Raw genomic sequence first — 72089 nt, 5'->3', positions numbered from 1 at the left:
AGGACTGAAACAGTCTTTTGGTCCACAAACTGTGGACCAAAACAGGGGCTTGAATAACCTTAATTTGGATGATGGTAAATCTTTGGCACACATGGTTTTGATCACCACTTTCTACATTTCAGACAAGACCATTAATGCTTGTGCACTGCTTGCCTTTCACGTAATATCAAAAAGTGTCGACGCAACTCTGCAAACACTTTCAGATCCTGGATGGAACAAACGTTTATCATAATCCTTAATAAGTAGTTGGGTTATAGGATGTTTGGGATCCAAATCTACTGGATGAACGGACTCAGGATCCACATCCAGAACCTCTCTAAGTCTCCCACAAACTGTGATGAGATTCGTCTCATGGTCAAATTGAGAATAAAGAGTAAGACGACTTTCAGCAGGAATGTCTTTACCGAAAAAGAACTTTCTGAACTTCAGATGAATCTGGCATCTTATCAGAGCTTTGCAAAGGTACCACAGTAGCATCAACAAAATCTGTCCATTCTTTAAAGAGAGAAGGAATAGGAACAGGAGCAACACATTTCATCTGTGAAAACCCACAAAATAAAGGTTTACGGAGCTCTGGATCTTCAGAAACTTGTAGGCCACTGATCTGGAGAAAAACAAAGAAAAGCTGCATCCATCTATACTGAGAATTTGCAAGTTCAATTAAGGATTTACCTCGCCTTATATCATCAGCAGGATTTTGTGCAGAATCCACATATTGTCATAAACGCACATCAGTCAATTCTGCAATTTTTGTTACCCGGTTAGCCACAAAGGCTTTGTACCTACAAGATGATTATTGAAGCCACTTCAAAATTGTGGTCAAATCAGACCATAAGACTGTGTTATCCAGGGGTAAATTTAACTCTGTGTTCAACAACTTACTCCGCTGTGCTCCTGTCAAGGCAGCACACAACTCTAATCTGGGAATGGATAATTGTCGTTTCGGTGCTACACGAGAACGTGCCATAACAAATGAAACATGGATCATCCCCTGACTTTCCATGCTTAAGTAAGCCACAGAACCATGTGCACATTCTGATGCATCACAAAAGACATGCAGTTCTCTAGTAGCTGTATGAGACATAGCAGGTGGAGAATAACTAGTCTAGACTAGTTCCTAGACTAGTTCCTAGACTAATCTAGGAAACTGAATCAAGGACAGGTTTAGAAGCTAATTTCCCCATGTATTCCATGCTGCTTTGATTGTCTCAGGAATAGGAGGGCCATCCCAGCCACGATTTTTCATCCAAAGTTGTTGTAGAATGATCTTTGCTCGTGTGGTAAATGGAATTATGAAACCAAGTGGATCGTATTGACTAGCCAGTACTTTGTATATGTTTCTCAAAGTGGGCTCCTCATATTTCACAGCTCTATGTTTATAACCCAAAGTATCAGATGGACAGTGCCAACTTAATCCCAAAGCACCTTCCTTAGAATCAATGCAGTCTTGATGCAGCCAAAGCTTAGTGCTCTCAGATTTTGCCTCCACTAGTAAGTGATCAACAACAGCAGGCACTGTTGCCCATTGACAGATGTTAAAACCTCCTTCTGCCAGTAGGGAACGCATTTTGTCCAAGAGCTGTTTAGCTCCCTCCTTTGTAGGAAAGCTCTCCAAACAATTATCTACATAAAAAGACTTAAGAATGGAAGTCAAGACATCAGCACCCTCCTTATGTTCTTGGACATGTTTCTGTAAGGCATACGTAGCACAACATGGACTACTAGTTGCCCCAAAGGGCAGAACCTGCCACTCATAGATATCTGGGGGTTCAGTCTTTCTCATGTCACACCAAAGAAAACGCAACAAAGGTTTATCTTCTGGAAGCAACCTAATTTGATGGAACATGGATTTTATATCGCCACTAATAGCAAAAGGATATTGGCGGAATCGAAGAAGGACACCTAGTAAAGATGAACCTAAAGGAGGACCTGGCAAAAGCTGACTATTTAGAGAGACACCCTGATACGGATGGGAACAATTAAAGACAACCCTATATTTTCCATTATGTTCTACTAAATGGTGTGGAATATACCAACATTCTGGAGAGGAGGACACTTGCTGAAAAGTGAGCTTAGTTATGTAGCCTGAAGAAACCAATTTCTGTATTTCTCCATTATACACAGCAGCTAACTTTGGATTGTGTTGCAATTTTCGCTCTGTACTGCGAAGGATTGACATCACAGAATTCAATGGTGCCTTTAATTAGAAAGTTGAAGAATTTGTTCTTTGTGAGATGTTATTAAGTGAAATACCATGTACTTGATAAGCTTGAAATAATAGCGCTCTGTGTGTGTAACATGTTCTCCACACCAACTAGTTGTTTCAAACAGACTGTAGTAAATAGAGGACAGTTTAAATCTATATTTATGTGTAGCCTAATAATGCGCTGAGTTTTAGATATTAATACCCACATATTTTTTGTTGCCTTAAAGACTTACTTAAATCCTGATCATAATTTTTGATGCTGCGTTTCATTAAGCAATGCCGCAACAAGTTTCATATTACATGATACCCTTAAATAATCATAATGTATCTGCACTGGAGAATGCGGGCATCGATCCCACTACCTCTCACATGCTAAGCGAGCGCTCTACCATTTGAGCTAATTCCCCTTACGATGCACCTTTGTTCCCATTTTGAAGGTTGTGATATTACTTTAAACTTACCTTTTCTTTTTCATGTAATTACTGATATTTTACTGGATCTCTGCTGATATCTTGTGGGCCATATTGACTAATCAGTGAAAATTAATGTTTCCTTGTATAATAAAACCATTATGCTTATTTAGCTTTAATTAGCTTTAATTATTAAAGAGTTAATAAGATAGTGATGGTGAAACTAAAAACCTGTTATTACCATCACTAAGTGTCTTTACCATCACAAGTTATGTGTTGGTAATGACATGTTGAGGTAATGACAGTTTTTACTTAGGGATAAAAGTAAACAGCTAGTATACAATGTACTTTACATACATTTAAATAATGTGAACATTTCAATTGTAAAATACTGCTGTAACAATGTAAACAGACGCTGAATAAACATACTTTATGATCAGGATGAATACATGTTTAAATTTCTCACACTTTTAGAGATCAAAAGCCTGGGTCCTGGCATCCATGTGGATGTTACTTTGACACGTACCACCTACCTCAGCATTGTTGCAGACCATGTACACCCAGTTCATGCAAACTGTATTCTCTGATGGCTGTGTCCTCTGAAGAAGTAAACTTGCATAAAGCATGAGATGTCAGAAGTGGGATTCGAACCCACTCCTCCAGGGGAGACTGCAACCTGAAAACAGCGCCTTAGACCGCTCGGCCATCCTGACATGCTTGCAAAGTCCTAATGCCAATTACCAACAACACCCCCACATGGCCAAAGATTTGTACAAAGTGCTGAATCTTTTCACATTGTTATGTATGTTAGAGGATTAAAGACATACATTTGTATAAAGCACTAGCAGTCAGAAGTGGGATTCAAACCCACGCCTCATGGGACACTGTGACCTGAACTTAGCGTTTCAGACCTCATCCTGACTAGCTTGGGTACCATCGACACCACCATTTGTACGAACTGCTTAATCTTTTCACATTATTATGTATGGTCAATTTACTGACTGTAACCCATTTGCTGCACTGTACACTTTGTCACTAGGTTGTAAATCATATATCAATAGAAAGGGAGCCCCATATGAGATCTCCAACTGACCAAATAATGTTTTTGGGTGGACCATTGTTAGCACTGTAACGGCACTAGCATGTTAGGGTGTGTTTTCTCTGGTATGAGTGTATTAGGTACAGCCTTCTTGTTGGGTTTTTAACTGACTGGATTATTTGTTAAGAACTCAAACCCTGTTTGTGCTTGTTGTAGGCTATTAAATCGATCACTAGATGGCATAATATGAATACAGTTAATATTGCGTTAGACTCAAGCAATAGAACACGAGAGGGAGTGTGTTATCGCGAATAACATCACGGCTGTGATTCCGTCACAGGCACGCGTGTTATTCGCGATAACACACGACCTCAAGTGTTCTATTGCTTTTATACAACAGTTTTTACAAAATCAAGAAAGAAAATAAATCAAAGAAGCCCTGAATTTCATAATAAATATGCTTTAATATTGACAATACCTTCCGCCAAAAAGTAGTTCCACAACGAATATAAAGTTTAACACTACAAAGCAGACATCCCAAGTTGCAAAAACTCATTTCAGGGAGGTAAGAACAACAAGAAGAAAAAGGCAAGAACCTCTGAAGGAAAAAATAAAAAACCTCTTGCACACACCAAAGGATATTGGTGATAACAGAACATTTAGGAGCTGCTAACTGGGCTATTAAACTAACTGTTCGCGTTACAAACACATTAATGTACATACATAGTGCACTAGATTGTGTATCAGATCACGGATTTATGTTCCCTACATAGTGCACTAGACAGTGAATTAGACAACTGATTTATGTTCCCTACACAGTGCGCTAGATTGTATATCAGATAACGGATTTAAAACGCGATCGGGAAAAAGGTCTGTGTCGCCTGCGTGCGCGTTTGTGTGCATGAAGCTTGTCGTTACTGGCAACGCGTCAGTGGAGTAATACAGTTGTGGTGTGAAAAGGCTGTGCTGTTATCACGAATATCAGCACGGTTAGAACGCTTCTCAACCAATCAGATTGTAAGGTTGGAACTAACTGTTGTATAAAGTAAAACGATGTCTGTTTCTATCACAGTTTCATCGCATGCTGACCTCTAGAATACAACTAATGTATGTAGCACTAAGAAGTGTTTCTTAAGGGTTCTTTTTGTGTTCTTGGTAGAACTGTTTCTACTTGAAGAACTCTTTAGTATAATTTAAGGTTCTTTGCTAACTCAGTTTGAGTTTTATGGATTTTTTTTTCTCTTGCCACATATAAATGCACATAACATTTTAATGACTGGAAAACAATCGTGCAATTGATACAGGAAAAAAGGAAAAAAGGTGAAAGAAAGGAATCTGTTTGTAATCTACCTGCAAAATTCTCCTCCCGAGATGTTTTTCTTTGTGTGTGTAAGCAGCAACATACTTCACCTAAAACTTTATATAATCGCCTCCAAGAGAGACAGCACGGATCTCTACAGCCCGGATAGCTCAGTCGATAGAGCATCAGACTTTTAATCTGAGGGTCCAGGGTTCAAGTCCCTGTTCAGGCGAGTTGTTTCTTACTGCATTAGGTAAGTGGTAATTTCCCGTACTACATGGTTTATTCAGAAAGTTGAAGAATTTGTACTTTGTGAGATATTTCTAAGTGAAATAGCATGTACTTGATCAGCTTGAAATAATAGCACACTGTACAGTGACAACACTGACAAAATGACACTTTGACACAATGAAAAGTAGTCTGTGTGCAGCTTATATAACAGTGTAAATTTATTCTTCCCTCAAAATAACTCAATATACAGCCATTAATGTCTAAACCACCGGCAACAAAAGTGAGTACACCCCTTAGTGAAAGTTCCTGAAGTGTCAATATTTTGTGTGGCCACCATTATTTCCCAAAACTGCCTTAACACTCCTGGGCATGGAGTTTACCAGAGCTTTACAGGTTGCCACTGGAATGCTTTTCCACTCCTCCATGACGACATCACGGAGCTGGCGGATATTCGAGACTTTGCGCTCCTCCACCTTCCGCTTGAGGATGCCCCAAAGATGTTCTATTGGGTTTAGGTCTGGAGACATGCTTGGCCAGTCCATCACCTTTACCCTCAGCCTCTTCAATAAAGCAGTGGTCGTCTTAGAGGTGTGTTTGGGGTCATTATCATGCTGGAACACTGCCCTGCGACCCAGTTTCCGGAGGGAGGGGATCATGCTCTGCTTCAGTATTTCACAGTACATATTGGAGTTCATGTGTCCCTCAATGAAATGTAACTCCCCAACACCTGCTGCACTCATGCAGCCCCAGACCATGGCATTCCCACCACCATGCTTGACTGTAGGCATGACACACTTATCTTTGTACTCCTCACCTGATTGCCGCCACACATGCTTGAGACCATCTGAACCAAACAAATTAATCTTGGTCTCATCAGACCATAGGACATGGTTCCAGTAATCCATGTCCTTTGTTGACATGTCTTCAGCAAACTGTTTGCGGGCTTTCTTGAGTAGAGACTTCAGAAGAGGCTTCCTTCTGGGGTGACAGCCATGCAGACCAATTTGATGTAGTGTGCGGCGTATGGTCTGAGCACTGACAGGCTGACCCCCCACCTTTTCAATCTCTGCAGCAATGCTGACAGCACTCCTGCGCCTATCTTTCAAAGACAGCAGTTGGATGTGACGCTGAGCACGTGCACTCAGCTTCTTTGGACGACCAACGCGAGGTCTTTTTCTGAGTGGACCCTGCTCTTTTAAAACGCTGGATGATCTTGGCCACTGTGCTGCAGCTCAGTTTCAGGGTGTTGGCAATCTTCTTGTAGCCTTGGCCATCTTCATGTAGCGCAACAATTCGTCTTTTAAGATCCTCAGAGAGTTCTTTGCCATGAGGTGCCATGTTGGAACTTTCAGTGACCAGTATGAGAGAGTGTGAGAGCTGTACTACTAAATTGAACACACCTGCTCCCTATGCACACCTGAGACCTAGTAACACTAACAAATCACATGACATTTTGGAGGGGAAATGACAAGCAGTGCTCAATTTGGACATTTAGGGGTATAGTCTCTTAGGGGTGTACTCACTTTTGTTGCCGGTGGTTTAGACATTAATGGCTGTATATTGAGTTATTTTGAGGGAAGAATAAATTCACACTGTTATATAAGCTGCACACAGACTACTTTTCATTGTGTCAAAGTGTCATTTTGTCAGTGTTGTCCCATGAAAAGATATACTTAAATATCTGCAGAAATGTGAGGGGTGTACTCACTTTTGTGATACACTGTATGTGCAACATGTTCTCCACCCCAACTTGTTGTACGCCAAGCTGTTTCACACAGACTGTAGTAATTGCACTACATTAAACAGTTGGTATATCCTGCACTATTGTGGCCCTTACATAATGCAGCATCAACACTCTGTTAGTACATGACCATTTACAAAGGGTCCTTCGTAAGGGGAATTAGCTTAAATGGTAGAGCGCTTGCTTAGCATGCAAGAGATAGAGGGATCTATGCCCACATTCTCCAGTGTACAAACATTGTGATAATTTAATGGCATCACATAATACGAAAGTCAATGCATCATTGCTCACTGAAACTATATCTTTTCAGATTGTTATGTATGGTAGGGGGTTAAAGATGTAAATTTGTATATAGCATGCGCTGTCAGAAGTGGGATTCTAACCCACGCCTCCAAGGGAGACTGTGACCTGAACACAGCACATTAGACAGCTCGGCCATGCTGACTAGTGAGTACTTTTGGCAATATAGTGTATTAAGTGACTTCAAGAGAGTCGAAAAAGGTATAAAACCTTTTTATATGAATTGAAGTTTTACAGGACAACGTATGTTAACGTTTGTAATTCAAGTCACGTCCTTGTGAGGATTAAAGCAGGTTGCAGAGCCCGGGTAGCTCAGTCGGTAGAGCATCAGACTTTTAATCTGAGGGTCCAGGGTTCAAGTCCCTGTTCAGGCAAGTTGCTTCCTACTGCATTAGGTAAGCATTAATGTCCCGTACTACGTGGTTTGTTTAGAATGATGAAGGAATTTGTACTTTGTGAGATGTTTGTAAGTGAAATAGCATGTACTTGATCAGCTTGAAATAATAGCACACTGTATGTGTAACATGTTCTCCACACCATCTAGTTGTACGTCCAGCTGTTTCAAACAGATTGTAGTAAATAGAGGACAGTTTAAATCTATATGTATGTGCAGCCTAATAATGCGCTGAGTTTTAGATATTAATACCCACATATTTTATGTTGAATAACATGCATCATAATTTCAGTTCTTGCTTCACAGAGCTGCTTTGTTATTGCACTGCACTAAACAGTTGGTATATCCTGCACTATTGTGGCCCTTTCATAATGCAGCAATGCTCTGTTAGTACATTACAATTTACAAATGGTAAAGGAAGGTCCTTCATAAGGGGAATTAGCTCAAATTGTAGAGCGCTCGCTTAGCATGCGAGAGGTAGCGGAATCGGTGCCCACATTCTCCAGGTTTTAAAATTATGTAGAGAAACAGATGGACTACAGTCAGTAATTGTAGAACTACAAAGTGCTTCAATATGGTAAGCGGAGCTGATAAAATGGACATTGAGTCTAGAAACAAGGAGGTTGTTTTAATGTTATGTTCTAACCTGTAATAAATTGCATTTCTGAAAATGTCCACTAGGTGAAGGCAAACCCCAAATTTACAAAATTGCTCCTGATAACTTTTATTGTTTATTGAAACACAACATTTCCATCACAGATCTGCTTTAAACTTAGGGAAATCCGCTGTCAGAACTCGGACACAGTCTCTATGTTCAAGTCTAGATTGAAAACATATTTATTTACTCAGGCTTTTGATTGGTCTTTTCAAACTAAAGAAGCAAACCTAGTTATGCTGTAATAGTTAGGGGTGCTGGAGTCTAAACCTGTAAAACTCTCTGATATTTTACTCTTAATGATTTCACATTGTAACAACATCTTCTGTTGTTTTACCCCGAGGTGGCTCTGACGGAAACCTGTTCACCCTCTCGAGGTTAAAGACTGCAAGTCGAGACTGCAGTGCCAATAATGCTGCTCCTACTAGATGTGACGGACACCTGGCGTGTTTGCACCAAAAATGTCCAGAACTATAAACGGACTTTATCACAGACTGGACTGAACAATGAAGAACTTACATGATTTTTTTGCTAGTTACAACTTTCAGTTCAATTTAATTTTGTGTTTGTATGATTTGTGTAAATCCTATTTATTTAAAATATCCTCCAGGCCACCCAATAAGGACGGGTCCCTGCTGAGTCTGGTTCCTCTCAAGGTTTCTTCCTGAGTTTTTCCCTGCCACAGTCGCCCTCGGCTTGCTCAATAGGGGTTTTTGGTCTGTTGGTCCTGGATTTTGTAAAGTTGCTTTGAGACAATGTTCATTGTAAAAAGCGTTATATGAATAAATTTGACTTGACATGTGTCTGAGATCTCTAACTCAAGCACCGTTTATGCAATCCATTTGAGTACTACTGTACTTCATAGAGTACATCCTGAGCTTTTTAGTAATGTCACATTTGTGGGTGTGCGGCAAGCAGCTCATGAACTTTCTTTTAAAAATGGCTGCCATGTCATATTTTACATTTTATGGAAATAAGCAAAGTAAGAGATCAGTTTTGTTCAATATGAGTCGTAACTTCAGTTTATAAAGATTACAGAAATGTACAGCAATTTTAACCCTTTCTAAACAAAACATTTATCCAATGTCCTTTGTTGTGGCCAGCAGGACTTACTACACCCAGTTTTTAGCCTATTTCTATACAAGGAAGCAGAGAGCTGAGTAAGGCAGAAAATATTTTATTACAAATTTATGCAGGAAATTCAGGTGGTGGTGTGTTAGTGTGTGTTGTGCTGGAATGACTGGATAAGACACAGCAGCGCTGCTGGACTGAGAATAGTCCACCAACCAAAAACATCCAGCCATCAGCACCCAGTGGGAAGCGTCCTATGACCACTGATGAAGGTCTAGAAGATGACCAACTCAAACAGCAGCAATAGATGAGCGATCGTTTCTGACTTTACATCTACAAGGTGGACCAACTAGGTAGGAGTGTCTAATAGAGTGGACAGTGAGTGGACACGGTAGTTAAAAACTCCAGCAGTGCTGCTGTGTCTGATCCACTCATACCAGCACAACACACACTAACACACCAGCACCATGTCAGTGTCAATGCAGTACTGAGAATGATCCACCATCCAAATAATACCTGCTCTGTGGTGGTCCTGTCAATAATTGTAGAACTACAAAGTGCTTCTATACGGTAAGTGGAGCTGATAAAATAGACAGTGAGTGTAGAAACAAGGAGGTGGTTTTAATGTTATGGTTGATTAGTGTAAACTCACACACTGTTGTATGTGCTTGCATGACTGCAGGACGCGTTTTCAGTGCATTACCGTAATATCCATAAAATGTGTCCTTTGATTTCAGTGCAGCAAAGTTTGTGTAGAGACTGCAGCAGCGGATACTGTGTTTGTTTAGATTTTGAGGTCATACTTTATTAACAAGGTAAGTTTATTTTTTAAAGAAAGGTTTGTGTATATTAGCTTCTGGATATTTTCGGATGCTACGGACAAAACTGTGTTGTACTGCTATGATGATACGACTATGTTCCAAACCCTTTTAGACTCTTCCACCACCGTTAGCGCTTCTCTCAGTTAGTTCAGCTCATTAAATATATTATCCACAGTATCGATTACTTTTACAAACTCAATTCCAAAAATGTTTAGACAGAAGAGAAAATGTCAATGTAAATAGACAGCAGTTTGTAAAAGATGTTATTTATATTCTAGCATACAAACATACATCGCTCCAAAATATGAATGAACGCTTCAGCCAGGGTTGCCAGATTGCGCATTTAAAAGCCCGCCAAAATGCATGGAAAACCGCCCAAACATACTCACGAAAAACAGCCGATAATCAGCGCTTAAACAATATTAAACCAGTTAAACATGACCTACTACTGCTGATATCTCACAAATCAGTGATTATAAATTATTAATGGCATTTGAAATAATAAAAAACTAAGACTAAGAAGTCTTAAGGGTTTTTTGTGTTTTTGCTAGAACTGTTTCTACTTGAAGAACTCTTTAGTATAATTCAAGGTTCTTTGCTAACTCAATTAGATTTTTATGGATTTTTTTCTCTTGCCACATATAAATGCACATAACATTTAAGGACTGGAAAACAATCGTGCAATTGATACAGGAAAAAAGGAAAAAGGTGAAAGAAAGGAATCTGTTTGTAATCTACCTGCAAAATTCTCCTCCTGAGATGTTTTTTTGTGTGTGTGTAAGAGGGGGTGGATAGTGGTGGCCATGGCCACCATAAATGAATCTTCGGCCACCCCTCCGGCCCCCCCCATCACCGCTTTGCCGGCAACTTTTTTTGCGGAAGCATTTCTGCACGCAGGTGTTCTCACAGGGACGCAATTCAACAGCGCACCTCAAAGAAGTAGTTCTCCACCAAAACAGTGCAGTAATACACTCGACATAAATGTCAACCACCAACACAATTACAGATGTAGTACTACTTAGTACTACTAGTACTACTATTACTATTTAGTAGTATTTGTGGCGAGCTACGAGTAAAGGCGCCAGCTGGCTCTGGCGTTCCAGTGTTGCCAGATTGGGCGGTTATCCGCCTAATTGGGCAGATTTTGTTGGAAAACAATTTAATCGCAGTTAAATAACACTTCTATTTAAAAGAATATATTCCGTTTTAAGAAGCTCCAGCATTGTAGAAGGCTATTAAAAGTAAAGTCTATTTTCAATGCTGATTTGGCTTAATAGTGTTGGTCAGTCTGTATCATATTGTTAAAAGAAAATTAAAATTAGTTTTCCATGCATTCACACTAGCATGTTCTGGGGTTCAAATGAGTCTCATCATTACACACAAGTTGGCAGCCAAATGATAAAGTATTGCAAGGGAATATCTAGTGCTGGACAATAGTTCGATATCGATATATATCGCGATAGAAAATGTTTCAATAACGGTGATATGATTTTTAAACAAATTCGATCGATATGCATACGTAAGTGCATGATGACGTGCGCCACAGTTACCGCTCTGATTACACTATAATACCTACAACACGGTGGATATTAGCGGCTAAATGAGTTCAACAGCTGTGAGTGAACGAGCATCCACAGTCAATCTGCGACCAGCCGTTCCAGGGGAAAAAAAAGTCTCTGTGACTCTGAAAGTCTCCGGTGCACCAACAGACACACATTAGGCCCATATCTAATCATATCTATAAATCTAAACCAATCAGAGATAGTGAAGGGCGGGACCAGCGTCATCACCGGCGGGCGTTACACAGCGAAATATCATGACGGAGTGTGTAGAATATGTGTGAGCATCTGTGCTGCTGTTACAGATGTTTGTTTTAATGTAAAAACATCAATCAAATATCGGTGATAAGAAGACGTGACGTGTTTGTCTCAGTTGTTGTTTTCTTTAGTTCACTGACGTGAGAAGAGTTTTGCGCTTCGCTTTCACCGCGACTCTCGACCTAAATAACCGATTTGCTCAGCGCTCGACTCGAGAGATAAAACATCATTAAAGTTCCATGATACAAACAAACATCTGTGTGAAATAACCATCAAACCCAGTCTAACAGCTCCACATGTATCTGTGTTTAACTGGATTTACTTCACGTGTGGTGTTTATATTTCACGTTAAACGTTGTTCGTTCTGTCCGGGTTACTTTTACCGCGTCACATCACACAGTTCATCTTTTCTTTAAGGCACTTTAAAAATATCAGCGACAAACTGACTCAAAATGTAATAATGTCATGTCATGTAGCCTACAGTGTATCACAAAAGTGAGTACACCCCTCACATTTCTGCAAATATTTTATTATATCTTTTCATGGGACAACACTATAGACATGAAACTTGGATATAACTTAGAGTAGTCAGTGTACAACTTGTATAGCAGTGTAGATTTACCGTCTTCTGAAAATAACTCAACACACAGCCATTAATGTCTAAATGGCTGGCAACATAAGTGAGTACACCCCACAGTGAACATGTCCAAATTGTGCCCAAAGTGTCAATATTTTGTGTGACCACCATTATTATCCAGCACTGCCTTAACCCTCCTGGGCATGGAATTCACCAGAGCTGCACAGGTTGCTACTGGAATCCTCTTCCACTCCTCCATGATGACATCACGGAGCTGGTGGATGTTAGACACCTTGAACTCCTCCACCTTCCACTTGAGGATGCGCCACAGGTGCTCAATTGGGTTTAGTCCATCACCTTTACCTTCAGCTTCCTCAGCAAGGCAGTTGTCATCTTGGAGGTTGTGTTTGGGGTCGTTATCCTGTTGGAAAACTGCCATGAGGCCCAGTTTTCGAAGGGAGGGGATTATGCTCTGTTTCAGAATGTCACAGTACATGTTGGAATTCATGTTTCCCTCAATGAACTGCAGCTCCCCAGTGCCAGCAACACTCATGCAGCCCAAGACCATGATGCTACCACCACCATGCTTGACTGTAGGCAAGATACAGTTGTCTTGGTACTTCTCACCAGGGCGCCGCCACACATGCTGGACACCATCTGAGCCAAACAAGTTCATCTTGGTCTCGTCAGACCACAGGGCATTCCAGTAATCCATGTTCTTGGACTGCTTGTCTTCAGCAAACTGTTTGCGGGCTTTCTTGTGCGTCAGCTTCCTTCTGGGATGACGACCATGCAGACCGAGTTGATGTAGTGTGCGGCGTATGGTCTGAGCACTGACAGGCTGACCTCCCACGTCTTCAACCTCTGCAGCAATGCTGGCAGCACTCATGTGTCTATTTTTTAAAGCCAACCTCTGGATATGACGCCGAACACGTGGACTCAACTTCTTTGGTCGACCCTGGCGAAGCCTGTTCCGAGTGGAACCTGTCCTGGAAAACCGCTTTATGACCTTGGCCACCATGCTGTAGCTCAGTTTCAGGGTGTTAGCAATCTTTTTATAGCCCAGGCCATCTTTGTGGAGAGCAACAATTCTATTTCTCACATCCTCAGAGAGTTCTTTGCCATGAGGTGCCATGTTGAATATCCAGTGGCCAGTATAAGAGAATTGTACCCAAAACACCAAATTTAACAGCCCGGCTCCCCATTCACACCTGGGACCTTAACACATGACACCAGGGAGGGACAACGACACATTTGGGCACAATTTGGACATGTTCACTGTGGGGTGTACTCACTTATGTTGCCAGCTATTTAGACATTAATGGCTGTGAGTTGAGTTATTTTCAGAAGACAGTAAATCTACACTGCTATACAAGCTGTACACTGACTACTCTAAGTTATATCCAAGTTTCATGTCTATAGTGTTGTCCCATGAAAAGATATAATGAAATATTTGCAGAAATGTGAGGGGTGTACTCACTTTTGTGATACACTGTATGTCAATAATATGCGTCTCGTTACTGCATTAATTATATGTAATATTCTTATCATTAAATGAGATGTTCAGTTTGAAGCCCTTAAAACACTTGAACTTTTAATTGAGATTTTCTTTTAATTTAATTTATCTTGAGTTTAAATTTCAGCTTAGTGAAGCACTTTAATTACCAACACTTTTTCAGTAAGTTACCTTTCGTGTAGAATTGTGCTTCAAATAAAGAACTTTATGTTGACCAGATTGTTAGTTAATCAATATCAATCAAAGTCAGTATTAAAAAAAGTGAACCTGTAAAATGCGATGCGGTTGAAAATTTGGGTGCACCTAACTTTTGTGCTGGTGCACCTAAAAAAAAAAGTTAGGCACACCAGTGCAACCAGTGCAAAAAGTTAGTCTAGAGCCCTGAGTGTTGCCAGATTGGGCGGTTTTCCTCTAAATTGGGCTTTTTTTTTTTTATGCTAGGCTTGATGTAATTCTACATGACACTCACTGCCTGTATAGGTAAATGAGTGAGTGACCAAAACACTACTAGATCCACAGCAACTTGCCACATAAAAAAAAGGTTTCAGACAGTTTCTGTGCCACCCCTGTGTGAGCAATGGTCTCAGTCTGGCCACCGCTATGAAAATTGTCTGGCTCCGCCACTGGTGTAAGCAGCAACATACTTCACCTAAAACTTTATATAATCACCTTCAAGAGAGCCGAAACAGAAATAAAAACATTTTACATTAATTGAAGTTCTACAGGACAACATATGTTAAAGTTTGTAATTTAAGTCACATGCTTGTGGGGATTAAAACAGGTTGCAGAGCCCGCATAGCTCAGTCGGTAGAGCATCAGACTTTTAATTCCTACTGCATTAGGTAAGCGGTAATTTCCAGCATTTAACCAGCCACAGCGAAGAACTGTTGGAGTAGCGACTAATCTTAACCCATCAGATACACGACCGTTCTTTTGTTACAGTAAGCTTGCAAGCAGAGCAACAAGACGGTCAGTATTTAAGGGCTTACTTTCTTACAACATTTCTTCTGCTAAACCATCGTGCTGTATGCTTAATTTAAGACTCCGTGGTGCATCGGTGTGTTTGAGCTTGTTTAAAAGCTCAATGGCTTTAGAACGTATGCTGTTTTCACAGTGTCTGCGTTCCATTTTAGGTATAAACACAGTTATTGGGTGAGTACAAGTTTTTTTTTTTATTATGCTTCCTATTATATCATAGTTGCACGTAGTCGGAGTGATGCTAGAGATAACAGCAACGATACAAAGGTACACCAAGTTAAGGTTTGTGTGCACAGTGCGGTCGAACTGTTTCATGTTACTTAAAAAAAAAAGTTAAGAAAGGTTGTGGGTCGAAAAGGGCCAATCGCGTGTGCCACACTTGGGACTGTGATTGAGTATACGTTGCATTGGGTGGGTAAACATGGAGCCGGCGTTGAAAAGCCTGAGTTGGCAGCGGTGGGATTCGAACCCATGCCTCTGAAGAGACTGGAGCCTTAATCCAGCGCCTTAGACCGCTCGGCCACGCTACCACTGGGTAAGGTGCTGATCGAAACGAGCAACTACGTATGCAATGTCTACATGCATTTTCCAATAGAAGTCAAAGAGGTTGCAAGTGCAGTCGCCACACTTGTGATAGCTCAGTCGGTAGAGCATCAGACTTTTAATCTGAGGGTCCAGGGTTCAAGTCCCTATTTGGGCGAGTTGTTTATTACTGCATTAGGTGAGCGGTAATGTCCCGTACTACATGGTTTAATTAGAAAGTTGAAGAATTTGTACTTTGTGAGATGTTATTAAGTGAAATATCATGTACTTGATAAGCTTGAAATAATAGCACTCTGTGTGTGTAACATGTTCTCCACACCAACTAGTTGTTTCAAACAGACTGTAGTAAATAGAGGACAGGTTAAATCTATATTTATATTTATATATTTATCTATATTTATATTTATCACTCGGGCAGTGATAGCTCAGTGGTTAAGGTACTGCACTAGTAAACAGAAGGTTGCCGGTTCAAGCCCCACCACCACCAAGTTGCTACTGTTGGGTCCCTGAGCAAGGCCCTTAACACTCAATTGCTCATTGTGTAAGTTGCTTTGGATAAAAGCGTCTGCTGAAAATGTAAATTTATGTGTAGCCTAATAATGCGCTGAGTTTTAGATATTAATACCCACATATTTTTTGTTGCCTTAAAGACTCACTTAAATCCTGATCATAATTTTTGATGCTGCGTTTCATTAAGCGATGCCGCAACGAGTTTCATATTACATGATACCCTTAAATAATCATAATGTATCTGCACTGGAGAATGCGGGCATCGATCCCACTATCTCTCACATGCTAAGCGAGCGCTCTACCATTTGAGCTAATTCCCCTTACGATGCTTCCTTGTTCACATTTTGAAGGTTGTGATATTACTTTAAGCTTAACTTTTCTTTTTCATGTAATTACTGATATTTTTTTGGATCTCTGCTGATATCTTGTGGGCCATATTGACTAATCAGTGAAAATTAATGTTTCCTTGTATAATAAAACCATTATGCTTATTTAGCTTTAATTAGCTTTAATTATTAAATAGTTAATAAGATAGTGATGGTGAAACTAAAAACCTGTAATTACCATCACTAAGTGTCTTTACCATCACAAGAAGTTATGTGTTGGTAATGACATGTTGAGGTAATGACAGTTTTTACTTAGGAAAAAAGTAAACAGCTAGTATACAATGTACTTTACATAAATTTAAATAATGTGAACATTTCAATTGTAAAATACTGCTGTAACAATGTAAATAGACGCTGAATAAACATACTTTATGATCAGGATGAATACATGTTTAAATTTCTCACACTTATAGAGATCAAAAGCCTGGATCCTGGCGGATGTTACTTTGACATGTACCACCTACCTCAGCATTGTTGCAGACCATGTACACCCAGTTCATGCAAACTGTATTCCCTGATGGCTGTGTCCTCTGAAGAAGTAAACTTGCATAAAGCATGAGATGTCAGAAGTGGGATTCGAACCCACGCCTCCAGGGGAGACTGCGACCTGAACGCAGCCCCTTAGACCGCTCGGCCATCCTGACATGCTTGCGAGGTCCTAATGCCAATTACTAACAACACCCCCACATGGCCAAAGATTTGTACAAAGTGCTGAATCTTTTCACATTGTTATGTATGTTAGAGGGTTAAAGACATAAATTTGTATAAAGCACTAGCAGTCAGAAGTGGGATTCAAACCCACGCCTCATGGGACACTGTGACCTGAACTTAGCGTTTTAGACCTCATCCTGACTAGCTTGGGTACCATCGACACCACCATTTGTACGAACTGCTTAATCTTTTCACATTATTATGTATAGTAAATGTACTGACTGTAACCCATTTGCTGCACTGTACACTTTGTCACTAGGTTGTAAATCATATATCAATAGAAAGGGAGCCCCATATGAGATCTCCAACTGACCAAATTATGTTTTTTGGGTGGACCATTGTTAGCACTGTAACAGCACTAGCATGTTAGGGTGTGTTTTCTCTGGTATGAGTGTATTAGGTACAGCCTTCTTGTTGGGTTTTTACCTGACTGGATTATTTGTTAATAACTCAAACCCTGTTTGTGCTGGTTGTAGGCTATTCAATCGACCACTAGATGTAGTGTAGTGTGTATTCGTGTTTCCTTAATTTCGTTGTGTTCTCCCTTAATGTAATTGCATTCCACCTTAAAGAATTTGTGTTGTCTCTTAATATATTCGCGTTTTTCCTTATTGTTGTTATGTTGTCAGCTTTTGTTTGTTTTGTAAATGTTATTGTGTTTTAACTCAGGGGGCCACCGTAATATAGATGGCATAATATGAATACAGTTAGAAAGTAAAACGATGTCGCATGCTGACCTGTGTGGAATACAACTAATGTATGTAGTACTAAGAAGTGTTTCTTAAGGGGTTTTTTTGGTGTTCTTGCTGGAACTGTTCTACAGGACAACGTATGTTAAAGTTTGTAATTCAAGTCACGTCCTTGTGAGGGTTAAAGCAATTTGCAGAGCCCGGGTAGCTCAGTCGGTAGAGCATCAGACTTTTAATCTGAGGGTCCAGGGTTCAAGTCCCTGTTCGGGCGAGTTGTTTCTTACTGTATTAGGTAAGCGGAAATGTCCCGTACTACATGGTTTAATTAGAAAGTTGAAGAATTTGTACTTTGTGAGATGTTATTAAGTGAAATACCATGTACATGATGAGCTTGAAATAATAGCGCTCTGTGTGTGTAACATGTTCTCCACACCAACTAGTTGTTTCAAACAGACTGTAGTTAATAGAGGACAGTTTAAATCTATATTTATGTGTAGCCTAACAATGCGCTGAGTTTTAGATATTAATACCCACATATTTGTTGTTGCCTTAAAGACTCACTTAAATCCTGATCATAATTTTTGATGCTGCGTTTCATTAAGCGATGCCGCAACGAGTTTCATATTACATGACACCCTTAAATAATCATAATGTATCTGCACTGGAGAATGCGGGCATCGATCCCGCTACCTCTCACATGCTAAGCGAGCGCTCTACCATTTGAGCTAATTCCCCTTACGATGCTTCCTTGTTCCCATTTTGAAGGTTGTGATATTACTTTAAGCTTACCTTTTCTTTTTCATGTAATTACTGATATTTTACTGGATCTCTGCTGATATCTTGTGGGCCATATTGACTAATCAGTGAAAATTAATGTTTCCTTGTATAATAAAACCATTATGCTTATTTAGCTTTAATTAGCTTTAATTATTAAAGAGTTAATAAGATAGTGATGGTGAAACTAAAAACCTGTTATTACCATCACTAAGTGTCTTTACCATCACAAGAAGTTATGTGTTGGTAATGACATGTTGAGGTAATGACAGTTTTTACTTAGGGAAAAAAGTAAACAGCTAGTATACAATGTACTTTACATACATTTAAATAATGTGAACATTTCAATTGTAAAATACTGCTGTAACAATGTAAATAGACGCTGAATAAACATACTTTATGATCAGGATGAATACATGTTTAAATTTCTCACATTTTTAGAGATCAAAAACCAAGGTCCTGGCATCCATGTAGATGTTACTTTGACACGTACCACCTACCTCAGCATTGTTGCAGACCATGTACACCCTTTCATGCAAACTGTATTCCCTGATGGCTGTTGACTCTAAAGAAGTAACTTTGTATAAAGCTTGAGATGTCAGAAGTGGGATACGAACCCACGCCTCATGGGACACTGTGACCTGAACTTAGCGTTTTAGACCTCATCCTGACTAGCTTGGGTACCATCGACACCACCATTTGTACGAACTGCTTAATCTTTTCACATTATTATGTATGGTAAATGTACTGACTGTAACCCATTTGCTGCACTGTACACTTTGTCACTAGGTTGTAAATCATATATCAATAGAAAGGGAGCCCCATATGAGATCTCCAACTGACCAAATAATGTTTTTGGGTGGACCATTGTTAGCACTGTAACGGCACTAGCATGTTAGCGTGTGTTTTCTCTGGTATGAGTGTATTAGGTACAGCCTTCTTTTTGGGTTTTTAACTGACTGGATTATTTATTAAGAACTCAAACCCTGTTAGTGCTTGTTGTAGGCTATTCAATCGTCCATTAGATGGAATAATATGAATACAGTTAATATTGCGTTAGAATCAAGCAATAGAACACGAGAGGGAGTGTGTTATCGCGAATAACATCACGGCTGTGATTCGGTCGCCTCTAGAATACAACTGATGTATGTAGCACTAAGAAGTGTTTCTTAAGGGTTCTTTTTGTGTTCTTGGTAGAACTGTTGCTACTTGAAGAACCCTTTAGTAGAATTCAAGGTTCGTTGCTAACTCAATTTGATTTTTATGGATTTTTTTTTTCTCTTGCCACATATAAATGCACATTACATTTTAATGACTGGAAAACAATCGTGCAAAATTCTCCTCCAGAGAGGTTTTTCTTTGTGTGTAAACAGCAACAGCCTTCACCTTTAAAGCACCTTTAAAACCCCCTTTAGCCTTTTGTAAATTGTAATGTACTATCAGAGCGTTGATGCTGCATTATAAAGTGAGGGTGCAACGTGTTTAAGCTCACATACTCTTTTCTATATTATACCTTGCTTTTAAACCATCACAGACTCTATTTATCGCAGCCTTTAGGACGATCTAAACCCAATCAAAACTGTCTTTGTACCACTGATAGACTGACTTAAGGGTTGATGCTGCATTTTAAAGGGAATGTCGTGAGTTTCAGCTGTTCATCTTCTATGAAGCAGTTTCACCAGAAGAAAAACCATTAAAAAGTCACATACCTCTACTTTAACAAAAAGTCATTTCAGATAAAACTCCGAGACATTTCAAAATTGGAGAATTATAAGTTATTGTGTGTTTGTGTAGCCCAATTAAAATTTGGAGATTACTAATATTTTGTTTATGTTAATTTATAACTAGTAAATAAGTTGTTCTTATTTGTTCTGTAAATAATGTTCTGGTTGTTTTATGCTGTTTAAAGTAAAGTGTATGTATAGCCCTCCCTTGATTTATTTTTAAGCCAATCAGCATGAACTGTCACAGGTCGGGAAAAGAGCGAGAGAAAGTGGGTGGAAAAGAAGAAACAAGTGTCATGTAAGCGGGTAAAACACCTGTTTAGGATTTATCTCTCTTGATGCGTTAAGACAAACGGACAGTGAGTCTTATATTAACATCTTGCAGTCGATTAGTGACATTGTTTATGCTGTATCAGCCGTGAACTTCGTCTCTTGAGTTTACGCGCATGGACATTGAAGGCAGTACGCTTCCTCAGCAGCTGTGATGATTACAGTGGATTAAAAGCATCGGATGAACTCTGATTGATTCATCCAAGATCAAAAGGAAAAAGACTGGTGGATTTTTTCTGTTTCATCCATGTAAACAAAGAACGTGGACAGCTCCACCACAACCGACCAAATATACTTCGTGATCTGTGCTGATTGGGACTATTAGGTTGGATCAGGCCTGCAACGGTAATTTTGGGTACCCTTTTTTTAGTTAGTTATTTACCTAACTTAGGAGAGATTGATAATATTTTGAATATTACTGATGGCAATTTGAGTGAATCTGTATTATAACATTTTTGTAAAATATATTGGGGTTTGAAATGCATATTAATGATTGTGTAAATGAGTAAATAGTTAATTTGTTTAAGTATTATTAACGTATACAAGTTTGGTATGTGAGTCAGGGATAATGTTAATACAGCTACTGTAAATGGTGTTAGTCGCAGGTTTTTTTGTGCAAGGTTAGTACCACATATATACTGTATATAGGGTAATTGAAGTAGTTTTTTCGGTTTAAATAAGAGTATAGCTTAAATATAAAATAATCGTAAGTACTGATAAGTAGTGGCCCTTTTAAATCCTTACATTACCACAAAGAAAGAGATTTCTTAAACAAATAAAAGAAGTCAGGGAGCGCTTTCCAAATACAGCCAGGTGTGCTAGGGGGCGCTACATTTGTCAATTTAAACAAGTCAAAAAAGGTCTTTAAACCAAACGATTTGAGTAAAAATAGAGCATAACTGTCACACTTACAGACTGACCTAATGTTTGATGCAGCGTTTCAGTGAGCAACGACTTTCATATTATGTGTTGCCCTTAAGTGATCATAATGTTTCGGCATTGGAGAACGTGGGCATCGATCCCACTACCTCTCGCATGCTAAGCGAGCGCTCTACCATTTGAGCTAATTCCCCTTACACAAAACCTTCTTTTAGGATTTGTAAATTGTAATGTACTAACAGAGTGTTGATGCTGCATTATAAAGTGAGGGTGCAACGTGTTTAAGCTCACGTACTCTTTTCTATATTATGCGTTGTTTTTAAACCATCACAGACTCAGTTTATTTAAAACCTTGATCTTAGCCTTTAGGACGAACAATGTGAGGTCTTTTATGAAGTGCATTTTTTCTTTGATTTTGTTGGACCTGTAGGAGATTGTCCTGTTCTTGTTGCAGCTCTGCTGGAGGGTTATTTTCTTGGTGTTTGTGGTGGTGGTGGTGGTGGGGTCTTTGTTCCCATTTTGGTTTATTTAGTAAATGATGTACTTTACATCCATTTAAATAATGTGAACATTTCCATTTTTGTCATAAAATACTGCTGTAACAATGTAAATGGACGCTGAATAAACATACTTAAATGGATATTTAAGTATTTAAGTACATATTTAAATGGATTTAAAGTACATCATATACTAAATAAACCAAAATGGGAACAAAGACCCCACCACCACAAACACCAAAAAAATAACCCTCCAGCAGAGCTGCAACAATAAACAGAGCAAGATCAGGATGAATACATGATTCAGTTTCTCAGAGATTAAAAGCCTGGGTCCTGGCATCCATGTGGATGTTACTTTGACACGTACCACCTACCTCAGCATTGTTGCAGACCATGTTCACCCTTTGATGAAAACTGTATTCCCTGATGGCTGTGTCCTCTAAAGAAGTAGATTTGTTTAAATCATGAGCTGTCAGAAGTGGGATTCGAACCCATAAACTGCTTAATCTTTTCACATTATTATGTATTGTAAATGTACTGACTGTAACCCATCTGCTGCACTGTACACTTTGTCACTAGGCTGTAAACCAAAAATCAATAGAAAGGGAGCCCCATATGAGATCTCCAACTGACCAAATAATGATTTTGGGTGGATCATTCTTAGCACTGTAACAGCACTAGCATGTTAGGGTGTGTTTTCTCTAGTCTGAGTGTATTAGGTACAGCCTTCTTGTTGGGTTTTTAACTGACTGGATTATTTATTAAGATTAATAATTATTCATTAAGAACTCAAACCCTGTTTGTGCTGGTTGTAGGCTATTCAATTGTCCACTAGATGACATAATATGAATACAGTTAGAAAGTAAAACGATGTCTGTTTCGAGCAAAGTTTCATCGCATGCTGACCTGTGTGGAATACAACTGATGTATGTAGCACTAAGAAGTGTTTCTTAAGGGTTCTTTTAGGTGTTCTTGGTAGAACTGTTTCTACTTGAAGAACCATTTAGGATAATTTAAGGTTCTCTGCTAACTCAATTTGATTTTTATGGATTTTTTTATTTTGCCACGTATAAATGCACATAACATTTTAATGAAAAGCAACGCATAATATAGAAAAGAGTACGTGAGCTTAAACATGTTGCACCCTCACTTTATAATGCAGCATGAACACTCTGTTAGTACATTAGAATTTACAAAGGGTAAAGGAAAGTTTTGTGTAAGGGGAATTAGCTCAAATGGTAGAGCGCTCGCTTAGCATGCGAGAGGTAGTGGGATCGATGCCCACATTCTCCAGTACACAAACATTATGATCATTTTGCAATCTGAAAAGATGAAATTAGGGTAAAATTCGTTGCAGCATCAACCATAAGGCTAGTCTGTCCGTGTTACAATGTCAGTAACGCCCTATTTACGCTCAAACAGTTTTGTTTACATACCTTTTTTGTTTTGTTTTGACAGAAACGCATAAACTTATAATTTTTTATAATGTTTTATTATTTGATACTGTTACAATTGATACATTATAAAGTATTGTACATATTTAAGTTCGGTGGCATAATTGGCTTGCTTTTAAAAACGACCACAGTGCGCCATCTACAGGCCATTCTTGGTACGTCTTGTTAAAACGTAGCCAATGTAAAACTGGTGCCCACACTTCTGTGGCTTGGGATCTACTATTTCAGTCAACAGGTCATCTGGATCTACTTTTTAAAAAGGTTGGCCTGATCATTTTTCAAGAATGCTTTAAAGCTTTTTTAAATGCGCTTCATTTGCCTGTATTGATATTCAGCATTACAGGGCAAGCGTGGGTCCAGTGTCACGAACACCGGGCTCGAGACAAAAATACACCCTGGACAGGGCGCGTCAAACCATCGCAAAGCATCACACACTAATTTATCCACTCACTCACACATACAGGTGCAATTTAGAGCAGCAATTACACCTACTGGCACGTTTTCATATCCGGAGGAAAGCCACGCATACATGGTGAGTATACACCGATCAGCCATAACATTAAAATCACCTCCTTGTTTCTACACTCACTGTCCATTTTATCAGCTCCACCATATAGAAGCACTTTGTAGTTCTACAATTACTGACTGTAATCCATCTGTTTCTCAACATGCTTTTTTATCCCCCTTTTATGCTGTTCTTCAATGGTCAGGACTCTCCTGTGTTGTGCTGGTATGAGTGGATAAGACATAGCAGCGCTGCAGGTTTTTAAACACCTCACTGTCACTGCTGGACTGAGAATAGTCCACCAACCAAAAACATCCAGCCAACAGCACCCTGTGGGAAGTGTCCTATGACCACTGATGAAGGTCTAGAAGATGACCAACTCAAACAGCAGCAATAGATGAGCGATCGTTTCTGACTGTCTCTACAAGGTGGACCAACTAGGTAAGAGTGTCTAATAGAGTGGACAGTGAGTGGACACGGTATTTAAAAACTCCAGCAGCGCTGCTGTGTCTGATCCACTCATACCAGCACAACACACACTAACACACCAACAGCATGTCAGTGTCACTGCAGTGCTGAGAATGATCCACCACCTAGATAATACCTGCTCTGTGGTGGTCATGTCAATAATTGTAGAACTACAAAGTGCTTCTATATGGTGAGTGGAGCTGATAAAATAGACAGTGAGTGTAGAAACAAGGAGGTGGTTTTAATGTTATGGTTGATTAGTGTAAACTCACACACTGTTGTATGTGCTTGCATGACTGTAGGACGCGTTTTTCAGTGCATTACCGTAATATCCATAAAATGTGTCCTTGAGATTTCAGTGCAGAAAAGTTTGTGTAGAGACTGCAGCAGCGGATACTGTGTTTGTTTAGATTTTGAGGTCATACTTTATTAACAAGGTAAGTTTATTTTTTAAAGAAAAGTTTGTGTATATTAGCTTCTGGATATTTTCGGATGCTACGGACAAAACTGTGTTGTACTGCTATGATGATACGACTATGTTCCAAACCCTTTTAGACTCTTCCAACACCGTTAGCGCTTCTCTCATTTAGTTCAGCTCATTAAATATATTATCCACAATATCGCTTACTTTTACAAACCCAATTCCAAAAATGTTTAGACAGAAGAGAAAATGTCAATGTAAATAGACAGCAGTTTGTAAAAGATGTTATTTATATTCTAGCATACAAACATATATCGCTCTAAAATATGAATGAACGCTTCAGCCAGGGTTGCCAGATTGCGCATTTAAAAGCCCGCCAAAATGCATGGAAAACCGCCCAAACATACTCACGAAAAACAGCCGATAATCAGCGCTTAAACAATATTAAACCAGTTAAACATGACCTACTACTGCTGATATCTCACAAATCAGTGATTATAAATTATTAATGGCATATCTTTTCACATTATTATGTATGGTAGAGGGTTAAATATGTAAATTTGTTTAAAGCATGAGCTGTCAGAAGTGGGATTCGAACCCACACCTTCAGGGAAGACTGCGACCTGAACGCAGCGCCTTAGACCGCTCAGCCATCCTGACTAGCTGGGGTACCATTGATACCACCCTCGCCCCACATGGTCTAAGATTTGCACAAACTGCTTAATCTTTTCACATTATTATGTATGGTAGAGGGTTAAAGACGTAAATTTGTGTAAAGCATGAGCTGTCACAGTGCCTTAGACTGCTAAAACCATTCTGTCTAGCTTGGACACTGTTGACTCCACTCCCACCCCACACAGACTAATATTTGTACAAAATGCTTAATCTTTTCACAAATTATTATGTCTGGTAAATTTACTGACTGTAACCCATCTGCTGCACTGTACACTTTGTCACTAGGCTGTAAACCATGTATCAATAGAAAGGGAGCCCCATATGAGATCTCCAACTGACCAAATAATGTTTTTGGCACTGTAACGGCTCTAGCATGTTAGGGTGTGTTTTCTCTGGTATGAGTGTATTAGGTACAGCCTTCTTGTTGGGTTTTTAACTGACTCGATTATTTATTAAGATTATTTATTATTTATTAAGAACTCAAACCCTGTTTGTGCTCATTGTAGGCTATTAAATCGTCCACTAGATAGCATAATATGAACACAGTTAGAAAGTAAAACGATGTCCGTTACTAATAAATAAATAAATGTCTGTTATTAATAAAGCTACTTTGAATCTTGAATCTACTATCAAAGTTTCATCGCATGCTGACCTCTGTGGAATACAACTGATGTATGTAGTACTAAGAAGTGTTTCTTAAGGGTTTTTTGGTGACTTTTATTTTTGGCCAGGCAGTGTATGTTGAAGTTTGTAATTGAAGTCACATCCTTGTGGACATGTCCTTGTGAGGATTGAGGTATCTTGCAGAGCCCGGATAGCTCAGTCGCTAGAGCGTCAGACTTTTAATCTGAGGTCCAGTGTTCAAGTCCCTGTTCGGGAGAGTTGTTTCTTACTGCATTAGGTAAGCGGTAATGTCCTGTACTACATGGTTTGTTTAGAATGATGAAGAATTTGTACTTTGTGAGTTTTTTGTAAGTAAACTAGCATGTACTTGATAAGCTTGAAATAATAGCACACTGTATGTGTTAACATGTTCTCCACACCAACTAGTTGTACGCCCAGCTGTTTCAAACAGACTGTAGTAAATAGAGGACCGTTTAAATCTCTAATTACATTTACATTTTACATTTTCTGCATTTAGCAGACGCTCTCATCCAGAGCGACTTACAGAAGTGCTTCCATAGTAAACATTTCATTTCTCAAGTTTTAGTAAACAACAGTCAAAGATAGGGGTAGGTTTATAAAATCGATTTTTCGATTTTAATCGATCTTTATTTGAACGATCCGATATCGATTCATATAAATGCGAGATAGATTTTTTTAAATACGCCCCTTTTTACGGTGCACACGGAAATCTATTACTATTGTTACCCCCTTTAATTTCGCGTGACCAGCCACTGTTTTTTCATGCAACGAGATCTGACCTGCACATCAGTTTAGCATGGCAGAAGCTCAAGTTATGACCACTACACAACTTTTTGCACTGATTTTCGCTCGGCTCTGGATTCGGGAGGAACTCGGTGTTCGCTCTGCGATCAAAACTCGGCTCTCAATCAATGTGAGAAACAGCGAGGGGAAACACAGGGGAGAGGTTGGAAACAGGTGGTGGAGCGCAATATAGTTTCTATCAGAATACATCAGCACACGCGAGATCGTTCTCTACAAAACAAAATATTTATTAACCTCCAACTCACTACAGAACGATCCATGCTGCTCGTGTTGCCAAATCCACTCAGATTCATTTATTTCATCAGCGCACAAACTTTGATTGCTCGCTACTTGTTGATGTGCATGTTTGGACGTGGTATCATTAAACCTTTCATCACTTCTCACGTGTGTTTTCGTGACAAAACGTAGTTTTGGAGACCAGAGAAGCTCGCCTGTGATTCCCCCTGGTGATGGATGGTGTAGTGTAAAACTCCCCATCGCCGATCAGTCGTGTAGTGTGAACATTACAGTGACCACGTGTTAATCAGAGTGTCGTGTAGTGTAAACTTGGCATAAGCTGTACAACAGCCAGGTGTATGTTTACATTACATTTACAATGTTGTAGCATGTCAGACAAATGGAAGAAAACAGTAACATTCATTTTTTATTATTATTTCATTTGTCTGACATGCTACAACATTGTAAATGTAATGTAAACATACACCTGGCTGTTGAATGTTACTGTTTTCTGTTTTGGATTAATTATTTATGTAAACAAAATACACAAATATTTTTAATAATGAGTGTTCTTTGTACAATTATCACATTCGTTCTCTGAACATCTGTACATATGTAAACAAAACCTGTTAATGTAACTCAAATATGCCTAAATGTGTTGAATCGAAATTGGATCGAAAATCGAATCGAAAATCGAAGATCGAATCGAATCGGGACCTGGTGAATCGGAATCGAATCGATCCAGGAAATTGGTGGCGATACCCAGCCCTAGTCAAAGAACACAAATCTGCTGAAACCTGTTAGAACAAAAGTGGGTTTTTTTTTTTTTGGAAATGGAAAAAAAATGTTAGTAAATATGTACAAGTCAGCTTAAGTGCTTAGTAAAAAGGTGGGTTTTTAATCGTTTTTTAAAGACAGCAAGAAACTCAGATGTTCGGACGGACAGAGGAAGTTCATTCCACCACTTGGGTGCTAGAACAGAGAAGAGCCTTGATGCTTGTCTTCCTTTAGTCCTGGGTGGAGGATTAAGTCGGGTGAGACTAGTGATTCGGAGGTTGCGTGGTACAGAGCGGGGGTTTGATTAGACCGCGAAGGTAGCTTGGGGCTGGTCCATTTTTGGCTTTGTAGGCGAGCATCAGTTTTTAAACTGAATGCGTTCAGCTACAGGAAGCCAGTGAAGAGAACGCAGCAGTGGGGTGATGTGGCAGTGTTTGGGCTGGTTAAAAACCAGACGGGCAGCTGCATTTTGAATGAGCTGCAAGGGTTTAATAGTGGACGTGGGAGCTCCTGCCTTGAGGGAGTTGCAGTAGTCCAACCGTGAGATTACAAGTGATTGGACCAGAATCTGGGTAGCTTTCCTGGAGAGAAATGGCCGAATCTTCCTGATGTTGTACAGGAGGAACCGGCACGATCTTGTCATGTTGGCTATATAAGGAGAGAAGGTCAGCTGGTTATCCAGGACAGCACCAAGACTTCTTACCTTATCAGATGGTCTGATCTGGGAGTCATCCAGAGAAATGACTAGGTCCTGGGTTGGAGACTGATCTCCAGGAATAAGCAACACCTCTGTCTTGCTGGGATAAAGTTTTAGATGATGAGCTGACATCCATTGTGAGATATCTCGCAGACATGCTGAGATGCGAGCTGAGACTTGTGTGTCTGAAGGAGGAAATGACAGTGTCATCTGCATAGGAGTGGTAGGAGAAGCCATGGGAGGCTATGACCTTACCCAGAGATTTGTACCAACTCCTTAATCTGTAACCCATTTGCTGCACTGTACACTTTGTCACTAGGCTGTAAATCATATATCAATAGAAAGGGAGCCCCATATGAGCACTCCAACTGACCAAATAATGTTTTTGGGTGGACCATTGTTAGCACTGTAACGGCACTAGCGTGTTAGGGTGTGTTTTCTCTGGTATGAGTGTATTAGGTACAGCCTTCTTGTTGGCTTTTTAACTGACTGGATTATTTGTTACAAACTCAAACCCGGTTTGTGCTTGTTGTAGGCTATTCAATCGTCCACAAGATTGAATAATATGAATACAGTTAATATTGTATTATATAATACAGTAGAATGACTATAAAGCTGAGTCTGAGCTTAAACACTTGCACCCTGACTTTATAATGCAGCATCAATGCTCTGTTAGTACATTAGTAAAGGTCTGGTCTTCGTAAGGGGAATTAACTCAAATTGTAGAGCGCTCGCTTAGCATGCGAGAGGTCGTGGGATCGATGCCCGCATTCTCCAGTGCAGAAACATTATGATCATTTGGCAGCAACTCGGAATCTGAAATGATAAAATTAAGGCGAAATTCGTTGCAGCATCAATCTTTAGGCCAGTCTGTCAGTGTTACAATGTCATTAACGCCCTATTTACTCTTAAACAGTTTTATTTACATACCTTTTTTGTTTTGTTTTGACAGAAACACATGAACTTATAATGCTACAATATTAAAATGCATCAGAGTTTTATTTCTTAGTTTGATCGCTGCTATTGATATAACTGAAATTATATTATTATCTTTTTTATTTAGTTTTTGAAGTTTTTTTGAAAAAAAGACTCACAGTGATCATTACCAGGATAAAACAGGCAGTGAATGAATGAATGTATTCCATAATAAGAAACAATAAGAACATCCATCATACCACCAGGTGGTGGAAGTGTGATTGTGTGGGGATGCTTTGACATTTGGGTGACTTCATGGGAGTCTTAATCGATTGAACCAGGAAAAATGAACCACTGCCTTGATTATCAGTGCTGAGAATCATCCACTATCTAAATAATACCTGCTCTGTGGTGGTCCTGTGGGGGTCCTGACCATTGAAGAACAGAGTGAGCAGTCTAGAGTCAGTAATTGTAGAACTACAAAGTGCTTCTATATGGTAAGTGGAGCTGATAAAATGGACAGTGAGTGTAGAAACAAGGAGGTGGTTTTAATGTTATGGTTGATTAGTGTAAACTCACACACTGTTGTATGTGCTTGCATGACTGTATGACGCGTTTTCCGTGCATTACCGTAATATCCATAAAATGTGTCCTTGCGATTTCAGTGCAGAAAAGTTTGTGTAGAGACTGCAGCAGCGGATACTGTGTTTGTTTAGAAAATGTGGTCATACTTTTTTCAACAAGGTAAGTGTATTAAAATAAATGTTTTTTGTATATTAGCTTCTGGATATTTTCGGATGCTACGGACAAAACTGTGTTGTACTGCTATGATGATACGACTATGTTCCAAACCCTTTTAGACTCTTCCACCACCGTTAGCGCTTCTCTCAGTTAGTTCAGCTTATTAAATATATTATCCACAATATCGCTTACTTTTACAAACCCAATTTCAAGGTTTAGACAGAAGAGAAAATGTCAATGTAAATAGACAGCAGTTTGTAAAAGATGTTATTTATATTCTACAACCCCTGGCAAAAATTATGGAATCACCACTCTTGGAAGATGTTCTTTTAATTGTTTAATTTTGTAGAAAAAAAATAAATCACAGACATGCCACAAAACTATCATTTCTCAAACTGTCAACCCTCTGGCATTAAGAAACAATAAAAAAAGAAACAAGTATAATAGTTGTGGTCAGTCACAATTGCTTTTTTTTAGATCAAGTAGAGGAAAAAAATATGGAATCACTCAAATCTGAGGAAAAAATTATGGAATCATTAGAAAACACTGCACCATTATTACTTTGTTGCACCACCTCTGGCTTTTATAATGGTTTAAACTCTCTGAGGCATGGAGTTAACTAATGACAAACAGTATTCTTCATCAATCTGCCTTCAACTGTCTCTTGCTGTTGCCAGATCAGCTTTGCAGGTTGGAACCTTGTCATTGACCATTTTCTTCAATTTCCACCAGAGATTTTCAAATGGATTGAGATCCGGACTATTTGCAGGCCATGCCATTGACATTATATGTTTTCTTGAAGGAAAGTTTTCACGTCCTTTGCCCTATGGCAAGATGCATTATCATCTTGAAAAATGAAGTCATCATCACCAAACATCCTTTCAACTGATGGAATAAGAAAAGCGTCCAAAATTTCAATGTGGACTTTGGCATTTATTGAAGACCATCTCCCCTGTGCCTTTACCCAACATGCAGGCCCATATCATCAACAACTGTGGAAATTAACATGTTTTCTTTAGGCAGTTATCTTCATAAATTTCATTGGACAGACACCAAACAAAAGTTCCAGCATCATCACCTTGCCCAATGCAGATTCGCGATTCATCACTGAAGATCACTTTTATCCAGTCACCCACAGTCCACGATTGCTTTTCTTTAGCCTACTTTAACCTTGTTCTTTTCTTTTTAGGTGTTAATGATGGCTTTTGTTTGGCTTTTCTGTATGTAAATCCCATTTCTTTTAGGTGATTTCTTACAGTTCAGTCACAGACATTGACTCCACTTTCCGGCCACTTGTTTCTCATTTGTTTTGTTGTGCATTTTCTGTTTTCAAGACATATTGCTTTAAGTTTTCTATCTTGATGCTTTGATGTCTTACTTGGTCTACCAGTATGCTTCCCTTTTACAACCTTCCCATTTTGTTTGTACTTGGTCCAGATTTTAAACACAGCTTACTGGGAACAACCAACATCTTTTGCGACATTCCACAATGATTTATCTTCTTGAAGGAGTTTTATAATCCTCTCATTTGTTTCAACTGACATATCTTGTGTTGGAACCATGATTCATGACAATCTGCTTTGTGCAACAGCTCTCCGAGGTGTAAGCACTCTTTTTAAACTGAAGAATAATTAGCAAATCTAATCTGCTGCAGATGTTTTGTTTTTAAACTGCAAATTACAGAGTGATTCCATAATTTTTTCCTCAGATTTGAGTGATTCCATATTTTTTTCCTCTACTTGATCTAAAAAAAGCAATTGTGACTGACCACAACTATTATATTTGTTTCTTTTTTTTATTGTTTCTTAATGCCAGAAGGTTGACATTTTGAAAAATGATAGTTTTGTGGCATGTCTGTGAATTTTTTTTTTTCTACAAAATTAAACAATTGACAGAACATCTTCCAAGAGTGGTGATTCCATAATTTTTGCCAGGGGTTGTAGCATACAAACATACATCGCTCCAAAATATGAATGAACGCTTCAACCAGGGTTGCCAGATTGCGCATTTCAAATTAAGCCAAAATGCATGGAAAACCGCCCAACATACTCACGAAAAACAGCCGATAATCAGCGCTTAAACAATATTAAACCAGTTAAACATGATCTACTACTGCTGATATCTCACAAATCAGTGATTATAAATTATTAATGGCATTTGAAATAATGAATGGCATTTGAAATAATAAAAAACTAAGACTAAGTCTTAAGAAGTGTTTCTTTAGGGGTTTTTGTGTTCTTGCTTGAACTGTTTCTACTTGAAGAACCCTTTAGTATGATTCAAGGTTCTTTGCTAACTCAATTTGATTTTTATAGATTTTTTTTATTTTGCCACATATAAATGCACATAACATAAAATTTTCCTCCTGAGATGTTTTTCGTTGTGTGTGTAAGCAGCAACATACTTCACCTAAAACTTGATATAATCGCCTTCAAGAGAGCCGAAACAGAAATAAAAACATTTTATATAAATTGAAGTTTTACAGGACAACGTATGTTAAAGTTTGTAATTTAAGTCACATTCTTGTGAGGATTAAAGTAAGTTCGAGATCCTGGATAGCTCAGTCGTTAGAGCATCAGACTTTTAATCTGAGGGTCCAGGGTTCAAGTCCCTGTTTGGGCGAGTTGCTTCTTACTGCATTAGGTAAGCGGTAGTGTCCCGTACTACGTGGTTTATTTAGAATGATGAAGAATTTGTACTTTGTGAGATGTTTGTAAGTAAAATAGCATGTACTTCATCAGCTTGAAATAATAGCACACTGTATGTGTAACATGTTCTCCACACCAAATAGTTGTACGCCCAGCTGTTTCAAACAGACTGTAGTAAATAGAAACAGTTTAAATCTATATTTATGTGTAGCCTAATAATGCACTGAGTTTTAGATATTAATACCCACATATTTTATGTTGAATTACATGCATCATAATTTTAGTTTTTGCTTCACGGAGCCGCTTTGTTATTGCACTGCACTAAACAGTTGGCATATCCTGCACTATTTTGGCCCTTTCATAATGCAGCATCAACGCTCTGTAGTACATTACAATTTACAAAGGGTAAAGGAGGGTCCTTCATCACAGGAATTAGCTCAAATGGTAGAGCGCTCGCTTAGCATGCGAGAGGTAGCGGGATCGATGCCCGCATTCTCCAGGTTTTAAATTCATGTAGAGAAACAGATGGACTACAGTCAGTAATTGTAGAACAACAAAGTGCTTCTATATGGTAAGTGGAGCTGATAAAATGGACAGTGAGTTTAGAAACAAAGAGGTTTTTTTATGTTATGTTCTAACCTGTAATAAATTAGGTGGAGGTGGAGGCAAACCGCAAATTAGAAAAACAGTGACCACATTTCATGTAAATCACGCTGACCTGTTAGAATGAGGGGCGATGTACCAGTATGCACTGTGCGAACAACTGGTAGATCACGATCGACGTATTGGGCACACCTGATGTATAACAACTGTACTTTTGGTAACCCCTTTGAAGTCCTTCTAAGGAATTGCTCCTGATAACTTTTATTGTTTATTGAAACACAACATTTCCATCACAGATCTGCTTCAAAATTTGTAAGGTCAGTTATCAGATCTTGTATTTCTAAATTAAACTGTAATGAGTGACATTATGAGCTTTAATTAACATATCCTCCTGAGACAGAGCAATTTATTTTTGTCCCCTGTGGGAACATGTGTCCGAGATCTCTAACACAAGCACCATTGATGCAATCCATTTGAGTACTACTGTACTTTATAGAGTACACCCTGGGCTTTTTATTAATGTCACATTTGTGGGTGTGTGGCAGCTCATGATCTTTCTTGTAATCTTTTCCTAATAATCAAATTGTTTTAAAAGATTTAAAAATGTACAGCAATTTTATTCAATGTCCTTTGTAGTGGACAGCAGGACTTTCTACCCCCTGTTTTTAGCCTATTTCTATACAAGGAAGCAGAAGGCTAAGTAAGACAGAGAAGATTTTATTACGAATTTATGCAAGAGAGTCAGATTTAAGGGGTGGCATGGTGGGTAGCACTGTCACCTCACAGCAAGAAGTTCCTGGGTTCAATCCCCAGGCGGGCAGCTCTGGGTCCTTTCTGTGTGGAGTTTGCATGTTCTTCCAGTGTCTACGTGGGTTTCCTGGGGTTAATTGGAGACACTGAATTGCCCTATGGTGTGTGTGTGTGTGTGTGCGTGTGTGCGCGTGTGTGTGCGTGTGCGTGTGTGTGTGTGTGTCTCCCCTGCAATAAGACACACACAGTTTGTAAAAGATGTTATTTATATTCTAGCATACAAACATACATCGCTCCAAAATATGAATGAACGCTTCAGCCAGGGTTGCCAGATTGCGCATTTCAAAGTCCGCCAAAATGCATGGAAAAACGCCCAACATACTCACGAAAAACAGCCGATAATCAGCGCTTAAACAATATTAAACCAGTTAAACATGATCTACTACTGCTGATATCTCACAAATCAGTGATTATAAATTATGAATGGCATTTGAAATAATAAAAAACTAAGACTAACTAGGACTAAGATTTGTACGAACTTTTGTATCTTTTCACATTATTATGTATGGTAGAGGGTTAAAGATGAGGTAATTTGTATAAAGCATGAGCTGTCAGAAGTGGGATTCGAACCCACGCCTCCAGGGGAGACTGCGACCTGAACGCAGCGCCTTAGACCGCTCGGCCATCCTGACTAGCTGGGATTTCATTGATACCACTTTCGCCCACACCGACTAAGATTTGCTCAAACTGCTAAATCTTTTCACATTGTTATGTATGGTAGAGGGTTAAAGACGTAAATTTGTATAAAGCATGAGCTATCAGAAGTGGGATTTGAACCCACCCCTTCGGCGAATACTGCATACTGAATACAGTGCCGTAGACTGCTAAACCATTCTGTCTAACTTGGACACTGTTGACACCACTCCCGCCCCACACGAACTAATATTTGTACGAACTCCTGAATCTTTTCACATTATTATGTATGGTAAATGTACTGACTCTAACCCATTTGCTGCACTGTACACTTTGTCACTAGGCTGTAAATCATATATCAATCGAAAGGGAGCCCCATATGAGATCTCCAACTGACCAAATTATGTTTTTTGGGTGGACCATTCTTAGCACTGTAATGGCACTAGCGTGTTAGGGTGTGTTTTTTTCTCTGGTATGAGTGTATTAGGTACAGCCTTCTTGTTGGGTTTTAAACTGACTGCATTATTTATTAAGAACTCAAACCCTGTTTGTGCTTGTTGTAGGCTATTCAATCGTCCACAAGATTGAATAATATGAATACAGTTAATATTGCGTTGGAAAGTTTCATTGCATGCTGATCTGTGTGGAATACAACTGATGTACTGTATGTAGCACTAAGAAGTGGAACGCCTTTTCAGAAGAGTTGAAGCTGTTATAGCTGCAAAGGGTGGGCCGACATCATATTAAACCCTTTGGATTAAGAATGGGATTTCACTGAAGTTCATATGCATGTGAAGGCAGATGAGGAAATACTTTTGGCAATAAAACCTTTTTATATTAATTGAAGTTTTACAAAACAACGTATGTTAAAGTTTGTAATTTATGTCACGTCCTTGTGAGGATTAAAGCAGCTTGCAGAGCCTGGATAGCTCAGTCGGTAGAGCATCAGGGTCCAGGGTTCAAGTCCCTGTTCGGGCGAGTTGCTTCTTACTGCATTAGGTAAGCGGTAATGTCCCGTACTACATGGTTTATTTAGAAAGTTGAAGAATTTGTACTTTGTGAGATATTTCTAAGTGAAATATCATGTACTTGATCAGCTTGAAATAATAGCACACTATATGTGTAACATGTTCTCCACACCAACTAGTTGTACGCCCAGCTGTTGCAAACAGACTGTAGTAAATAGAGGACAGTTTAAATCTATATTTATGTGCAGCCTAATAATGCACTGAGTTTTAGATATTAATACCCACATATTTTATGTTGAATTACATGCATCATAATTTTAGTTCTTGTTTCACAGAGCTGCTTTGTTTGTAAATTTGTAATGTCTCGGATTTTTAAAACCACTTTTTTGTGTCGTTACGTGACCTTTTCATGGTTTATTAAGTGAACTGCTTGGTAAAAGATGAACAGCTGATATTCACAACATTCCCTTTTAAAATGCAGCATCAACACTTAAGTCAGTCTGTCAGTGTTACAAAGACAGTTTTTTTCAGTTCGTCCTAAAGGCTGAGATGAACGTTTTAAATAAACTGAGTCTGTGATGGTTTAAAAGCAACACATAATATAGAAAAGAGTACATGAGCTGAAACACTTGAAGGCAAAACAAAATATGAACTCGTTGCGTCATTGCTCACTGAAATGCAGCATCAAAAATCAGGTCAGTCTAGGTTCGACTACTGGCTGACTTGGTTACCTTATGGCTTTTTGGTCTCTTTATGGGTATGGGAAGTGGTCATTATTGTAGCGTAAAAGAGAGATTTGCATTTAATTTTTTTTTTTTTTAATAATTAATAGCTTAATGAGGCACCACCAACATTTAGTTGTTTGGTTAGGCTAAATTGTTTCAAAAAACCTAATTCATAACATATCAGTCCCTTTCTGTTGGGGTAAGTACATAAAGCCGATTATTTTTCTCACCGAGGTAATTAAAACCACAGCGCTAAGTTTTGAATCGTTGTAATGTTTCTTAAACTTACAAAACATAACACATACAATGCAGTGGCAGCTGCTGGTCTTTCAAAGAGGGGAAGCTTGTTGTCGGCTTACATCATAAAATTTGTCAATTTATTTATACATAAATTCTGCCCTCCGTTCCTTTTCAAGAAAATGGCCTGTGATCCTATCGTACCGAGTAGGCGTCTTTTCCAGGGACTTGACCAGTGTCCTGAAACAAATACTATGAGTGTGTATTATTTACACAGTGAACAACGGAAATGGTCAAGTAATTTCACCAAGCAAATACCAAGAAATGGGTTGCAGTTTGTCTTTCGACTTCACTCGCAAAATCCGCGATGGGACTGAAGCTCCCAGTGATTAAGTGACGTGTAGATCTCAAAATAGCTGTCAATCAAAATGGGGTTCAGCCTTTCGACTGATCCTCCAATCATCTTGCAGAAGCTCAGCGTCCAGACCCGCCCACAGCTCCATTCACCCCCAGAGACGCTCAGCGTCCGGGGGCGGGACAAAATCGTGGCATTTATCCAATGACCGGCGAGTTTCGAAGCAGTGAAAAAAACCGTTCCATGCAGCCCCATTGAAGTGAAGAGACGCTCAGCTTCTACGGGCAAATGCATTCACGCTACGGGAGTTAACAAAATCAAGTCAGTCGATTTGTAATAAGTAGCTGATTCTGAACGAACTCGTCTTCAAGATGAACGTGTTCTAACGCATTTGTAGTCAATGCAATGTTAACACAACTGTACATATTTGACCATTTAATTTTTGACATTTTAGTCTTAGAGAAATCGCCACTGATACAATGACAGTTAATAAGTAAATGGCATAACTAAGTGGTAATGATAGAAGTATAAATCTGTAGGCGAACTATAACATAAAATTAGCGTATGATTGAATGGTAGCTGGAAACCAGAGATTTAGAGCCTGATTGAAGCATATGCTATTGTAACCCATATGAGATATGGAGCTACTAAAACCTCGTCATTTAAGAGGTGTAATTACTTGTCGTCCCCAAAAGAGGGCGCAGTGGTAGAAAAAGACTTTACCTGCGTTAGTTTTTCCCTTTTTGGCTTAAGAGATCTTGAGAGATTGCTGCAGACCAGCTGAGCAATATTCGGTACAAAATACTACATAATGGTTTCAAATATTGACTTTTAGCATATATTAGAGCTAATAAACTGTTTTTTTTTTTTTTTTACCAAAATTCCAGCTATGAACGTGAGGGAGGCGGTTTTCTGTCAAGTAATACGTTTTTGAAACTTCCGTGAGTTTGTTCTGATAGCCTAGCTAGCCACTGTAAAGGGAGAGTCCACCTTTCTTTTGAGTTCATACGCTTTTCATTAGAAATGGAAGGAATAAAAAACCAATTGGAGTTATGAGAACAGACATCCCAAGTCTCCCGGAAGTTCCGGGAGTCTCCCGCATATACATAGCGGCTCCCTGATGCCCGCAAGTCAGATAAAATCTCCCACAATCTAGAACGAGCGGCCAAGAGCGCACACACGCAGGGACACGTATTAAATCCGGTATCTGATATACAATCTAGCGCACTAGTGTAGGGAACATTAATCAAGTGTCTAATATACTGTCTAGTGCCCTAAGTAGGGATCATGAATTCATATCTAAAATACTATCTAGTGCACTTTGTAGGGAACATAAATCCGTTCTCTAATATACAACGTAGTGCACTATGTAGGGAACATAAATCCGTTATCTGATACAACTTAGTGCACTATGTAGGGAACATAAATCCGTTATCTGATACAATTTAGTGCACTATGTAGGGAACATAAATCCGTTATCTGATATACAACTTAGTGCACTATGTAGGTGTGCATAGAAGCGGTGTGGCCTACCGTTAAGACTGTTTACAGAAGACTCCGGATATATCAGAGTTTTTGCCCAGGACCAGATAAGAACCTACTCACACTATTTACTCTACCTGGGTAAAACAGCCATAGGAAAATACCTTTAATACACACATTCAAGGACTAGAACTTAATTTTTGAATCTATACTAGGGTTGGGCGGTATGACGGTATTACGGTATACCGCGGTATTCAAAAATGGTGACGGTATTTTTTAAATGTGAAGCGCCAAATTTCTGCTTCAGGTCTACCTTGAAAACTGAGACTTTAGGACATGCGCGCACCCACAGTAAGGGAGGGGTGGGAGGGGTAGGCGGTTGGAGCTCGCTGATTGGCTGTGGGGTGCTCACTGTGTGATAACACAGAGAGACGAGTGAAGAGCCACACTGGCTAGCGTTAGCTGTGAGCTAACAAGCAGAAACTGAATAACGGCTCGTCTTTTAATTTTTCAAAATCAACATTTTTTATCAGTTCAACCGGAAATGAACACAAGCGCGTGCATGCGTGGACATGTACTTATTTACTAAATATATCTTCAGTGTAAATCGAGCACAAGTGTTGAGAAAAAGGAGCAAACAGTAATAATAACGTTACGCCCAATCCGCTGTTCTGACTCTTGTCTGCCATAGATTTTCCTGCCTTAGTTAGTCCAGCCTTCCTGAAAATGGCTTCTGCGTACAAATTGAAGAGAAATGGCGACAGGATGCATCCTTGTCTGACGCCCTGCTCTACTTTGAACCATTCCGTGTCGCTGTGTTCTGTTCAGACTGTTGCATCTTGGTCGGTATAAAGGTTCCTAATGAGGCTGAACAGATGGCTCGGCACACCCATATCCTTCATGGTAATCCAAAGTTTCTGGTGATCAACACAGTCAAAGGCTTTACTGTAATCAATGAAGCAAAAATAAATCTCCTTGTTGTATTCTTTGGCCTTTTCCATTATCCACCTAATGTTAGCAATCACATCTCTTGTACCTCTGCTCCTCCTGAATCCTGCTTGTTCCTCCGGCAGCTCTCTGTCAAAGTAAGGCTGCAACCGTCTTTGTAAGATCTTCAGTAGTATTTTGCTGGCATGATGTATGAGCGCAATAGTACGATAGTTTCCACAGTCAGTAACATCTCCCTTCTTCGGAATAGGAATAAACACTGATCTTGTCCAGTCCTTGGGCCATTTACCAGTTGTCCATATCTGTTGACACAGGCATGTGATTACATCAACTGCTGCTTCAGAAGACTTTTAAAATTATGTAGAGAAACAGATGGACTACAGTCAGTAATTGTAGAACTACAAAGTGCTTCAATATGGTAAGTGGAGCTGATAAAATGGACAGTGAGTTTAGAAACAAAGAGGTTGTTTTAATGTTATGTTCTAACCCAGGGGTGGGGAACCTTCTACCCACTGAGGGCCAGATTAATAATTACATATATGGTCACGGGCTACAGACTACAATGACGCAACATAGAGCCAAATTAATATAGGCTTTATAAATACATGATGCTGATGGTATGTAGTGTTTATATTTGATCTCAGACTTACCTTATCATAATTTCAATGTGACGGTTGTGAATGTTTGGTCTTGACCAGCTGTGGAATATCTGGGGGCAATGATGTCGTGGCAACATGCAACCGGTATGTGGCAACATAACTCGTATTTGTTATGTCTGTTGTATCGTCTAAAGTTTAATTAATTGCATAAAATCTAGAAAATATATGGCGGGCCACATTTGATTGAGCGCGGGGGCCGTATACGGCCCACGGGCCGGAGGTTCCCCACCCCTGTTCTAACCTGTAATATATTGCATTTCTTAAAATGTCCACTAGGTGGAGGCAAACCGCAAATTTACAAAAACAGTGGCCACATTTCATGTCAATCACGTTGACCTGTTAGAATGAGGGGCGATCTACCAGTATGCACTGTGCGATCGACTGGTAGATCGTGATCGACGTATTGGGCACCCCTGATGTAAAACAACTGTACTTTTGGTAACCCCTTTGGAGTCTTTCCAAGAAATTGCTCCTGAAAACTTTTATTGTTTATTGAAACACAACATTTCCATCACAGATCTGCTTCAAACTTCGGGAGATCCGCTGTCAGAACTCGGACACAGTCTCTATGTTCAAGTCTAGATTGAAAACATATTTATTTACTCAGGCTTTTGATTGGTCAAACTAAACAAGCAAACCTAGTTATGCTGTAATAGTTAGGGGATACTGTGTTTGTTTAGATTTTATGGTCATACTTTATTAACAAGTTTAAGGTAAGTTTATTAAAATAAACGTTTTTTGTATATTAGCTTCTGGATATTTTCGGATACTACGGACAAAACTGTGTTGTACTGCTATGATGATACGACTATGTTCCAAACCCTTTTAGACTCTTCCACCACCGTTAGCGCTTCTCTCAGTTAGTTCAGCTCATTAAATATATTATCTACTGTATCCCTTATCTTTACAAACCCAATTCCAAAAGTGTTTAGACAGAAGAGAAAATGTCAATGTAAATAGACAGCAGTTTGTAAAAGATGTTATTTATATTCTAGCATACAAACATACATCGCTCCAAAATATGAATGAACGCTTCAACCAGGGTTGCCAGATGTCGCATATCAAAGTCCGCCAAAATACATGGAAAACCGCCCAACATACTCACGAAAAACAGCCGATAATCAGCGCTTAAACAATATTAAACCAGTTAAACATGATCTACTACTGCTGATATCTCACAAATCAGTGATTATAAATTATTAATGGCATTTGAAATAATAAAAAACTAAGACTAAGAAGTCTTAAGGGTTTTTTGTGTTTTTGCTAGAACTGTTTCTACTTGAAGAACTCTGTAGTATAATTCAAGGTTCTTTGCTAACTCAATTAGATTTTTATGGATTTTTTTCTCTTGCCACATATAAATGCACATAACATTTAAGGACTGGAAAACAATCGTGCAATTGATACAGGAAAAAAGGTGAAAGAAAGGAATCTGTTTGTAATCTACCTGCAAAATTCTCCTCCTGAGATGTTTTTTTTGTGTGTGTAAGCAGCAACATACTTCACCTAAAACTTGATATAATCGCCTTCAAGAGAGCCGAAACAGAAATAAAAATATTTTATATTACAGTTTTTCTCGATTGTTTACACACAAATTCTGGTACTTGAGACACAATGACCACAACATGTAACTCATGCACCAACTTCCTAAACCTCTGCTAAACTACAAGCACAATTCCTGCTTTACACTTAAATTGCAGTTCTAAAACACACTTTTTTCAAAACACTACACACAATTTTCATGAAGAAAATCTCTTGTTTTCACAAGGAACATTCTGTTATTCCTAACTCTAAAGTTAATTGCCCTACTATGCACACTGACTCATCACATGGGCAAACACCTGTCACACAGGTTAACAATCAGAAATCAGAGCTTTAGTATAAAAGGGCAACAGGTGAGCTCTTCTGAGGCAGAGCCAGAGGAGTAAAAGTAAGAGGAGGACGAGGACGAGGAAGGCCAGTGACAGTAATCTCTGATTAGATCCGAGCCACTTTGGTTGACCATGTGGTCAACCATGGTCTAACAATGAGGGAGGCTGGGCAAAGAGTACAGCCAAATTTGAGCAGGTACACTGTAGCATCCATCATCCGGACTTTCAGAAATGAGAACAGGTAAGAAATCTACTCTCACTACAAAACTGCAGTACTGCATATCAATACAGTACTCAATGAGTACAGTAGTGCAGTATTGCATGTGGACTGTTCTGTAGGACTGTAAAAATAAAGTATGTTTCAATTATTTGGGAATAATACAGTATTTACAGTATTTTACTATTTTTATTGCAGAACTGAAAGATTACCAACACAAGGTGGATGGGAACGTCTTCTGTCTCCTGAACAGGAAACTGAAATCATGAACATGGTCCTAGAAAATAACGCCATAACATTATGGCAAATACAAAGAAAAATAATAGAAAACAATGAGATATTTCAAAACGCTGGACTGTGTGTTTTTTTTTACTGTAACTGTATACAGTAAATTTTTCTGTTCTTTTGTATGTAGACCACTGTATGTGCAACTTTGTGTTGGTTGGGATGTACACTGTGTACATTGTTTTTGTGGGAAAAATAAAATACATTTGTTACCGTGTATTTGTGTGTTCTGAGTATAAAAACAATATTCCAAAATATTTTACAACACACGTATGTATGTACTGTCAGTAGTAAGTGTAACACTAAACAAAAAAGGCCCAAGTCATTATGATGAATGGAGAAGAAGTGTTTTCCATTCATCATAGTGTTTTACATTGAGCACATCAGTGTTCAACTGGTTCTTATAAATGGCTATTCATATGATGGTTTGTGTGTGTCATCTGAAAACAAAATACCATTTTGAGAAGAGAAAACATTGTTTTGAATGTAAAGTTTCATTTTGCAGGAGAATTGAGGGGTTTTGCCCATTGTGTGTGTGTTTTTTGATTTGTGTGTAGAGTTTTGAGTTACAGTAAGCTTGCAAGCAGAGCAACAAGACGGTCAGTATTTAAGGGCTTCCTTTCTTACAACATTTCTTCTGCTAAACCATCGTGCTGTATGCTTAATTTAAGACTCTGTGGTGCATCGGTGTGTTTGAGCTTGTTTAAAAGCTCATTGGCTTTAGAACGTATGCTGTTTTCACAGTGTCTGCGTTCCATTGTAGGTATAAACACAGTTATTGGGTGAGTACAAGTTTTTTTTTTTTATTATGCTTCTTATTATATCATAGTTGCATGTAGTCGGAGTGATGCTAGAGATAACAGCAACGATACAAAGGTACACTAAGTTAAGGTTTGTGTGCACAGTGCGGTCGAACTGTTTCATGTTACATAAAAAAAAAAGTTAAGAAAGGTTGCGGGTCGAAAAGGGCCAATCGCGTGTGCCACTCTTGGGATTGTGATTGAGTATACGTTGCATTGGGTGGGTAAACATGGAGCCGGCATTGAAAAGCATGAGTTGGCAGCGGTGGGATTCGAACCCACGCCCCCGAAGAGACTGGAGCCTTAATCCAGCGCCTTAGACCGCTCGGCCACGCTACCAGTGGGTAAGGTGCTGATCGAAACGAGCAACTACGTATGCAATTTCTACTGAAATATTTATATTTATATATTTATCTATATTTATATTTATCACTGGGCCAGTGATAGCTCAGTGGTTAAGGTACTGGACTAGTAAACAGAAGGTTGCCGGTTCAAGCCCAGCCACCACCAAGTTGCTACTGTTGGGTCCCTGAGCAAGGCCCTTAACCCTCAATTGCTCATTGTGTAAGTTGCTTTGGATAAAAGCGTCTGCTGAAAATTTAAATTTATGTGTAGCCTAATAATGCGCTGAGTTTTAGATATTAATACCCACATATTTTTTGTTGCCTTAAAGACTCACTTAAATCCTGATCTAATTTTTGAAGCTGCGATTAAGCGAGGCCGCAACGAGTTTACATTACATGATACCCTTAAATAATCATAATGTATCTGCACTGGAGAACGCAGGCATCGATCCCGCTACCTCTCACATGCTAAGCGAGCGCTCTACCATTTGAGCTAATTCCCCTTACGATGCTCTCTTGTTCCCATTTTGATGGTTGTGATATTACTTTAAACTTAACTTTTCTTTTTCATGTAATTACTGATATTTTACTGGATCTCTGCTGATATCTTGTGGGCCATATTGACTAATCAGTGAAAATTAATGTTTCCTTGTATAATAAAACCATTATGCTTATTTAGCTTTAATTAGCTTTAATTATTAAAGAGTTAATAAGATAGTGATGGTGAAACTAAAAACCTGTTATTACCATCACTAAGTGTTTTTACCATCACAACAAGTTATGTGTTGGTAATGACATGTTGAGGTAATGACAGTTTTTACTTAGGGAAAAAAGTAAACAGCTACATTTAAATAATGTGAACATTTCAATTGTAAAATACTGCTGTAACAATGTAAATGGACGCTGAATAAACACACTTTATGATCAGAATGAATACATGTTTAAATTTCTCACATTTTCAGATATCAAAGCCTGGGTCCCTGCATCCATGTGGATGTTACTTTGACACGTACCACCTACCTCAGCATTGTTGCAGACCATGTCCACCCTTTCATGAAAACTGTATTTGCTGATGGCTGTGGCCTTTAATGAAGTAAATTTGTATAAAGTACGAGCTGTCAGAAGTGGGATTCAAACCCACACCTCTAGGGTAAACTGCGACCTGAACGCAGCACCTTAGACAAGGATCTAATGCCAATTTCTCACAACACCCCATGTGCATCAGGGTTCAAGTCCCTGTTCGGGTGAGTTGTTTCTTACTGCATTAGATAAAGCGGTAATGTCTCGTACTACATGGTTTATTTAGAAGGTTGAAGAATTTGTACTTTGTGAGATATTTCTAAGTGAAATAGCATGTACTTGATCAGCTTGAAATAATAGCACACTGTATGTGCAACATGTTCTCCTCACCAACTAGTTTACATTTACATTTTCAGCATTTAGCAGACGCTTTTATCCAAAGCGACTTACACAATGAGCGGAACACGATGAGCAATTGAGGGTTAAGGGCCTTGCTCAGGGACCCAACAGTGGCAACTTGGTGGTGGTGGGGCTTGAACCAGCAACCTTCTGTTTACTAGTCCAGTACCTTAACCACTACCTTAACCACTGAGCTATCACTGTCCTAGTTGTAAGCCCAGCTGTTTTAACAGACTGTAGTAATTGCACTACATTAAACAGTTGGTGTATCCTGCACTATTTTGGTCCTTACATAATGCAGCATCAACGCTCTGTTAGTACATTACAATTTACAAAGGGTCCTTCGTAAGGGGAATTAGCTTAAATGGTAGAGCGCTTGCTTAGCATGCGAGAGGTACACACATTCTCCAGTGTACAAACATTGTGATCATTTAATGGCATCACGTAATACGAAAGTCAATGCGTCTTTGCTCACTGAAACTATATTTTTTTAGATTGTTATGTATGGTAGAGGGTTAAAGATGTAAATTTGTATATAGCATGTGCTGTCAGAAGTGGAATTCGAACAGTGCCGTAGACCGCTCGGCCATCCCGACTAGCGGCTTCTTTTGGCAATATAGTGTATAACTGACTTCAAGAGAGCCGAAACAGGTATAAAACCTTTTTTAAACATACTTTATGATCAGAATGAATACATGTTTAAATTTCTCACATTTTCAGAGATCAAAAACCAAGGTCCTGGCATCCATGTGGATGTTACTTTGACACGTACCACCTACCTCAGCATTGTCGCAGACTATATACACCCTTTGATGAAAACTGTATTCCCTGATGGCTGTTGACTCTAAAGAGAGATTCGGATAAAGCATGAGATGTCGGAAGTGGGATTTGAACCCACGCCTCCAGGGGAGACTACGACCTGAACGCAGCGCCTTAGACTGCTCGGCCATCCTGACACTCTTGCAAGGTCCTAATGCCAATTACCAACAACACCCCCACATGGCCAAAGATTTGTACAAAGTGCTGAATCTTTTCACATTATTATGTATGTTAGAGGATTAAAGACATAAATTTGTATGAAGCACTAGCAGTCAGAAGTGGGATTCAAACCCATGCCTCCATGGGACACTGTGACCTGAACACAGCGTTTTAGACCTCATCCTGACTAGCTTGGGTACCATCGACACCACCCTCGCCCCACACAGACTAATATTTGTACGAACTGCTTAATCTTTTCACATTATTATGTATGGTAAATTTACTGATTGTAACCCATTTGCTGCACTGTACACTTTGTCACTAGGTTGTAAATCATATATCAATCGAAAGGGAGCCCCATATGAGATCTCCAACTGACCAAATAATGTTTTTGGGTGGACCATTGTTAGCACTGTAACGGCACTAGCATGTTAGGGTGTGTTTTCTCTGGTATGAGTGTATTAGGTACAGCCTTCTTGTTGGGTTTTTAACTGACTGGATTATTTGTTAAGAACTCAAACCCTGTTTGTGCTCGTTGTAGGCTATTCAATCCTCCATTAGATGGCATAATATGAATACAGTTAATATTGCGTTAGAGTCAAGCAATAGAACACGAGAGGGAGTGTGTCATCGCGAATAACATCACGGCTGTAATTCGGTCGCAGGCACGCGTGTTATTCGCGATAACACACGACCTCAAGTGTTCTATTGCTTTTATACAACAGTTTTTACAAAATAAATAAAGAAAATAAATCAAAGAAGCCCTAAATTTCATAATAAATATGCTTTAATATTGAGAATACCTTCCGCCAAAAAGTAGTTCCACAACGAATATAAAGTTTAACACTACAAAGCAGACATCCCAAGTTGCAAAAACTCATTTCAGGGAGGTAAGAACAACAAGAAGAAAAAGGCAAGAACCTCCGAAGGAAAAAAAATAAATAAAAAACCTCTTGCACACACCAAAGGATATTGGTGATAACAGAACTTTTAGGAGCTGCTAACTGGGCTATTGAACTAACTGTTTGCGTTACAAACACATTAATGTTCCCTACATAGTGCACTAGATTGAGTATCAGATCACGGATTTATGTTCCCTACATAGTGCACTAGACAGTGAATTAGACAACTGATTTATGTTCCCTACACAGTGCGCTAGATTGTATATCAGATAACGGATTTAAAACGCGATCGGGAAAAAGGTCTGTGTCGCCTGCGTGCGCGTTTGTGTGCATGAAGCTTGTCGTTACTGGCAACGCGTCAGCGGAGTAATACAGTTGTGGTGTGAAAAGGCTGTGCTGTTATCACGAATATCAGCACGGTTAGAACGCTTCTCAACCAATCAGATTGTAAGGTCGGAACTAACTTGTATAAAGTAAAACGATGTCTGTTTCTATCACAGTTTCATCGCATGCTGACCTCTAGAATACAACTGATGTATGTAGCACTAAGAAGTGTTTCTTAAGGGTTCTTTTTGTGTTCTTGGTAGAACTGTTTTTACTTGAAGAACCCTTTAGTATAATTTAAGGTTCTTTGCTAACTCAGTTTGAGTTTTATGGATTTTTTTTTCTCTTGCCACATATAAATGCACATAACATTTTAATGACTGGAAAACAATCGTGCAATTGATACAGGAAAAAAGGAAAAAGGTGAAAGAAAGGAATCTGTTTGTAATCTACCTGCAAAATTCTCCTCCCGAGATGTTTTTCTTTGTGTGTGTAAGCAGCAACATACTTCACTTAAAACTTTATATAATCGCCTTCAAGAGAGACAGCACGGATCTTTACAGCCCGAGTAGCTCAGTCGGTAGAGCATCAGACTTTTAATCTGAGGGTCCAGGGTTCAAGTCCCTGTTCGGGCGAATTGTTTCTTACTGCATTAGGTAAGAGGTATTGTCCCGTACTACATGGTTTATTCAGAAAGTTGAAGAATTTGTACTTTGTGAGATATTTCTAAGTGAAATAGCATGTACTTGATCAGCTTGAAATAATAGTGCACTGTATGTGCAACATGTTCTCCACCCCAACTTGTTGTACGCCCAGCTTTTTCAAACAGACTGTAGTAATTGCACTACATTAAACAGCTGGTATATCCTGCACTATTGTGGCCCTTACATAATGCAGCATCAACACTCTGTTAGTACATTACAATTTACAAAGGGTCCTTCGTAAGGGGAATTAGCTTAAATGGTAGAGCACTTGCTTAGCATGCGAGAGGTAGCGGGATCTATGCCCGCATTCTCCAGTGTACAAACATTGTGATAATTTAATGGCATCATGTAAAAAAGTCAATGCGTCATTGCTCACTGAAACTATATCTTTTCAGATTGTTATGTATGGTAGGGGGTTAAAGATGTAAATTTGTACATAGCATGCGCTGTCAGAAGTGGGATTCAAACCCACGCCTCCAGGGGAGATTGCGACTTGAACACAGCACATTAGACAGCTCGGCCACGCTGACTAGAGAGAACCTTTGCCAATATAGTGTATAAGTGACTTCAAAAGAGTCGAAACAGGTATAAAACCTTTTTATATGAATTGAAGTTTTACAGGACAACGTATGTTAACGTTTGTAATTCAAGTCACGTCCTTGTGAGGATTAAAGCAGGTTGCAGAACCTGGATAGCTCAGTGTGGATTAGCTCAAATGGTAGAGTGCTCGAGGTAGCGCGATCGATGCCTGCATCCACCGGGTTTTAAATTTATGTAGAGAAACAGATGGACTACAGTCAGTAATTGTAGAAATACAAAGTGCTTTAATATGGTAAGCGGAGCTGGTAAAATGGACAGTGAGTCTAGAAACAAAGAGGTTTTTTTAATGTTATGTTCTAACGTGTAATATATTGCATTTCTCAAAATGTCCACTAGGTGGAGGCAAACCGCAAATTTACGAAAACAGTGGCCACATTTCATGTCAATCACGTTGACTTGTTAAAATGAGGGGCGATGTACCAGCATGCACTGTGAGATCGACTGGTAGATCGTGATCGACGTATTGGGCAGCCCTGATGTAAAACAACTGTACTTTTGGTAACCCCTTTGGAGTCTTTCCAAGAAATTGCTCCTGATAACTTTTATTGTTTATTGAAACACAACATTTCCATCACAGATCTGCTTCAAACTTAGGGAGATCCGCTGTCAGAACTCGGACACAGTCTCTATGTTCAAGTCTAGATTGAAAACATATTTATTTACTCAGGCTTTTGATTGGTCTTTTCAAACTAAACAAGCAAACCTAGTTATGCTGTAATAGTTAGGGGTGCTGGAGTCTAAACCTGTAAAACTCTGATATTTTACTCTTAACGATTTCACATTGTAACAACATCTTCTGTTGTTTTAACCCGAGGTGGTTCTGACGGAAACCTGTTCACCCTCTCGAGGTTAAAAACTGCAAGTCGAGACTGCAGTGCCAACAATGCTGCTCCTACTAGATGTGACAGTGACCTGGCGTGTTTGCACCAAAAATGTCCAGAACGTACAACAGACTTTATCACAGACTGGACTGAACAATGAAGAACTCACATTATTTTTTTGCTAGTCACAACTTTCAGTTCAATTTAATTTTGTGTTTGTATGATTTGTGTAAATCCTATTTATTTAAAGTATCCTCCAGGCCACCCAAGAAGGACGGGTCCCTGCTGAGACTGGTTCCTCTCAAGGTTTCTTCCTGAGTTTTTCTCTGCCACAGTCGCCCTCGGCTTGCTCAATAGGGGTTTTTGGTCTGTTGGTCCTGGATTTTGTAAAGTTGCTTTGAGACAATGTTCATTGTAAAAAGCGCTCTATAAATAAATTTTACTTGACATGTGTCTGAGATCTCTAACTCAAGCACCGTTTATGCAATCCATTTGAGTACTACTGTATTTTATAGGGTACATCCTGAGCTTTTTATTAATGTCACATTTGTGGGTGTGTGGCAAGCAGCTCATGAACTTTCTTTTAAAAATGGCTGCCATGTCATATTTCACGTTTTATGGAAATAAGCAAAGTAAGAGATCAGTTTTGTTCAATATGAGTCATAACTTCAGTTTATAAAGATTACAGAAATGTACAGCAATTTTAACCCTTTCTAAACAAAACATTTATCCAATGTCCCTTGTTGTGGCCAGCAGGACTAACTGCCCCCTGTTTTAGCCTATTTCTATACAAGGAAGCAGAGAGCTGAGTGAGTAAGGCAGAAAATATTTTATTACAAATTTATGCAGGAAATTCAGGTGGTGGTGTGTTAGTGTGTGTTGTGCTGGAATGACTGGATAAGACACAGCAGCGCTGCTGGACTGAGAATAGTCCACCAACCAAAAACATCCAGCCATCAGCACCCAGTGGGAAGCGTCCTATGACCACTGATGAAGGTCTAGAAGATGATCAACTCAAACAGCAGCGATAGATGAGTGATCGTTTCGGACTTTACATCTACAAGGTGGACCAACTAGGTAGGAGTGTCTAATAGAGTGGACAGTGAGTGGACACGGTATTTAAAAACTCCAGCAACGCTGCTGTGTCAGATCCACTCATGCCAGCACAACACACACTAACACACCACCACCATGTCAGTGTCACTGCAGTGCTGAGAATGATCCACCACCTAAATAATACCTGCTCTGTGGTGGTCCTGTCAATAATTGTAGAACTACAAAGTGCTTCTATATGGTAAGTGGAGCTGATAAAATAGACAGTGAGTGTAGAAACAAGGAGGTGGTTTTAATGTTATGGTTGATTAGTGTAAACTCACACACTGCTGTATGTGCTTACATGACTGTAGGACGCGTTTTCAGTGCATTACCGTAATATCCATAAAATGTGTCCTTGAGATTTCAGTGCAGAAAAGTTTGTGTAGAGACTGCAGCAGCGGATACTGTGTTTGTTTAGATTTTATGGTCATACTTTATTAACAAGTTTAAGGTAAGTTTATTAAAATAAACGTTTTTTGTCTATTAGCTTCTGGATATTTTCGGATGCTACGGACAAAACTGTGTTGTACTGCTATTATGATACGACTATGTTCCAAACCCTTTTAGACTCTTCCACCACCGTTAGCGCTTCTCTCAGTTAGTTTAGCTCATTAAATATATTATCCACAATATCGCTTACTTTTACAAACCCAATTGCAAAAATGTTTAGACAGAAGAAAAAATGTCAATGTAAATAGACAGCAATTTGTAAAAGATGTTATTTAAATTCTAGCATACAAACATACATCGCTCCAAAATATGAATGAACGCTTCAGCCAGGGTTGCCAGATTGCGCATTTTAAAGTCCGTCAAAATGCATGGAAAACCGCCCAACATACGAAAAACAGCCGATAATCAGCGCTTAAACAATATTAAACCAGTTAAACATGACCTACTACTGCTGATATCTCACAAATCAGTGATTATAAATTATTAATGTCATTTGAAATAATAAAAAACTAAGACTAAGAAGTCTTAAGGGTTTTTTGTGTTTTTGCTAGAACTGTTTCTACTTGAAGAACTCTGTAGTATAATTCAAGGTTCTTTGCTAACTCAATTAGATTTTTATGGATTTTTTTCTCTTGCCACATATAAATGCACATAACATTTAAGGACTGGAAAACAATCGTGCAATTGATACAGGAAAAAAGGTGAAAGAAAGGAATCTGTTTGTGATCTACCTGCAAAATTCTCCTCCTGAGATGTTTTTTTTGTGTGTGTAAGCAGCAACATACTTCACCTAAAACTTGATATAATCGCCTTCAAGAGAGCCGAAACAGAAATAAAAACATTTTATATTAATTGAAGTTCTACAGGACAACGTATGTTAAAGTTTGTAATTTAAGTCACATTCTTGTGAGGATTAAAGCAGGTTGCAGAGCCTGGATAGGTCAGTCGGTAGAGCATCAGACATTTAATCTGAGGGTCCAGGGTTCAAGTCCCTGTTTGAGTGAGTTGCTTCCTATTGCATTAGGTAAGCGGTAATTTCCAGCATTTAACCAGCCACAGCGAAGAACTGTTGGAGTAGCGACTAATCTTAACCCATCAGATACACGACCGTTCTTTAGTTACAGTAAGCTTGCAAGCAGAGCAACAAGACGGTCAGTATTTAAGGGCTTCCTTTCTTACAACATTTCTTCTGCTAAACCATCATGCTGTATGCTTAATTTAAGACTCCGTGGTGCATCGGTGTGTTTGAGCTTGTTCAAAAGCTCATTGGCTTTAGAACGTATGCTGTTTTCACAGTGTCTGCGTTCCATTTTAGATATAAACACAGTTATTGGGTGAGTACAATTTTTTTTTTTATTATGTTTCCTATTATATCATAGTTGCATGTAGTCGGAGTGATGCTAGAGATAACAGCAACGATACAAAGGTACACCAAGTTAAGGTTTGTGTGCACAGTTACATAAAAAAAAAAAGTTAAGAAAGGTTGTGGGTCAAAAAGGGCATGTGCCACACTTGGGATTGGGATTGAGTATACGTTGCATTGGGTGGGTAAACATGGAGCCGGCGTTGAAAAGCATGAGTTGGCAGCGGTGGGATTTGAACCCACGCCCCCGAAGAGACTGGAGCCTTAATCCACCGCTCGGCCACGCTACCACTGTTTAAGGGGCAGATCGAAACGAGCAACTACGTATGCAATTTCTACCTGCATTTTCCAATAGAAGTCAAAGAGGTTTGCAAGTGCAGTCACCACACTTGTGATGGAGCACAAGCTACACCAAACTGGTAAACATCATGAGTTGGTGATGAACTTTCTTCTTCAGACTGGTTTTTAAATGAAAGTCAAAGAGAAGGCAGGAACCCGGATAGCTCAGTCGGTAGAGCCTCAGACTTTTAATCTGAGGGTCCAGGGTTCAAGTCCCTGTTCGGGTGAGTTGTTTCTTACTGTATTAGGTAAGCGGTAATGTCCCGTACTACATGCTTTGTTTAGAATGATGAAGAATTTGTACTTTGTGAGATATTTCTAAGTAAAATAGCATGTACTTGATAAGCTTGAAATAATTGCACACTGCATGTGTAACATGTTCTCCACACCAACTAGTTGTTTTAAACAGACTGTAGTAAATAGAGGACCGTTTAAATCTATATTTATGTGCAGCCTAATAATGCACTGAGTTTTAGATATTAATACCCACATATTTTATGTTGAATGACATGCATCATAATTTTAGTTCTTGCTTCACAGAGCTGCTTTGTTATTGCTCTGCACTAAACAGTTGGTATATCCTGCACTATTTTGGCTCTTACATAATGCAGCATCAACCCTTAAGTCAGTCTGTCAGTGGTACAAAGTTACAATTTGGTTCAGTTCGTCCTAAAGGCTGCGATAAACGTGAGTACGTGAGCTTAAACACGTTGAACCCCCACTTTATAATGCAGCATCAATGATCTGTTAGTACATTACAATTTACAAAGGGTAAAGGCGAGTTCTTTATACGAGGAATTAGCTCAATTGGTAGAGTGCTTGCTTCGCGTGTGAGAGATAGCGGTATCGATGCCCGCATTCTCCAATGCAGAAACATTATGATCGTTTAAAGGCAACACGTAATGTAAGAATCGTTTCGTCATTGCTCACTGAAACGCTGCGTCAAAAATGAGGTCAGTTTACGCTCTATTTTCATTCATCGTTTAGTTTAAAGACCTTTATTAATTTTTTTAAATTGACAAACATGCAATAACTTTGAAACAATCTTGAAACAAATCTTTTCACATTATTATGTATGGTAGAGGGTTAAAGATGTAAATTTGTATAAAGCATGAGCTGTAGCTGCACACATTCAGTTTAAAACACTGATGCTTGCCTACAAAGCCAAAAATGGACCAGCCCCAAGCTACCATCGTGGTCTAATCAAACCCCGCTCTGTACCACGCAACCTCCGAGCCACTAGTCTCGCTCGACTTGAGCCCCCACCCAGGACTAAAGGAAGACAAGCATCAAGGCTCTTCTCTGTTCTAGCACCCAAGTGGTGGAATGAACTTCCTCTGTCTGTCCGAACATCTGAGTCTCTTGCTGTCTTTAAAAAACGATTAAAAACCCACCTTTTTACTAAGCACTTAAGCTGACTTGTACTTATTTACTAAATTTTTTTTTCCATTTCCAAAAAAACTAACAAAAAAAACCCACTTTTAACAGGTTTCAGCAGATTTGTGTTCTTTGACTGTTGTTTACTAAAACTTGAGAAATGAAATGTTTACTATGGAAGCACTTCTGTAAGTCGCTCTGGATGAGAGCGTCTGCTAAATGCAGAAAATGTAAATGTAAAATGTTAAAAGTGGAATTTAAACCTACGCCTCCAGGGGAGACTGCAAACTAAACACAGCACCTTAGACCACTCAACCATCCTGACCTGCTTGCAAAGGTCTAATACCAATCCCACAACACCCCCACGTGAACTAAGCTTTGGATGAACTGTTGTATCTTTTCACATTATTATGTATGGTAGAGGGTTACAGATCGCAGCACCTTAGACCGCATCCTGACTAGCCTGGGTACCGTTGACACCACATCATATATCAATAGAAAGGGAGCCCCATATGAGCACTCCAACTGACCAAATAATGATTTTGGGTGGACCATTCTTAGCACTGTAACGGCACTAGCATGTTAGGGTGTGTTTTATCTGGTATGAGTGTATTAGGTACAGCCTTCTTGTTGGGTTTTTAACTGACTGGATTATTTGTTAATAACTCAAACCCTGTTTGTGCTGGTTGTAGGCTATTCAATCGACCACTAGATGTAGTGTAGTGTGTATTCGTGTTTCCTTAATTTCGTTGTGTTCTCCCTTAATGTAATTGCGTTCCACCTTAAAGAATTTGTGTTGTCTCTTAATATATTCGCGTTTTTCCTTATTGTTGTTGTGTTGTCAGCTTTTGTTTGTTTTGTAAATGTTATTGTGTTTTAACTCAGCGGGCCACCGTAATATAGATGGCATAATATGAATACAGTTAGAAAGTAAAACGATGTCGCATGCTGACCTGTGTGGAATACAACTAATGTATGTAGTACTAAGAAGTGTTTCTTAAGGGTTTTTTTTGGTGTTCTTGCTGGAACTGTTCTACAGGACAACGTATGTTAAAGTTTGTAATTCAAGTCACGTCCTTGTGAGGGTTAAAGCAGCTTGCTGAGCCCGGGTAGCTCAGTCGGTAGAGCATCAGAGCATCAGGGTCCAGGGTTCAAGTCCCTGTTTGGGAGAGTTGTTTATTACTGCATTAGGTAAGCGAAAATGTCCTGTACAACATGGTTTAATTAGAAAGTTGAAGAATTTGTACTTTGTGAGATGTTATTAAGTGAAATACCATGTACTTGATAAGCTTGAAATAATAGCGCTCTGTGTGTGTAACATGTTCTCCACACCAACTAGTTGTTTCAAACAGACTGTAGTAAATAGAGGACAGTTTAAATCTATATTTATGTGTAGCCTAATAATGCACTGAGTTTTAGATATTAATACCCACATATTTTTTGTTGCCTTAAAGACTCACTTAAATCCTGATCATAATTTTTGATGCTGCGTTTCATTAAGCGATGCCGCAACGAGTTTCATATTACATGACACCCTTAAATAATCATAATGTATCTGCACTGGAGAATGCAGGCATCGATCCCGCTACCTCTCACATGCTAAGCGAGCGCTCTACCATTTGAGCTAATTCCCCTTACGATGCTCCCTTGTTCCCATTTTGAAGGTTGTGATATTACTTTAAACTTACCTTTTCTTTTTCATGTAATTACTGATATTTTACTGGATCTCTGCTGATATCTTGTGGGCCATATTGACTAATCAGTGAAAATTAATGTTTCCTTGTATAATAAAACCATTATGCTTATTTAGCTTTAATTAGCTTTAATTATTAAAGAGTTAATAAGATAGTGATGGTGAAACTAAAAACCTGTTATTACCATCACTAAGTGTCTTTACCATCACAACAAGTTATGTGTCGGTAATGACATGTTGAGGTAATAACAGTTTTTACTTAGGGAAAAAAGTAAACAGCTAGTATACAATGTACTTTACATACATTTAAATAATGTGAACATTTCAATTGTAAAATACTGCTGTAACAATGTAAATAGACGCTGAATAAACATACTTTATGATCAGGATGAATACATGTTTAAATTTCTCAAATTTTTAGAGATCAAAAACCAAGGTCCTGGCACCCATGTGGATGTTACTTTGACACGTACCACCTACCTCAGCATTGTTGCAGACCATGTACACCCTTTCATGCAAACTGTATTCCCTGATGGCTGTTGACTCTGAAGAAGTAACTTTGTATAAAGCTTGAGATGTCAGAAGTGGGATACGAACTCACACCTCCAGGGGAGACTGCGACCTGAACGCAGCGCCTTAGACCGCTCGGCCATCCTAACATGCTTACGAGGTCCTAATGCCAATTACCAACAACACCCCCACATGGCCAAAGATTTGTACAAAGTGCTGAATCTTTTCACATTGTTATGTATGTTAGAGGGTTAAAGACATAAATTTGTATAAAGCACTAGCAGTCAGAAGTGGGATTCAAACCCACGCCTCATGGGACACTGTGACCTGAACTTAGCGTTTTAGACCTCATCCTGACTAGCTTGGGTACCATCGACACCACCATTTGTACGAACTGCTTAATCTTTTTACATCATTATGTATGGTAAATTTACTGATTGTAACCCATTTGCTGCACTGTACACTTTGTCACTAGGCTGTAAACCATATATCAATAGAAAGGGAGCCCCATATGAGCACTCCAACTGACCAAATAATGTTTTTGGGTGGACCATTGTTAGCACTGTAACGGCACTAGCATGTTAGGGTGTGTTTTCCCTGGTATATGTGTATTAGGTACAGCCTTCTTTTTGGGTTTTTAACTGACTGGATTATTTATTAAGAACTCAAACCCTGTTTGTGCTTGTTGTAGGCTATTCAATCGTCCATTAGATGGAATAATATGAATACAGTTAATATTGCGTTAGAATCAAGCAATAGAACACGAGAGGGAGTGTGTTATCGCGAATAACATCACGGCTGTGATTCGGTCGCAGCCGTGATGTTATTCGCGATAACACATGACCTCAAGTGTTCTATTGCTTTTATACAACAGTTTTTACAAAATAAAGAAAGAAAATAAATCAAAGAAGCCCTGAATTTCATAATAAATATGCTTTAATATTGACAATACCTTCCGCCAAAAAGTAGTTCCACAACGAATATAAAGTTTAACACTACGATCGGGAAAAAGGTCTGTGTCGCCTGCGTGCGCGTTTGTGTGCATGAAGCTTGTCGTTACTGGCAACGCGTCAGCGGAGTAATACAGTTGTGGTGTGAAAAGGCTGTGCTGTTATCACGAATATCAGCACGGTTAGAACGCTTCTCAACCAATCAGATTGTAAGGTCGGAACTAACTGTGGTATAAAGTAAAACGATGTCTGTTTCTATCACAGTTTCATCGCATGCTGACCTCTAGAATACAACTGATGTATGTAGCACTAAGAAGTGTTTCTTAAGGGTTCTTTTTGTGTTCTTGGTAGAACTGTTGCTACTTGAAGAACCCTTTAGTAGAATTCAATGTTCTTTGCTAACTCAATTTGATTTTTATGGATTTTTTTTTCTCTTGCCACATATAAATGCACATTACATTTTAATGACTGGAAAACAATCGGGCAAAATTCTCCTCCAGAGATGTTTTTCTTTGTGTGTAAACAGCAACAGCCTTCACCTTTAAAGCACCTTTAAAACCCCCTTTAGCCTTTTGTAAATTGTAATGTACTATCAGAGCGTTGATGCTGCATTATAAAGTGAGAGTGCAACGTGTTTAAGCTCACATACTCTTTTCTGTATTATACCTTGCTTTTAAACCATCACAGACTCTATTTATCGCAGCCTTTAGGACGATCTAAACCCAATCAAAACTGTCTTTGTTCCACTTATAGACTGACTTAAGGGTTGATGCTGCATTTTAAAGGGAATGTCGTGAGTTTCAGCTGTTCATCTTCTATGAAGCAGTTTCACCAGAAGAAAAACCATTAAAAAGTCACGTACCTCTACTTTAACAAAAAGTCGTTTCAGATAAAACTCCGAGACATTTCAAAATTGGAGAATTATAAGTTATTGTGTGTTTGTGTAGCCCAATTAAAATTTGGGCATAACTAATATTTTGTTTATGTTAATTTATAACTAGTAAATAAGTTGTTCTTATTTGTTCTGTAAATAATGTTCTGGTTGTTTTATGCTGTTTAAAGTAAAGTGTATGTATAGCCCTCCCTTGATTTATTTTTAAGCCAATCAGCATGAACTGTCACAGGTCGGGAAAAGAGCGAGAGAAAGTGGGTGGAAAAGAAGAAAAAAGTGTCATGTAAGCGGGTAAAACACCTGTTTAGGATTTATCTCTCTTGATGCATTAAGACAAACGGACAGTGAGTCTTATATTAACATCTTGCAGTCGATTAGTGACATTGTTTATGCTGTATCAGCCGTGAACTTCGTCTCTTGAGTTTACGCGCATGGACATTGAAGGCAGTACGCTTCCTCAGCAACTGTGATGATTACAGTGTATTAAAAGCATCGGATAAACTCTGATTGTTTCATCCAAGATCAAAAGGAAAAAGACTGGTGGATTTTTTCTGTTTCATCCATGTAAACAAAGAACGTGGACAGCTCCACCACAACCGACCAAATATACTTCATGATCTGTGCTGATTGGGACTATTAGGTTGGATCAGGCCTTCAACGGTAATTTTGGGTACCCTTTTTTTAGTTAGTTATTTACCTAACTTAGGAGAGATTGATAATATTTTGAATATTACTGATGGTAATTTGAGTGAATCTGTATTATAACATTTTTGTAAAATATATTGGGGTTTGAAATGCATATTAATGATTGTGTAAATGAGTAAATAGTTAATTTGTTTAAGTATTATTAACGTATACAAGTTTGGTATGTGAGTCAGGGATAATGTTAATACAGCTACTGTAAATGGTGTTAGTAAATGGTGTTTTTTTTGTGCAAGGTTAGTACCACATATATATATAGGGTAATTGAAGTAGTTTTTTCAGTTTAAATAAGAGTAGAGCTTAAATATAAAATAATCGTAAGTACTGATAAGTAGTGGCCCTTTTAAATCCTTACATTACCACAAAGAAAGAGATTTCTTAAACAAATAAAAGAAGTCAGGGAGCGCTTTCCAAATACAGCCAGGGGTGCTAGGGGGCGCTATATTTGTCAATTTAAACATGTCAAAAAAGGTCTTTAAACCAAACGATTTGAGTAAAAATAGAGCATAACTGTCACTGTAGAACTTACAGACTGACCTAATGTTTGATGCAGCGTTTCAGTGAGCAACGACTTTCATATTATGTGTTGCCTTTAAATGATCATAATGTTTCGGCATTGGAGAATGTGGGCATCGATCCCACTACCTCTCGCATGCTAAGCGAGCGCTCTACCATTTGAGCTAATTCCCCTTACACAAAATCTTCTTTTAGGATTTGTAAATTGTAATGTACTAACAGAGTGTTGATGCTGCATTATAAAGTGAGGGTGCAACGTGTTTAAGCTCACGTACTCTTTTCTATATTATGCGTTGTTTTTAAACCATCACAGACTCAGTTTATTTAAAACGTTGATCTTAGCCTTTAGGACGAACAATGTGAGGTCTTTTATGAAGTGCATTTTTTCTTTGATTTTGTTGGACCTGTAGGAGATTGTCCTGTTCTTGTTGCAGCTCTGCTGGAGGGTTATTTTCTTGGTGTTTGTGGTGGTGGTGGTGGTGGGGTCTTTGTTCCCATTTTGGTTTATTTAGTAAATGATGTACTTTACATCCATTTAAATAATGTGAAAATTTCCATTTTTGTCATAAAATACTGCTGTAACAATGTAAATGGACGCTGAATAAACATACTTAAATGGATATTTAAGTATTTAAGTACATATTTAAATGGATTTAAAGTACATCATATACAAAATAAACCAAAATGGGAACAAAGACCCCACCACCACAAACACCAAAAAAATAACCCTCCAGCAGAGCTGCAACAATAAACAGAGCAAGATCAGGATGAATACATGATTCAGTTTCTCAGAGATCAAAAGCCTGGGTCCTGGCATCCATGTGGATGTTACTTTGGCACGTACCACCTACCTCAGCATTGTTGCAGACCATGTTCACCCTTTCATAAAAACTGTATTCCCTGATGGCTGTGTCCTCTAAAGAAGTAGATTTGTTTAAATCATGAGCTGTCAGAAGTGGGATTCGAACCCGTAAACTGCTTAATCTTTTCACATTATCATGTATTGTAAATGTACTGACTGTAACCCATCTGCTGCACTGTACACTTTGTCACTAGGCTGTAAACCAAAAATCAATAGAAAGGGAGCCCCATATGAGATCTCCAACTGACCAAATAATGATTTTGGGTGGATCATTCTTAGCACTGTAACAGCACTAGCATGTTAGGGTGTGTTTTCTCTAGTCTGAGTGTATTAGGTACAGCCTTCTTGTTGGGTTTTTAACTGACTGGATTATTTATTAAGATTAATTATTATTCATTAAGAACTCAAACCCTGTTTGTGCTGGTTGTAGGCTATTCAATTGTCCGCTAGATGACATAATATGAATACAGTTACAAAGTAAAACGATGTCTGTTTCGAGCAAAGTTTCATCGCATGCTGACCTGTGTGGAATACAACTGATGTATGTAGCACTAAGAAGTGTTTCTTAAGGGTTCTTTTAGGTGTTCTTGGTAGAACTGTTTCTACTTGAAGAACCATTTAGTATAATTTAAGGTTCTCTGCTAACTCAATTTGATTTTTATGGATTTTTTTATTTTGCCACATATAAATGCACATAACATTTTAATGAAAAGCAACGCATAATATAGAAAAGAGTACGTGAGCTTAAACATGTTGCACCCTCACTTTATAATGCAGCATTAACACTCTGTTAGTACATTACAATTTACAAAGGATAAAGGAAGCTTCTGTGTAAGGGGAATTAGCTCAAATGGTAGAGCGCTCGCTTAGCATGCGAGAGGTAGTGGGATCGATGCCCACATTCTCCAGAACACAAACATTATGATCATTTTGCAATCTGAAAAGATGAAATTAGGGTAAAATTCGTTGCAGCATCAACCATAAGGCTAGTCTGTCCGTGTTACAATGTCAGTAACGCCCTATTTACGCTCAAACAGTTTTGTTTACATACCTTTTTTGTTTTGTTTTGACAGAAACGCATGAACTTATAATTTTTTATAATGTTTTATTATTTGACACTGTTACAATTGATACATTATAAAGTATTGTACATATTTAAGTTCGGTGGCATAATTGGCTTGCTTTTAAAAACGACCACAGTGCGCCATCTACAGGCCATTCTTGGTACGTCTTGTTAAAACGTAGCCAATGGAAAACTGGTGCCCACACTTCTGTGGCTTGGGATCTACTATTTCAGTCAACAGGTCATCGGGATCTACTTTTTAAAAAGGTTGGTCTCATCATTTTTCAAGAATGCTTTAAAGCTTTTTTAAATGCGCTTCATTTGCCTGTATTGATATTCAGCATTACAGGGCAAGCGTGGGTCCAGTGTCACGAACACTGGGCTCAAGACAAAAATACACCCTGGACAGGGTGCGTCAAACCATCGCAAAGCATCACACTAATTTATCCACTCACTCACACATACAGGTGCAATTTAGAGCAGCAATTACACCTACTGGCACGTTTTCATACCCGGAGGAAAGCCACGTATACTTGGTGAGTATACACCGATCAGCCATAACATTAAAACCACTTCCTTGTTTCTACACTCACTGTCCATTTTATCAGCTCCACCATATAGAAGCACTTTGTAGTTCTACAATTACTGACTGTAATCCATCTGTTTCTCAACATGCTTTTTTATTCCCCTTTTATGCTGTTCTTCAATGGTCAGGACTCTCCTGTGTTGTGCTGGTATGAGTGGATAAGACACAGCAGCGCTGCAGGTTTTTAAACACCTCACTGTCACTGCTGGACTGAGAATAGTCCACCAACCAAAAACATCCAGCCAACAGCGCCCTGTGGGAAGTGTCCTATGACCACTGATGAAGGTCTAAAAGATGACCAACTCAAACAGCAGCAATAGATGAGCAATCGTTTCTGACTGTCTCTACAAGGTGGACCAACTAGGTAAGAGTGTCTAATAGAGTGGACAGTGAGTGGACACGGTATTTAAAAACTCCAGCAGCGCTGCTGTGTCTGATCCACTCATACCAGCACAACACACACTAACACACCAACACCATGTCAGTGTCACTGCAGTGCTGAGAATGATCCACCACCTAGATAATACCTGCTCTGTGGTGGTCATGTCAATAATTGTAGAACTACAAAGTGCTTCTATATGGTGAGTGGAGCTGATAAAATAGACAGTGAGTGTAGAAACAAGGAGGTGGTTTTAATGTTATGGTTGATTAGTGTAAACTCACACACTGTTGTATGTGCTTGCATGACTGTAGGACGAGTTCTCAGTGCATTACCGTAATATCCATAAAATGTGTCCTTGAGATTTCAGTGCAGAAAAGTTTGTGTAGAGACTGCAGCAGCGGATACTGTGTTTGTTTAGATTTTGAGGTCATACTTTATTAACAAGGTAAGTTTATTTTTTAAAGAAAACTTTGTGTATATTAGCTTCTGGATATTTTCGGATGCTACGGACAAAACTGTGTTGTACTGCTATGATGATACGACTATGTTCCAAACACTTTTAGACTCTTCCACCACCGTTAGCGCTTCTCTCAGTTAGTTCAGCTCATTAAATATATTATCTACTGTATCCCTTATCTTTACAAACCCAATTCCAAAAATGTTTAGACAGAAGGGAAAATGTCAATGTAAATAGACAGCAGTTTGTAAAAGATGTTATTTATATTCTAGCATACAAACATACATCGCTCCAAAATATGAATGAACGCTTCAGCCAGGGTTGCCAGATTGCGCATTTAAAAGCCCGCCAAAATGCATGGAAAACCGCCCAAACATACTCACGAAAAACAGCCGATAATCAGCGCTTAAACAATATTAAACCAGTTAAACATGACCTACTACTGCTGATATCTCACAAATCAGTGATTATAAATTATTAATGGCATATCTTTTCACATTATTATGCATGGTAGAGGGTTAAATATGTACATTTGTTTAAAGCATGAGCTGTCAGAAGTGGGATTCGAACCCATGCCTTCAGGGAAAACTGCGACCTGAACGCAGCGCCTTAGACCGCTCAGCCATCCTGACTAGCTGGGATACCATTGATACCACCCTCGCCCCACATGGTCTAAGATTTGCACAAACTGCTTAATCTTTTCACATTATTATGTATGGTAGAGGGTTAAAGACGTACATTTGTGTAAAGCATGAGCTGTCACAGTGCCTTAGACTGCTAAAACCATTCTGTCTAGCTTGGACACTGTTGACGCCACTCCCACCCCACACAGACTAATATTTGTACAAAATGCTTAATCTTTTCACAAATTATTATGTCTGGTAAATTTACTGACTGTAACCCATTTGCTGCACTGTACACTTTGACACTAGGCTGTAAACCATGTATCAATAGAAAGGGAGCCCCATATGAGCACTCCAACTGACCAAATAATGTTTTTGGCACTGTAACGGCTCTAGCATGTTAGGGTGTGTTTTCTCTGGTATGAGTGTATTAGGCCTTCTTGTTGGGTTTTTAACTGACTGGATTATTTATTAAGATTATTTATTATTCATTAAGAACTCAAACCCTGTTTGTGCTCATTGTAGGCTATTAAATCGTTCACTAGTTAGCATAATATGAACACAGTTAGAAAGTAAAACGATGTCCATTACTAATAAATAAATAAATGTCTGTTATTAATAAAGCTACTTTGAATCTTGAATCTACTATCAAAGTTTCATCGCATGCTGACCTCTGTGGTATACAACTGATGTATGTAGTACTAAGAAGTGTTTCTTAAGGGTTTTTTGGTGACTTTTATTTTTGGCCAGGCAGTGTATGTTAAAGTTTGTAATTCAAGTCACATCATTGTGGACACGTCCTTGTGAGGATTGAGGTATCTTGCAGAGCCCGGATAGCTCAGTCGCTAGAGCGTCAGACTTTTAATCTGAGGTCCAGTGTTCAAGTCCCTGTTCGGGAGAGTTGTTTCTTACTGCATTAGGTAAGCGGTAATGTCCTGTACTACATGGTTTGTTTAGAATGATGAAGAATTTGTACTTTGTGAGTTTTTTGTAAGTAAACTAGCATGTACTTGATAAGCTTGAAATAATAGCACACTGTATGTGTTAACATGTTCTCCACACCAACTAGTTGTACGCCCAGCTGTTTCAAACAGACTAGTAAATAGAGGACCGTTTAAATCTCTAATTACACTTACATTTTACATTTTCTGCATTTAGCAGACGCTCTCATCCAGAGCGACTTACAGAAGTGCTTCCATAGTAAACATTTCATTTCTCAAGTTTTAGTAAACAACAGTCAAAGATAGGGGTGGGTTTATAAAATCGATTTTTCGATTTTAATCGATCTTTATTTGAACGATCCGATATCGATTCATATAAATGCGAGATAGATTTTTTAAATACGCCCCTTTTTACGGTGCACACGGAAATCTATTACTATTGTTACCCCCTTTAATTTCGCGTGACCAGCCACTGTTTTTTCATGCAACGAGATCTGACCTGCACATCAGTTTAGCATGGCAGAAGCTCAAGTTATGACCACTACACAACTTTTTGCACTGATTTTCGCTCGGCTCTGGATTCGTGAGGAACTCGGTGTTCGCTCTGCGATCAAAACTCGGCTCTCAATCAATGTGAGAAACAGCGAGGGGAAACACAGGGGAGAGGTTGGAAACAGGTGGTGGAGCGCAATATAGTTTCTATCAGAATACATCAGCACACGCGAGATCGTTCTCTACAAAACAAAATATTTATTAACCTCCAACTCACTACAGAACGATCCATGCTGCTCGTGTTGCCAAATCCACTCAGATTCATTTATTTCATCAGCGCACAAACTTTGATTGCTCGCTACTTGTTGATGTGCATGTTTGGACGTGGTATCATTAAACCTTTCATCACTGTAGCGGCAGATAGTGTTAAATGACTATCCAGAGCCAAGACCAGGCAGCAGACTAACAGGCCTAACCGACTGTCTGCGAGTCGCCATCGGACGTCACCTGGAATCCTTAGGTCACAAACCATTGAGACTGTGTCTGTTTACCGTGGCAGGTGTAAGCCAAAACAAAATCAAAAAGTATGTCATAATAACTTAATTAAAATTAATCTAAATGAGCATCATGAAAACCCTAGTAAAGTTAAACTAAAGTTAGGACTTCTAAACATCAGGTCACTTGCATGCAAAACAGTAATTGTAAATGAAATAATTACAGATAATTGTCTTAGTGCCCTGTGTTTAACCGAGACCTGGGCTAGACCTGATGAGTATCTAGGTTTAAATGAAGCATCTCCTCCGGGTTACAGTTATGAACATAAGCCACGTCTTAGCGGTCGTGGTGGAGGAATAGCCGCAATTTATGATAAAGACATAGGTCTTACTGTAAAATCATCTCCCATAACAAACTCGTTTGAAGTTCTTATCTCTGACATAACCAATAAATGTTCATCTGATAAAAATAGTATGTTTAAGCTGGTTACTGTTTATCGACCCCCTGGTCCTTACTCAGAATTTCTTAACGAATTTGCCGATTTTCTTTCTAAATTAGTTTTATCAACTAAGAAAGCTTTAATTGTTGGTGACTTTAATATTCATTATGAGGATAAGTGTAATCCACTCAAAATTGCGTTTGACTCTATTTTAGAATCCTTAGGCATCACCCAAAATGTAACAGGACCCACTCACTGCTGTAAACATACCTTAGATTTAATACTTACTTATGGTATAAACATAGACAACCTGGAAATTATACCACAGAATGACTTAATCTCTGATCACTCTCTACTAATTTATGAAGTGTCCCTGTCCAATAATATACAGCAACCAAATCGTTTTAAATGTAAGCGCACTATTACATCTGCAACTGCAGCAGCGTTCATAAACTGCCTACCAGAATTACCAAATATATCAGCATCAGAACCTAAAGAACTAGATCAGGCAACTCAAAACCTAGAGACCGTACTGCGTACAACCTTAGATAACGTAGCCCCACTCAAAACTAAACTGATTAGGGAGAAAAAACTTGCTCCTTGGTACAATGACCACACATGCGCACTTAAACAAGCAGCACGGAAATTAGAACGCAAGTGGCGTCACACTACACTAGAAGTGTATAAGATTGCTTGGAAAGATGCTCTAACTGAGTATAAACATGCACTTATAAAAGCTAAATCTTTATATTATTCATCCCTAATAGAGAAAAATAAAAACAATCCCAGATTCCTTTTTGAGACAGTGTCCAAATTAACTAAAAACGTTAATGAAACTGAATCTAATATACCGCCTGACTGTACCAGCGATGATTTTTTAAAATTCTTTAATGACAAGATAGAAAAAATACGACTTCAGAGTCAGATTGTGTCACTTGCCAATGTTAAGTATAAACTCACTCCGAGCAGCATTGGTGATAATAGTAACGAGTTAATCCAACTAAATTCCTTTAATCCAATCTCCCAAAATGAACTAACTGTGTTGATTAAATCATCGAAGTCATCATCGTGTATACTCGATCCTGTTCCAACTCGTTTACTTAAAGATTTACTCCCAGCTATTGTAGAGCCCCTGCTTACATTAATCAATGCATCCCTTAGCCTTGGATATGTACCTAAATTGTTTAAAAGTGCTGTTATTAAACCCCTGATTAAAAAACCTAATCTTGATCCACATGTACTAGCTAATTATAGGCCAATTTCAAACCTTCCTTTTGTCTCAAAGATATTAGAAAAAGTCGTTTCCAAACAGTTATGTTCTTATTTGAATGAAAATTGTATTCATGAAAAATTTCAATCAGGATTTAGACCCAATCATAGTACCGAAACCGCATTAATTAGAGTAGTTAACGAGTTGTTAATGTCTTCTGATAATGGATGTGTCTCTTTTCTTGTTCTATTAGATCTTAGTGCAGCGTTTGATACGGTCGATCATAACATTTTACTGGAGAGGCTAGAAAATACAGTAGGTGTTAAAGGACTCGCACTCTCTTGGTTTAAATCATATCTGACTGACCGCTCTCAATTCGTTTATGTAAATAATAAATGCTCGGAAACTACAAAAGTAAAGTATGGTGTTCCACAGGGGTCGGTACTGGGACCGCTATTATTTACACTCTATATGCTTCCACTAGGTGAAATTATTCATAAACATGGCATAAACTTTCACTGCTATGCAGATGACACACAGCTGTATATATCAGCCAAACCAAATGATACTGACACAATCAGTAAGATAGAAGATTGTGTAAACGACATAAAAAACTGGATGTCGTGTAATTTTCTTTTACTTAATTCAGATAAAACAGAGGTTTTACTTGTTGGCTCTAAAGCTGCAAGAGACAAATTGTCTAACCTGGTGCTAAACTTAAACACGTTCTCTGTTACTCCCAGCCCAGATGTAAAAAACTTAGGTGTCACAATAGATTCAGATCTCTCATTTGATACACACGTTAATAATATTACTAGAGTTGCTTTCTATCATTTGCGTAACATTTCTAAAATAAGAAATATACTATCTGTTAATGACGCCGAAAAACTGATCCATGCGTTTATAACTTCTCGGTTAGATTATTGTAATGCTCTTCTAACTGGATGCTCTGGTAGATCCTTAAACAAACTCCAGTTAGTTCAAAATGCAGCAGCTCGAGTGCTAACTAGAACTAAAAAATTTGACCATATTACTCCTGTTCTATCATCTCTACACTGGCTGCCAGTTAAATTTCGCATTGATTACAAAATACTTTTACTAACTTATAAAGCGCTACATGGTCTGGCTCCACAGTATCTGAGTGAACTTATTAATCACTACAGCCCAGCGCGTCCACTTCGTTCACAAGATGCAGGGTTACTTATAGTTCCTAAAATTAAAAAGATCACGGCTGGTGGAAGAGCGTTTTCCTACAAAGCTCCACAACTCTGGAATAATCTTCCTGCCTCTATTCGGGATTCGGACACAGTCTCAATGTTTAAGTCTAAACTGAAAACATATTTATTTTCTCAGGCTTTTGATTAGTATAGACAAAGGCGCAGAGCTTGGGGGTTCTTGGTCATAGAAACTTGTGGTGATCAGGGATGTTGGGTTGCTGTCGTTCTGCCTCTCTTGTCCGATCACTCAGGTTTGGTGACGGTGGGGAGATGGGCGCTGATGTCCTGTGAAAGCCTTCATGACCTTGTTACCTGCTTGCTCTCCCTTTTAGTTATGCTGTAATAATTAGGGCTGCCGGAGTCTAAAACTCTCTGTAAAACTGTTTGTCAACTAGCATTGTACATTATTAACTACATTCTCTGTTGTTTTACCCCGAGGGCATTCTGATGGAAACCTGTTTACCCGCCGAGGTTAAGGATTGAAGTCGAGACTGCCGGGACAACGATGCTGCTCCTGTCAGATGTGACGGGTCTGGAGTAATTGCAACGACAAGAAATCACTACAGACTTTATTGAAGACTAGAGTGGATAACAACTCTATTATTATTTAATTGTTTATTTATCTATTTATTACCAGTTATGACTTTTAGATCATTTAATTTTGTGTTTGTATGATTTGTGTAAATCGTGTATTTATTTAAAGTATCCTCCAGGCCACCCATGAAGGATGGGCCCTGCTGAGTCTGGTTCCTCTCAAGGTTTCTTCCTGTAATTTTCAGGGAGTTTTTCCTTGCCACAGTCGCCCTCGGCTTGCTCAACAGGGGTTTTTGTATCTGTTGGTCCTGGATTTTGTAAAGTTGCTTTGAGACAATGTCTATTGTAAAAAGCGCTATATAAATAAAGTTGACTTGACTTGACTTGACTTCTCACGTGTGTTTTCGTGACAAAACGTAGTTTTGGAGACCAGAGAAGCTCGCCTGTGATTCCCCCTGGTGATGGATGGTGTAGTGTAAAACTCCCCATCGCCGATCAGTCGTGTAGTGTGAACATTACAGTGACCACGTGTTAATCAGAGTGTCGTGTAGTGTAAACTTGGCATAAGCTGTACAACAGCCAGGTGTATGTTTACATTACATTTACAATGTTGTAGCATGTCAGACAAATGGAAGAAAACAGTAACATTCATTTTTTATTATTATTTCATTTGTCTGACATGCTACAACATTGTAAATGTAATGTAAACATACACCTGGCTGTTGAATGTTACTGTTTTCTGTTTTGGATTAATTATTTATGTAAACAAAATACACAAATATTTTTAATAATGAGTGTTCTTTGTACAATTATCACATTCGTTCTCTGAACATCTGTACATATGTAAACAAAACCTGTTAATGTAACTCAAATATGCCTAAATGTGTTGAATCGAAATTGGATCGAAAATCGAATCGAAAATCGAAGATCGAATCGAATCGGGACCTGGTGAATCGGAATCGAATCGATCCAGGAAATTGGTGGCGATACCCAGCCCTAGTCAAAGAACACAAATCTGCTGAAACCTGTTAGAACAAAAGTGGGTTGTTTTTTTTTTGGAAATGGAAAAAAAATGTTAGTAAATATGTACAAGTCAGCTTAAGTGCTTAGTAAAAAGGTGGGTTTTTAATCGTTTTTTAAAGACAGCAAGAAACTCAGATGTTCGGACGGACAGAGGAAGTCCATTCCACCACTTGGGTGCTAGAACAGAGAAGAGCCTTGATGCTTGTCTTCCTTTAGTCCTGGGTGGAGGATCAAGTCGGGCGAGACTAGTGATTCGGAGGTTGCGTGGTACAGAGCGGGGGTTTGATTAGACCGCGAAGGTAGCTTGGGGCTGGTCCATTTTTGGCTTTGTAGGCGAGCATCAGTTTTTAAACTGAATGCGTTCAGCTACAGGAAGCCAGTGAAGAGAACGCAGCAGTGGGGTGATGTGGCAGTGTTTGGGCTGGTTAAAAACCAGACGGGCAGCTGCATTTTGAATGAGCTGCAAGGGTTTAATAGTGGACATGGGAGCTCCTGCCAGGAGGGAGTTGCAGTAGTCCAACCGTGAGATTACAAGTGATTGGACCAGAATCTGGGTAGCTTTCCTGGAGAGAAATGGCCGAATCTTCCTGATGTTGTACAGGAGGAACCGGCACGATCTTGTCATGTTGGCTATATAAGGAGAGAAGGTCAGCTGGTTATCCAGGACAGCACCAAGACTTCTTACCTTATCAGATGGTCTGATCTGGGAGTCATCCAGAGAAATGACTAGGTCCTGGGTTGGAGACTGATCTCCAGGAATAAGCAACACCTCTGTCTTGCTGGGATAAAGTTTTAGATGATGAGCTGACATCCATTGTGAGATATCTCGCAGACATGCTGAGATGCGAGCTGAGACTTGTGTGTCTGAAAAAGGAAATGACAGAACGAGCTGAGTGTCATCTGCATAGGAGTGGTAGGAGAAGCCATGGGAGGCTATGACCTTACCCAGAGATTTGTACTAACTCCTTAATCTGTAACCCATTTGCTGCACTGTACACTTTGTCACTAGGCTGTAAATCATATATCAATAGAAAGGGAGCCCCATATGAGCACTCCAACTGACCAATTAATGTTTTTGGATGGACCATTGTTAGCACTGTAACGGCACTAGCATGTTAGGGTGTGTTTTCTCTGGTATGAGTGTATTAGGTACAGCCTTCTTGTTGGCTTTTTAACTGACTGGATTATTTGTTACGAACTCAAACCCGGTTTGTGCTTGTTGTAGGCTATTCAATCGTCCACAAGATTGAATAATATGAATACAGTTAATATTGTATTATATAATACAGTAGAATGACTATAAAGCTGAGTCTGAGCTTAAACACTTGCACCCTGACTTTATAATGCAGCATCAATGCTCTGTTAGTACATTAGTAAAGGTGGAGTCTTCGTAAGGGGAATTAACTCAAATTGTAGAGCGCTCGCTTAGCATGCGAGAGGTCGTGGGATCGATGCCCGCATTCTCCAGTGCAGAAACATTATGATCATTTGGCAGCAACTCGGAATCTGAAATGATAAAATTAAGGCGAAATTCGTTGCAGCATCAATCTTTAGGCCAGTCTGTTACCATGTCATTAACGCCCTATTTACTCTTAAACAGTTTTATTTACATACCTTTTTTGTTTTGTTTTGACAGAAACACATGAACTTATAATGCTACAATATTAAAATGCATCAGAGTTTTATTTCTTAGTTTGATCACTGCTATTGATATAACTGAAATTATATTATTATCTTTTTTATTTAGTTTTTGAAGTTTTTTTGAAAAAAAGACTCACAGTGATCATTACCAGGATAAAACAGGCAGTGAATGAATGAATGTATTCCATAATAAGAAACAATAAGAACATCCATCATACCACCAGGTGGTGGAAGTGTGATTGTGTGGGGATACTTTGACATTTGGGTGACTTCATGGGAGTCTTAATCGATTGAACCAGGAATAATGAACCACTGCCCTGATTCTCAGTGCTGAGAATCATCCACTATCTAAATAATACCTGCTCTGTGGTGGTCCTGTGGGGGTCCTGACCATTGAAGAACAGAGTGAGCAGTCTAGAGTCAGTAATTGTAGAACTACAAAGTGCTTCTATATGGTAAGTGGAGCTGATAAAATGGACAGTGAGTG

At 38.9% G+C, this 72089-nt stretch overlaps 9 non-coding genes across 9 annotated transcripts; 5 read left to right on the top strand and 4 right to left on the bottom strand.

Annotated features, from left to right (window-relative positions):
• The first annotated feature begins 7528 nt into the window (after positions 1–7528).
• trnak-uuu (transfer RNA lysine (anticodon UUU)) lies at positions 7529–7601 on the top strand. Its single transcript has one exon. It is a non-coding gene; the product is annotated as a tRNA-Lys (tRNA).
• Positions 7602–15504: 7903 nt separating this feature from the next.
• trnal-aag (transfer RNA leucine (anticodon AAG)) lies at positions 15505–15586 on the bottom strand. Its single transcript has one exon. It is a non-coding gene; the product is annotated as a tRNA-Leu (tRNA).
• Positions 15587–18093: 2507 nt separating this feature from the next.
• trnak-uuu (transfer RNA lysine (anticodon UUU)) lies at positions 18094–18166 on the top strand. The gene has a single exon. It is a non-coding gene; the product is annotated as a tRNA-Lys (tRNA).
• Positions 18167–23319: 5153 nt separating this feature from the next.
• trnaa-agc (transfer RNA alanine (anticodon AGC)) lies at positions 23320–23392 on the top strand. Its single transcript has one exon. It is a non-coding gene; the product is annotated as a tRNA-Ala (tRNA).
• An 11635-nt stretch (positions 23393–35027) lies between these two features.
• trnal-cag (transfer RNA leucine (anticodon CAG)) lies at positions 35028–35110 on the bottom strand. Its single transcript has one exon. It is a non-coding gene; the product is annotated as a tRNA-Leu (tRNA).
• An 8805-nt stretch (positions 35111–43915) lies between these two features.
• On the bottom strand, positions 43916–43997 carry trnal-aag (transfer RNA leucine (anticodon AAG)). Its single transcript has one exon. It is a non-coding gene; the product is annotated as a tRNA-Leu (tRNA).
• A 4190-nt stretch (positions 43998–48187) lies between these two features.
• Positions 48188–48260, top strand: trnak-uuu (transfer RNA lysine (anticodon UUU)). The gene has a single exon. It is a non-coding gene; the product is annotated as a tRNA-Lys (tRNA).
• An 11478-nt stretch (positions 48261–59738) lies between these two features.
• On the bottom strand, positions 59739–59811 carry trnaa-agc (transfer RNA alanine (anticodon AGC)). The gene has a single exon. It is a non-coding gene; the product is annotated as a tRNA-Ala (tRNA).
• Positions 59812–61334: 1523 nt separating this feature from the next.
• trnaa-agc (transfer RNA alanine (anticodon AGC)) lies at positions 61335–61407 on the top strand. Its single transcript has one exon. It is a non-coding gene; the product is annotated as a tRNA-Ala (tRNA).
• Positions 61408–72089: the final 10682 nt, after the last annotated feature.

Source organism: Trichomycterus rosablanca, chromosome 10 (assembly GCF_030014385.1).
Source record: "Trichomycterus rosablanca isolate fTriRos1 chromosome 10, fTriRos1.hap1, whole genome shotgun sequence".
Classification (NCBI taxonomy): Eukaryota; Metazoa; Chordata; class Actinopteri; order Siluriformes; family Trichomycteridae; genus Trichomycterus; species Trichomycterus rosablanca.
Note: the sequence above shows the minus strand (reverse complement) of the source record. Positions and strands in the feature narration are given on the sequence as shown.